At 45.0% G+C, this 59,260-nt stretch overlaps 4 protein-coding genes across 5 annotated transcripts; 2 read left to right on the top strand and 2 right to left on the bottom strand.

Moving 5' to 3' along the window:
• The first annotated feature begins 3,989 nt into the window (after nucleotides 1–3,989).
• On the top strand, nucleotides 3,990–19,081 carry mkrn1 (makorin, ring finger protein, 1). 2 transcript variants are annotated; one of them, XM_080022812.1, is made up of 8 exons: nucleotides 3,990–4,065; nucleotides 5,292–5,423; nucleotides 13,890–14,104; nucleotides 15,022–15,245; nucleotides 15,796–16,010; nucleotides 16,300–16,410; nucleotides 16,986–17,133; nucleotides 18,715–19,081. In XM_080022812.1, the coding sequence occupies exons 1-8, from the start codon at nucleotides 3,995–3,997 to the stop codon at nucleotides 18,925–18,927; spliced, it is 1,329 nt and encodes a 442-aa protein (XP_079878938.1). In that variant the 5' UTR covers nucleotides 3,990–3,994; the 3' UTR covers nucleotides 18,928–19,081. The 2 variants fall into 2 exon arrangements, with proteins under 2 accessions (XP_079878938.1, XP_079878939.1); XM_080022813.1 differs by lacking the exon at nucleotides 5,292–5,423 and having other exon boundaries at nucleotides 3,993–4,065.
• Nucleotides 19,082–21,355: 2,274 nt separating this feature from the next.
• Nucleotides 21,356–22,339, top strand: tmem121b (transmembrane protein 121B; the record flags this gene model as incomplete). The annotated part of the gene is made up of 1 exon (XM_080022742.1): nucleotides 21,356–22,339. The coding sequence occupies one exon, from the start codon at nucleotides 21,356–21,358 to the stop codon at nucleotides 22,337–22,339; it is 984 nt and encodes a 327-aa protein (XP_079878868.1).
• A 1,995-nt stretch (nucleotides 22,340–24,334) lies between these two features.
• il17ra1a (interleukin 17 receptor A1a) lies at nucleotides 24,335–34,013 on the bottom strand. Its single transcript, XM_080022669.1, has 11 exons — nucleotides 33,848–34,013; nucleotides 32,997–33,021; nucleotides 32,730–32,876; nucleotides 28,221–28,342; nucleotides 28,011–28,134; nucleotides 27,833–27,880; nucleotides 27,592–27,746; nucleotides 26,755–26,829; nucleotides 26,503–26,581; nucleotides 26,290–26,412; nucleotides 24,335–26,106 (listed from the first exon to the last, which is right to left on the bottom strand). Exons 1-11 carry the CDS (start codon nucleotides 33,941–33,943, stop codon nucleotides 24,683–24,685), a joined length of 2,418 nt encoding a protein of 805 aa, XP_079878795.1. The 5' UTR covers nucleotides 33,944–34,013; the 3' UTR covers nucleotides 24,335–24,682.
• Nucleotides 34,014–47,141: 13,128 nt separating this feature from the next.
• Nucleotides 47,142–51,633, bottom strand: rergla (RERG/RAS-like a). The gene is made up of 5 exons (XM_080022521.1): nucleotides 51,556–51,633; nucleotides 51,413–51,469; nucleotides 50,704–50,777; nucleotides 49,129–49,277; nucleotides 47,142–48,171 (listed from the first exon to the last, which is right to left on the bottom strand). Exons 1-5 carry the CDS (start codon nucleotides 51,605–51,607, stop codon nucleotides 47,886–47,888), a joined length of 618 nt encoding a protein of 205 aa, XP_079878647.1. The 5' UTR covers nucleotides 51,608–51,633; the 3' UTR covers nucleotides 47,142–47,885.
• Nucleotides 51,634–59,260: the final 7,627 nt, after the last annotated feature.

Raw genomic sequence — 59,260 nt, 5'->3', positions numbered from 1 at the left:
TTACCATTTTCCCATGAATTAGTTTAAAACCCCTTTTATATATAGTATATTGATAGTGGATATGGTGACATTGTTACCACTATATCATCATTTTATTTACTTGACTGGTTTACTTATTTCAGCCCAAATCCATTATTAGAAAAAACCTTGACTGGCATTACTTCCGGTCGCACTGTTGGAGCGGATCTGCTCGCGTGCGTTGGAAAATTTGAACGCATTCCAGAGCCTCGATCGGACCCGGAGATTCCGCACCGCCGCACGTCACAGGCTCTTTTCGCGTGCAGGATCCGACTCCCCATTGGAATGAATGGACTCCATGAGTGTGGACGAGATTAAACCGTTGCAGCTTCGAGCGGAATACCGGGACTTGTTGTGTAATCCACCCGGACGCCGTGATCCTATCGATCGCCACTTTTAAGTTCAACCCAGTTTAAAAGCATTGAAAAGGTGAAGTGTTTCAAGTTAGGATTTTCTTCGTTGCGTTAACCTTTCTTGAGTTTCTCAAGGATGGGCACTAAAAAAATGTTACTTTGCACCAACCTTTCAGTACTGTTGGCAAAGGGTTTAGCTGCTTTGAGGAATAGCGTAGTGGTTTTGTGGTTGTTTTGGATACGATTACAATCCCCTGTTTGCCCCGCTCCATGGAGACGTTTGATCAAAACTGCGATATGACGTGGGGGAATCAACAAAGCGTCCTAATCCCACCCCTGGAGAATTTCTAATCCCTTTGCAAAAGCTACTGTATTGTCATCTTGATGGCCACCGAGTATAGATCTTGATTATTGACCTCCATTTTCTGTTCACACAAATGACACCACTCCTCGGTCGGTACACGCCTGTGAGGCAGCAGCACTCAAGCAGATTAGCTGGCTATAATAAAAAAATAAAAGAAATGGAGGACAAAATAACTCCAATGTGCGATCTCATTCTTTTGAGGGCTGGCTTGCCCGATTTGGACACATATGGTCAAAAGACTGTATGTTGACTGAACGACGCCCACTGAATGAAAAACAATACAAAGGGCAAACACGGATGTGTTATTTCCATGGATACCAAATCCGGAACACAGGATGTCTGTCACACTAGCGCAGGGTGATGAAAGTATTAACAATGGTGCCAGGTAGTGTTTTGGTTATCACCCGCCAAAACATGGGGGAGAAAACACGCGGTCTTAAAAATTCAAACAGTCTCCATTGAAATGGTTGATCGTGGGGGAGGTGGGGAGGGGGGTGACGTAGTAGAAAGAACATCTGGCTAGGGCTCACTTTTTATGCTGCAGCGCTTCGCTTTGTGGAAGAGCGACTCAGCTCTTCAGTTCTCCTCTCAGATTCCATGTTTTTAAGTGTAAATATATTTTATTGCGTATCTGCATGTACGCGGAGAGAGGATACGGGACACCAGGGAGACAGGTCCAGTCGTCTCTTGTACCGTATCTAGAGTTCTGTTCTGACAAAGACAGCCGTTGACTGCACAATGGGACATCGGGGACATCAGGACGTGCCGTTGTCCGAAACTCGACCTTGGTTCACACTAAGCAGAACGAGTGAACATCTTCGGTGTCGGGGGGAGAGAACGGCGGCCGTCCTGGGTTGATTTGAATGCGACTATAATTGAGATGAAAGGCCAAGACAAAGTGAATCAAGGTGTTACCAACGTCTATGATCGACCAGGTTACAGATGCGACTCAAGTGATGCAAGGCAATAAACAGACAATGCGTGGGAAGAAATAGGCCGCGGTATCCAAAATACTTATATCTTTAGGTTCCTTTTTCTGGTTTATTGTTTATTGTTAAGTTCTTACGTTTAAGTACATGGAAAATGTATCCATTTTTAGTTTAGTGTTTCAGGTTATGCTCATTTCCAATTGCCACGTTTACTGTTTTTGTTACTTTTAGGATTATGTTGTTTATCACCAGCTGTCTTGTATATTCCATATTTTTCTCTTCTTTTACTTTACTGTATATTGGAAGGTTTATTGTACATTTTCACATTTTGTCCACCCTCCTGTTTACCTTGAGGTTTATTGTGTTGAGCTTTATTTATTTGGATAAAGTACCTATCTATCTATCTATCTATCTATCTATCTATCTATCTATCTGTCTGTCTGTCTGTCTGTCTGTCTGTCTGTCTGTCCGTCCGTCCGTCCGTCCGTCCGTCCGTCCGTCCGTCCGTCCGTCCGTCCGTCCGTCCGTCCGTCCGTCCGTCCGTCTGTCTATCTATCTATCTATCTATCTATCTATCTATCAAAGATAAGACAAGATAGTATTTTATTGACCCCTGTGGGGGAAATGCAGGCGTTGCAGCAGCTCAGTGGAGTACATTAAGTACAAAGCAGGAAAGAATACCAATACATACATACAATACATACAATAATACACATCCAAGTTCAAAAATATAAACATAGGAAGGAAAAACAATAAACGACTATAAAAGCGATAAACAGCTCAAGAATATACAGTGTAGTTATTTTCAATGATATGCAAAGTAGACTAGTATTTAAAAAAACAAGATGAGAAATGTGCAATGTAGGAAATGGAAATGTAAGATAGCAATGACAGCAGCATGTTTATTATGGGTCCCGCCCTGAAGAGGGCACGTGCAGATTTTACTGACGTCAGACTTTCATGGATGTCGTGGATCCGACGAACCCACAGACAATCTGAATAAGATGTGTGCAAGGAGAAGGAGAACACAGACCACGAAATAGCCTTGCAGTCTACCAGGCAGTTGTGAGTGAACACACATAAAACATACCAGAGGAGCGCGAGGACACCGGGCTCTCTACGGATTGTTGTCAGCTTCTGCAGGCGCTGTTATCGGCTCCAAACGGCCAGCTTGCCAATTGGCAATTGGCCCTGTTTTTTCATCTGAACCCAATGATCCATGTGTGGCAAAGTAAAAAATCGGTGCATCCGTGCACCAGTGCACACGTAGACACAGGCTCCGTGGCCACTGGACACACAGGGCTTTTGTTGTTTCGTTCAATTAGGAAAAAGTAAATCCATTTCAAATAATAAAAACACTGTTTTTATTGTTTCATTTGGAGAAACTGAAACGAGCACGAGCAGCAGAGCGAAAATGTGTATTGGAGTGTCCAATGAAGCGTTTACGCCACTGCTCTACACTTGCCTGTTTTATGATTTATTAGTCTTAAATAAATATAAAACTTAAAATAATTATAATTGTCACAGTAGTTATTTTGATTTAAAGTGTTGATTCTATTTAATTGAATTAGATGGGGGGGGGGGGGGGGGTCTGGTTTATTTCTTGCAAAAAACCTGCAGGTGTAATGTAACCGACCTTCTTGTGTGGATGAAATTTGTATATTGCTATAAGAAGACTGATTCATGTGAAGGAAGTCCTATTTTGATTCAAAGATTTCAGTTTATTTATTTATAGGTTCACAAAATACATTATTATTGTGAAGGCAATTTTATTTTGATTTACCAAGTGCCATAAAATAATTCTGTTCCCCAAAATTGATGAATAATCATGATCACAATATTCAGCAAAATAATCTTAATTAAAATTTCAGCCATAATTGTGCAGCCCTACTTCAGGATGATAACCGCCACCCAAATGAACCGGCACAAACGAACCTCCGCAATCACAAAACACACCGGAACAGAGAGCCAAGGCACACCCCTCCATTGAACTTTATCGGAGGTGGCGCCCGGTTGTACATTTGCAGGGGAGATGGGTTGGTTGGAAACAGGTCAATGCGGAGCAAAAGCATCCATTCATTCCGTGTCTACCTATCTCCGCATTCGCGGTCGCTTGCTCGCCGTATCCCCCGCACAGACGATCCCGCGCCGGACCCCCGCCGTGGCGCGGTGCCGCCGCGCGGTGGAGAGCGTCGGTAGGGCAGCGTGCGTTCGTGGGAAGGGGGCGGGGTCTGCCGTCTCGACGAGCTCGGCTTTCCGATAACGGCCGAGCCGAGGCGCCGCTTCCCGGGACATCCGGGTTCCGCCGCTGCCTTTCAACATAAACAGCAATGGCGGAGGCAGCAGCAGCGGCGGCAGCTCCAGCGGTAACGGGAGGCTGGACCAAACACGTAACCTGCAGGTGAGGCGACGCCGCACCGCACCGCACCGCACCGCACCGCACGACACAGCCGTCTCACAAAACGCCTCGCTGCTCGACGTCCGAGGCACAACACGGGGTTGCGTTTCGTTCGTCGTCGAGCGGGGGGGCTGACAGACAGCTGACCGCGTCGCGGAGCCCCAGCTGGGTTGTGTTGTTGTCGGCCGCCAGACGGACCGCGGCTCGGCCAGCGGGCCGGTAGGACCTCAGCAGCCTGGGGGACGAAACGATGTTTACCAAGCAACACAAAGGAAGGTGGGCTGGAGTACCCCTGGCTGCGGAGTAGTGATTTTGTTTGATATTATTTTGTTATAACATTTTTTTTTTTTTGGGTACACACAGTGTATGTACTTTTTGTTTGACATGTATGTATTTAAACTGTACAATTTCCTATTTTTGACAGTGTGGATTGTTCATACAGAGGTTCATTGTTTTGTTTTAACGTTTGGTTCTTGGCGAGTCACTCGGTTAAAAAAAAAAAAAAAAAACATTTATTCGAATTTTTTTTTTTCCGGGTATTCGTTCGTTTTTTTCAGTTGGTATAATGAGCGAGTGAGGGAGGACTTCGTGTCCCACATGAATTACACCAAATGCCTGTACCCCCCTCCCACACTCACAAAACCCACGAACGACCCTTTTGCCTGAGTAACTCCCTTATGGTTTCAAAGATGTTTTCGCTACGGACGAATCGTTCACAAGTCATACACTGACCTGTCCATCTTATATGGGGATATGGCTCCATCCCCTTTCGTTTAAAAACAAAACAAAAAAAAACAAAACCTGGCTGTGACTGCGATTTTATAGTTGTTTGATCCTACTGACAAAATATACATTGTAAGTCGCCTTTGACAAAGACATCTGCAAAACGATGTCATTAAAGTTCAAAGTCTGTCCCATCCACAGCAGCTTTTCTTCTCCAGCAGCGGTGGCTGACTTCGTCTTCACTTCAATTCTGCATTGTTCGCTGAACCGTTGGCTGTGAGCAGTGTTCATGTTCAGTGTTAGTTTAAATGAGCTTGAGACGGTACTGATGGCGTTTATGTTCATTCAAGTCAAAGGATTGGCTTATTCAATAGCTGACGTCATGTTCTACACCGCTTTGTAGCCATGTGAATATGAAATGGATATGCAAAATCTGATTATCATGTATCATTTGACATGTCATACAGGCTGATATAAATATTTACATATTCTTTTGGTATTCCCAGGTATTTCATGCATGGGCTCTGCAAAGAAGGAGAGAACTGTCGATATTCCCATGATCTTGCCAGCAGCAAACCCGCAGCAATGATTTGCAAGTTTTTTCAAAAGGGAAACTGCGTCTTCGGCGACCGTTGCAGGTAACTATCCAGCTGAAAGCCACACGTCTGAAGGTTATATTTCACATGGAATGCGTTGATGGGTGTCATTCGAATTGACCCAGCTTGTGCTTTAGTGTGCTGGTTTGCTTTCACTGCAATTGCGACGGATATTAAAAACAAATCTTTTTGTCTTGAAGTGTACCTGTATTAGAACACCTCCCTCCCCATGTCTTCCAAGAATTGTTGTGGCATCTTCTTCCCAGTGAAGTTGGCACACGAGAATGCCGCTTCCTCCCGTCAACATGTTTCTCACGTCTAGCCAGACAACCCCTCAGTATTGCCCCGCTGGGGTCACGGTGCTTAAGAACCTGTTCTGTTCGTAGATTAGATTAGCATTTGCTGTCTGCGTGTTATTGTGACTATTCCCACCACTGCTCTGTGTCACTTGATGGATTTTGGTGGGAACTTGGGAAGGAAGCCTTTGGTCCAACTGTCTGCTTGCTAAAGCTGAACAGTTATGGTACGATAGAATGGGAATTCAGTAATATCACGGAATCGACAAGGATACCATTATAATTCCGTTCCACGTTACGTGTGTTGACTGTCATGCATTCATTTTGTAGTGCCTGAAACTTGGGTGATCAGAGATGTTTGTGGCACCTTGATCGACCTCGTCTTGGTCTTTATCTGCATATCATCACATTGAAACGATTTGTCTTTGTTAGAACAGGACTCTTTAATGCAAGAGCATAAAGTATCTGTGTCTGCAGTCAGAAGGCAGAGATGGTACTAGAGACATGTTGGATGCTGTCTCTCTGATGTCTTGTGTCCTCTCTCCATGTACACGTCTCAATAAAATGTAATTCCACTGAAACACATCGAATCTGAGAGAAGAGCTGAGTTATTTTTCCACATGTATCATGGTTTCTGCCTCGAAGATAAGCTACAATGTTAGAGCGTACAGATGCTGTAAAGTTGTTTTGTATGGTGATATGACGATAGATTACTATTGAAAGACAACATTAATTGGCTATGGCTGATAGACTTTATATAAAACATAATGCTGCTTGGCCTCTTATAAACCATCAAACATTTCTGAAGACAACTGAGTGACTCCCCCCGAATCTGAGAAGAGAAATTCAAAATTCTGGCTATTGGATGGCAAAGGGCCGTTTCAGATGTTCAGTTGTTTTTCAGACAGCAGCCCGCCAGCGCAGACTTAGTCTGCGTTCTGCTGAATCCCCATAGTTACCACGGCAGCTTAGAGGAGGAGGAGGAGGTGGTGGTGGTGGTGGTGGTGGGGTGTGCTTTTGTTACCTCAATACTTAACCCATACAGAATGAGCTACTGAGGTCGGGCAGTTGGTCTGTAGGAAGACGCAGGCCTGTAGAATCCAGCGTCACTTAGCCCGTGCTCATGTTGTTATTGTCTTCGTTCTTTGGAGGAATGCAGTGTGATGGAGATGCAGGGAAGAGGGTGTCCTCATTATTTAAGTGACCCCCCCCCCACCACCAACACCTCCACACAGCCTTTAAAAGTCCCCAGAGGCAAGGGCCCCACGGCCTCGGGGGGGTGGGCTCGGTTATGGATGAATTCTGCTAGGGGCCACAGCTATTGTGATGGGCTCTTGTCTCGCTCTGTCTCAGTTTCTCTCTCCCGTCATGCCAGACGGAGTGCTCTGCAGTCTGCATGGCAATTGCATAACCCCCCGTGCATTTCCCTTCCTCCTAGTCCCTCCCCATCGCAGGGTTCACACGGTTCATTCTGCTGCAGCAGCAGTAGCTGTAGCCCCCTCTTTCGTTTATTAATGTGTACAACACTAACATATATGTTCTCATGTGTGTTGGTGTGTGGGTGTGTGTGTGGACTTGGCATTGTTTAAAAAAATGACAATGCCAGCACCCTTAAAGTGATACCAATAGAGTACTTTATTCGATACCTTTTTTTTTTTTTTTTTGACTATACCCATCATGTGAATGGAAGCATTCAGTTGGGTAAAATGCCACCACTCCTCCCCATCCAAATTATTTTTACACTAACACATTTTGAAAGTGTTGATTGAAACATTTATTAAATAACTGTACAGTTAAGTATTTGGACAGTGTAATTTTAAACAAATAGCCAGAACAGGAGGAATGTTTGCAGTGAGGAAAACCTATTTCACTGTTCATGTGAACACCTGACTTGTTTTAAGACTGACTTGAAAAAATGTGAATTGTACCTATCCTTTTAACTAGGCAATTAATAAAGAATGTCAAAGTAGTTGAGAAGGCAGGAGCAGCTTTTTTTTGGCAGGCTGATTAATGTTCACAACCTGTAACAACTTACCAGAGCTGCTGTTGTACTGCTGCTGCGACATTGAGCCAATCACACGTCGCATGAAATTGAAGAACGCTTGCGGTGGTTGGCTGCGAGCAAAACCATACAAATAATTTTTCTAGATCTGGGTACAAAAAGGATCGAATGCAGGTATTGTTTGACTGGAGATGTTTCGATACTGCTTGGTATTGGATTATTTTGGTCTCTAAAAGGGGTGGGTGGTGTGTGTGTGTGTGTGTGTGTGTGTGTGTGTGTGTGTGTGTGTGTGTGTGTGTGTGTGTGTGTGTGTGTGTGTGTGTGTGTGTGTGTGTGTGTGTGTGTGTGTGTGTGTGTGTGTGTGTGTGTGTGTTTGTGTCACAACAAACCACTGACGGGTGAAGTGAATAACATTGATCATCTGGTTCCAATGGCACCTGTCAAGGGGTGGGATATATTAGGCAGCAAGTGAATAGGTAGATCTTGAAGTTGATGAAAAATGGGCAAGTGTAAGGATCTGAGTGACTTTGAAAAGGGCCAAATTGTGATGGCTAGACGACTGCGTCAGAGCATCTCCAAAACGGCAGGTCTTGTGGCGTGTTCCTGGTATGCAGTGGTTAGTACCTACCAAAAGCGGTCCAAGGAAGAGAAACCGCTGAACCGGTGACAGGGTCATGGATGCGCATGGGCTCATTGATGCATGTGGGAAACGACGTATAACCCATAGGGTCCGATCCCACAGAAGAGCTACTGTAGCACAAATTGCTGAAAAAGTAAATGCTGCTATGATAGAAAGGTGTCAGAACACACAGTGAATCACAGCTTGTTGTGTAAGGGGCTGTGTAGCCGCAGACCGGTCAGAGTGCCCATGCTGACCCCTGTCCACCACCAAAAGCGTCTACAATGGGGACATGAGCGTCAGAAATGGACTGTGAAGCAATGGAAAAAGGTCTGATGAGTTACGTTTTATTTTACATAATGTGGCTGGCCGAGTACGTGTGTCATTAACCTGGGGAAGCGATGGCACTTTAGGAAGAAGGCAAGCCGGCACAGGCAGTGTGATGCTCTGGAAAATGTTCTATTGTAAAACCTTGGGTCCTGGCGATCATGTGGAAGTTACTTTGCCACGTATACCACCTACCTAAACATTGTTCGGCGGGACAGAGCTGTTTTGGGTGGGCGTGCGTGCGTTATTAACGGTTCTTATCAGGTCATTGAGGTGCCTGAATTTTTTTCCTCATAAGTGCTAAGTACTGGAATACCCTTAATTTAAAAAAAAATAATAATAATAATACACACACACACACACACACACACACACACACACACACACACACACACACACACACACACACACACACACACACACACACACACACACACACCGGCCACTTTATTAGGTACACCTTGCTAGTAATGGGTCCGACCCCCTTTTGCCTTCAGAACTGCCTTAATTCTTCGTGGCATAGATTCAATAAGGTGTTGGAAACATTCCTCAGAGATTTTGGTCCATATTGACATGGTAGCATCAAGCAGTTGCTGCAGATTTGTCGGCTGCACATCCATGATGCAATCTCCCGTTCCACCACATCCCAAAGGTGCTCTATTGGATTGAGATCTGGTGACTGCGGAGGTCATTGGAGTACAGTGAACTCATTGTCATGTTCAAGAAACCAGTTTGAGATGATTTGAGCTTTGTGACATGGTGCATTATCCTGCTGGAAGTAGCCATCAGAAGATGGGTACACTGTGGTCATAAAGGGACGGACATGGTCAGCAACAATACTCAGGTATGCTGTGGCGTTTAACCGATGCTCACTTGGTACTAAGGAGCCCAAAGTGTGCCAAGAAAATATACCCCACACCATTACACCACCACCACCACCACCAGCCTAAACCGTAGATACAAGGCAGAATGGATCCATGCTTTCATGTTGTTTACGCCAAATCCTGACCTTACCATCTGAATGTCGCAGCTGAAATCGAGACTCATCAGACCAGGCAACGTTTTTCCAATCTTCTATTTTCCATTTTTGGTGAGCCTGTGCGAATTTTAGCCTCAGTTTCCTGTTCTTAGCTGACAGGAGTGGCACCCGGTGTGGTCTTCTGCTGCTGTAGCCCATCTGCTTCAAGGTTCCACGTGTTGTACGTTGAGAGATGGTACTCTGCATACCTTGGTTGTCATGAGTGGTCGTCCACACAACTGTCGCTCATTGGATATTTTCTCCTTTTTGACCATTCTCTGTAAACCCTAGAGATGGTTGTGGTTGAAAATCCCAGTAAGTCAGCAGTTTCTGAAATACTCAGACCAGCCCGTCTGGCACCAACAACCATGCCACCTTCAAAGTCACTTAAATCCCCTTCCCCATTCTGATGCTCGTTTTGAACTTCAGCAAGTCATCCTCCCCATGTCTACATGCCGAATGCAATGAGGTGTGTGTGTGTGTGTGTGTGTGTGTGTGTGTGTGTGTGTGTGTGTGTGTGTGTGTGTGTGTGTGTGTGTGTGTGTGTGTGTGTGTGTGTGTGTGTGTGTGTGTGTGTGTGTGTGTGTGTGTGTGTGTGTGTGCGCGCGCGCACTGTCTTGTTTGTACAGGCGTGATGCACTATGAATTATTGCCTGCTATTTTTTCAGTGCTTTAATTATTGCATCTGAATGCAACTTATTTTTGGTGGACTGCTCAGACTAGGTTAGACTGATCACGGGTTCTCCAAGCCTTTGTTGATTCTGAAAACACTACTCGTCCTTTATCACTGTCATCTGTCATTGACGGGTTGGGGTTAAGATGCAAGATTATCTTTTTTAGATCCATATAAAAATGCATATAAAGGAGCTTCTGATATTAATATGATTTATATCCACACTATATGTCATAGTGAACAAAAGAAAATCACAACTGACCAGAACTAGACTTTGGAACTAGGGTTGGGAGGGTGTGCTTTTATTTGCGTGCTACGTCCACATACATCCTCTTTGTGCACGCAAGTGAATGAGCTGCATGCTCTGCTGCTCCGTCTACCTCTCTCTGGTGCGGGGGATGTGGATCGGGACCTCACCAGGTGACCACTGCTGGACTGTCTCTTGCCCCACCTATTCTGGCATTATCATGTCATGTGTGAAAAGGCGCAAGATGGAAATGTGGCTGCATATGTGAAGAGTGAAACTCTTTAGCGGTCCCGGAAAGGTTATCCCTGTAATTTACTGGGAACTACATGTGAAAAGGGTTTAGTAATGGCATAGCCATTCAGTCAGTCCTGGAAAAAAATACATGTTTAAATTGAAAATTGAATCAAATCGTGGCCTTCTAATTGAAACTGAAATTGAAATGTGGATTTTGAGATTCTTGACACCCTTAATTGTCATGGAAACACGCTTAGTGGCGTAATTCCCCTACATAGCCCCGCCCCTGTCCCTGTGATGTCACAGCTCTCCTTATAAAGCTGAGCGTTTGGAGACGCACACGCACAGACGGAGAGACGGAGGACAACACAGAGGAGTGGGACATTAGGTCGGTCGACGCAACCCCACCTCTGACTGACAAGGGTCAGTGACACATGCACACAGTGACACACATACACACACACACACACACAGTGACACACACACACACAGTGACACACACACCCGGGTTGTAGCTTTTAGTAAAAGAAGTAGGCGGTAATTCAACATCACGATTCGATGCAAGCTGCTAAAAGAAGGAACAAGAAGAAGAGGAATCCCATCAGTTTCCTAGTTTACTAGACTCCTTGATGCTAGTCTCCTACACTGTCGTCTAGCTCCTACACTGTCTCCTAGACTGTCTCCTTGCCTCTATACTGTTCTGCTCCTAGATGGTCCTCTACACTGTCTCCCAGGAAGTCATCTCACTTCTACACTGTCACCTAGACTATCATACACTGTGTCTCAGCTCCTAGTGTAGGAGCTTCTCAAGCAGTAGTGGAAGTCATCTATGGATACAGTGGACAACCTTCAGCAAGCAATCACAGTGTCCTAGCTCCTACACTATCCTAGACTATCTTACACTATGTCCTAGCTCCCAGACTGCCAGTCTCCTAGCACTTGCATAATCACACAGGAATGGCCACACATTGCCCGCACTTGTTTACAACTCTGAATGTAAGTTTTCTATGTTGGAATTTAATTTGAACAATGTCACATTGATGGGGATGGACCTACATAGCACTACAGTTTATTTTTTTGGTATTCAAAGCAACTGGCGCAACTGGCTTGACAAAAAATGTCAGATGGATATTTCATGGTCTAAATATTTCATTTCCGTATGAAGCTCATTCTCAACTGATGTATCAGTGCATGGAATGAGTCATGACTGTAATCACCCACGCTGAGAACAGTCAGGAGGAACACACACCCTACCAGCCTTGTTGTTATGCTACTCGCTGAAGGGAAGCTTCTTCATTACTCATTACATTTGGCCTTCAATGGTATTTTGTGAGTTAACTTTTTAAGGCAACTTGCAAGGGCCTTCAGCAGCCGAGCTTATCTTGAATACCTAGTCGTGTTTGTGGTTCAGCCGTTTGGGGTTCAGCAGCTGCTACAGAACAAACACAGTCGGAGGTCAACAGGAGACGGCTTTATCCTTAATCAGCAGGACATGAGATGTCATGACATGTCGGCACTCCTGCCAGACCCATGCGGGCAATGTGTTCAATTTGTCCATATCTGTTACGCTCAGAAAAGGTTGTGAGACCATGCGTGATTGTCATTTGTTTGTGGTTCCAATAGTCACAGCAGCTGCTCGAAGGGAAACGAGAGCAAGAAGCGAGACTGAAACAATAAGAAGGCCCTAAGAAGTCGAAGCAGCGGTTACCTTGAGCTCAGAAACATTGATAAAGTTGACACATCTGGGAAACGTGTCCAATGGGTGTCTGGCAGATCTTCTTGTTGAACTGTGAATATGAGCTGTTTGCTTTATCGCTGTGCTGTTTTAAAAGGAGATTAATTATGTGAGTTGAAAATGATGTCTTCCTGCGTTTCGGTCCAGATGGCTTAGTAAAATCTGTTTTGTTTTTTTTTTTGTTTTTTTTACTGACATATTTAGAATCTTCAAACACTGGATCCTATGTGGCATCTAACAGTTAAACCTACATTCATTTGGGATTTTTGTCGGCTCGGGATATCAGAGATTTTTGATGGAACCAACTGCTATGTGAAGGAAGTAGAAGACAATGTCTGCTCTCCTGAGAAAGGTAGCCCCTTACCTAACCTCCTCCCACTTGAGCTGGAAATAGGCCTCATTTTGAACCATAACATTACACAATATTACACAACACAGAATCACTGAATTGTCCTGGTTCAATCATTTATATTGTATTCAAGGTTGGGATGGCCCCCTCTTACAAATGGTTAACCTAAAGCCACATCAATTTAGGTGGATCTACCATTTACATTGAGAATGAGGTTCTCGACGAGTGACAATCTTGAGGTTATGGTTAGGCTTAGCGGTAGCACCGTTGCCTCCGTCTTCTACTACTACTACTTCCTACTCCACTGGGCATTTCTTTCTCGACTGCCCCCTGTCGTTCCGGTGAGTACTACTACTTCCTGGCTGGGTATCTTTTTTTTCTCCAAACACCCTGCGCCCCATCAAGACGCCGTTGATACAATAACAACAAGACTGCAGATTGTTCAGTTCTTATTGATAAGACCAAATCCTAATAGATTAAATACTTATTAGCAATTAATCGATAGTCTACTAATTGTTACCATCCTTAATTCTCATAGTTGAAGTGAGCATTCCTCTACTCTAGGGTTGAACCCAGTCATGATGTGTGATTTTGTCATCTAATTGACCAGTAACAGAATTATTTGCCTTGTGACTTGCTCTTACGGTTTATTGTACACAGCCCGGTTCTTTTGACCTTATTTCTATTAAGCCACGATACTCTATGCTAATTCTAGTTGTTTGTGCAGATGGAAAAGCCTGGAGAGTTTCACACCTCTCACAAGCTTGAAGGTCTGTCGTGAAACAATTAAAATGTGGAAGCAAATTAACCTCTTTGACACAACTCAGACCATCGGATATCACCATGCCCAACGTATCTCGACCCTGGAGGGCAAGTGATGGGAAGCCACTCCTTGGGAGGGTGACACCTTTAACCCTTTGCCGGTTGGCGGAGGAAGAATTGCATGAAATGCAGCTTTAAATGACAAATTAATCAGAAATGGGGGTGTGGGGGGCGGTCCCTCCACAGGTTCGAACACTCCAAGCCAGCCAAGCAGGACGATCTGCCTGGTCCCCTGCCGCTGCCGCTGCCCTCCGCCCCCCCCACAACGTCCAGCGTGGCGGACCCAGTGCCGGGCGGCTCGTGCAGCGCCTCGGAAAGCACGGAGAACCCCCGTGGCCACGGCGCGAGGGACTGGGTCAACGCCGCAGAGTTTGTCCCAGGGCAGCCCTACTGCGGACGGGGTAAGTGATGCACACGTCCGTGGAGGGCTTCTTCGATTGCGCTGATGGCGATGCTCAATCCTAAACACAAATCCTGAACGTATACCTATCTGATCTGTATTTCGCCCCAAGTTGCCTGGGCTCACTTGACTTTTTTGATGGGGCGAGCCATTGGAAAATCTGAAATGGAGGAAGCCGTGTCCAGCTGTGTACAATTCTGCACAGCTTGATAACCGTCTACGCCTACTTCACAACGGCAAAGGAATTTTGCATAACTCCATTGCATCTAACTGTTTTCTTGGTTTCGAAGAAGCAGACAAGGAAGTTGCTTTTTATTTCATGTCCATCAGGTTTCATAAAGTCTTGTTAAGACTTGTCATGACTTTTTTAATTTGGAATTTTCTCCATTTTAGCCTTAGTATGGATCAATATCCAATGCACATACTGCTTAAGCTCCTTAAATTGACAGTATAGTTTTGGAGAACCAAAAAAAAAAAGTGATTATCTCATCCTCTGATTTTTATTGGAAGCGCTGTGAGAATCTTTTTTTTTTTTTTTTTTTTTTTTTTTTTTTTTCCCCCCAGAGGGACTTGCTCTAATTACTTCAGGTAGTGGGTATTTTGCTGGCAGCAGCAGTCTTCCTTGGATGGCCATCGTGTGCTTGCGTTAATTAGGTCAGCTAATCAATCTAGTCCATCCAGATCATTGTGGCAGTCGTCTTCCCTTTGCAAGACTGGACTCAAATTGTAGGAAGTGAACCATTAGCTTCAAAGAAAAGTAACTGTCTCCTGAAATCACCAGTTATCATCCCCAAAACATTGCCAAGTTAACTTTATCGAGGTAAATCGACGAGATGCCAAGGACATTGTTCTCCCAATGGCTGACTGCGGTCTCTATGCCTCACCCGCCACGTGTCCCGCCCTTTGTGCGGCGTCTAGCCGAGCCCGGGAAGGTGGAGGGGCTGATCTCCGTCGCCAAGGAGTCGGAAGAGGACCCCATGGTGGACGACAAGGAGCTGAGGAAGCAGCTGTGTCCGTACGCCGCCGTGGGTGAGTGCCGCTACGGGCTGAACTGCGCGTATCTGCACGGCGATGTGTGCGACATGTGCGGCCTGCAGGTGCTCCACCCCACCGACAGTGGCCAGCGCTCGGAGCACACCAAGGTGAGTGCCCACCGCCCGGCGTGCGTGTGCATGTGCGTGTGCGTGTGTACACTTAGAATATATTAAGGGCTTGGTGCAATGGTATTACATAATGTGTTATTACAAGCAGAAAATGATTTACACTGAAATTAAAGTAGGAGCTGATTAATATTTTGGATGTAAAATAGAATGAAAATATACTGTAATGAATGTGGCTGTAAGATGGGTTCATATTCCCTTCCTTCAAATGATGGAGCAAAAGATTGATGTAGTAATGTAATGTAATGTAATGTAGTTAGATGAACCACCTCGCTCGGGGTTGCAACCAATTACATGGCTAATTATAATCCATAATAATGTGGCAGGATTCATTGTCCTTGGCAAAAGTTTCTTAACATCTTTGTGGGTGACAGTGGCCCAAATCCAGTTGCCTGGGGCAACTGGGCGACCGCTACTGCCAAGCCCTGGACAGTAGCTAATAGCCATAGCACAACCAGACAGTCGTTACATATTGGAGAGAACAATTTTGTACATTCAGCTATCCATTTGATGTATGCTGTCATATTTCCAGGCGTGCATTGAGGCCCACGAGAAGGACATGGAGATTTCCTTTGCGATCCAGCGCAGCAAGGACATGATGTGCGGCGTGTGCATGGAGGTGGTGTTTGAGAAGGCCAACCCCAGCGAGCGGCGCTTTGGCATCCTCTCCAACTGCAGCCACTGCTACTGCCTCAAGTGCATCCGCAAGTGGAGGAGTGCAAAGCAGTTCGAGAGCAAAATCATCAAGTTAGTCTGTCGCAGCGGGAGGAAGGCAGAAATAGGGAGGGGGGGGGGGGGGGGGGGGTAGGCTTGGTTTTGTTTAGTTTTTATTTCCTCCCCCTCCTGGGCTGTTTCTTTTCAAGTTGACAGTTTTAAGGCTCAAAGTACAGGGAAACCCATAGTTCCATGGTTGTGTTAATAAAAAAAAAAAGGGGGGATATAAATTTTATATATATATATATAATATTTTTTTTCTGAAGCATGATAAAATGGGTGAAGCCACAGTCGGGTCATTCGTCTTTGTTTTCTTCTGCAGGTCTTGCCCAGAGTGTCGGATCACGTCAAACTTTGTCATCCCTAGCGAGTACTGGGTAGAAGATAAAGATGACAAACAGAAGCTGATCCAGAAATACAAGGATGGCATGGGGTACAACAAAAAACAACTCTCAAATGGCAACAGAATAAAGGCCACCCCACCGTTCTTTGCCCTTTGGAGCCATTTAACCTTTATCCATGGCACCTAGTACATGGACTCCACTGTTGCCAGCATCCATTGGGGACAGATAACTGGTTTATGAACCAAAAGCTCAAGATTTCAAGCTATTTCCAAAATTGTATTTAGCTAAAAGTGACTTAACTTTCACCCTGCAGCTGAGGGTTTGTTGAAAATCTGCTTTGCTTATCACTGGTTGCCATGTTGCTAATATGAGGCGTTAAATGACCGACTACAGACCCCTGTTCTATATGCGGTGAAGCGGCACAGGAAATGAGCTTGAAGCGTCCCTTAATTCAAACAGATAGTTGGAGTTATTGTTAGCTGATGGTTTTTTTATTTATTTTTTTCATTTTTATTTTTACAGTTCTCCAAAGCTAGCTTGATGGGCTAGGGTTATGGATTTAACTCTGTTGCCATGCTAACTAGTGTATTGTGTTGGAAATTGGCATTTTAGCAGACTTGGGAAGCACCTCAGCGAGTTCCCCCGCTCTGTGTGTGTTCTGCAGAAGCAAACCGTGTCGATATTTTGACGAGGGTCGCGGAACCTGCCCATTCGGCTCCAACTGCTTCTACAAACACGCCTTTCCTGACGGCCGTCTGGAGGAGGTTCAGCCCCAGCGGAGGCAGACCAACGGATCCAACGGCAGGAACCGGGTAAGAGCCTGGGACAAGTCACCGAGGGGAGCAGTCTGGTAGAGGGGAGCAGTCACCTTGCGCTTTGCAGCTGCCTTTGTCAAGTAAATAACCAACGTAGCTCCCAAGAGAGACAAAAGAAACAACTTTTTGGCTATTGACACGTCTACTAACAGGACGTTTACCCATCCAACCAGTCATCAATGGACAGTAAACCTTATATTGGTCATCATCAATGGAGAATGAGGAAGTATGAGATCCAGTGGTGGCTGGTGATGATATTGAAGGGGAGGGCTGAATAAAAGTTAAAAAAAAAGAACGTATGTGCGTACCTGCGTACATACACTGGCAGCTGTTCGTAATTAATTACGTGACTGTACTTAAGTTTTGAACTTTGTTTATGTGTGCCAGCTGAAACGTTTTCATTATCACAGAAAATGACTAATGACACCAGGGGCAGAGCGTGTCTGCAACAAGTGGTACAGTCTTAGTCGAGCAGCCACTCAGAGTGGCTCACGTGCGTCACCAGAAAGTAAAGCCACCGCCTCCTCCATTGAGGATGGGCGCACTGCAAATGTGCCCAGGGCAGGAAACTAGGCTGGGAAACTAGGTTGTCCCAAAAATGGGACAAGAATGTTTTTGATTCAGACTGGCACGATTTACCAGACATAAAACAAAGTTAAGATATTAAACATATTTATTCTAATATTTATTTTACTCTGACAGATTAGGGGGCGGCGCCCTCACGCCCCCTATTGACCGGCAGCCACTGATGAGATAGATTACTACAACATCCCACACTGCAGCCACCTCAGTAGAATGTCCTAACAATCGATACAGTTGAATAAAGCCTCACTTGTCTCTGAAGAATGGAAATAAAATGATTATTTTATCATTTTTTTGATGTTTTATACATTTATTATTTTTTTAAAGTAGAATCTGTTAACACCACAGCTCTCGTGTGTGTGTGTGTGTGTGTGTGTGTGTGTGTGTGTGTGTGTGTGTGTGTGTGTGTGTGTGTGTGTGTGTGTGTGTGTGTGTGTGTGTGTGTGTGTGTGTGTGTGTGTGTGTGTGTCCTGAAACGAGTCACCTGGAAATTCTCAATGTGACGCGAGCTCTAGTGGCAGTACCACGCGTTGTATTTTATTTTTCATTTTAAAAATGCACTTCATCCATCTTAATATTCAAACAAATCTCTTCCGCTCATGATGGCAGTTTAATTCGACGAGTGGCGGAACATGTTTGTTTACACACTACTATCTTTGGAAACACCCTCTCTGTCCTCCGTGATTCAGTGTTTTTTTTTTTTTTTTGTTTGTTTGTTTTTTTCCCTCACATATTTCTCAACAGTTAACATGTTTGTTTTGTTGTGTTTTTTTTGTCTTTCTGATTGCGTCCTACGAACCAGATCTAGTATGTCCTCTACTGCCCCCTTGCGGCAGTCCTCGACAGGAACGTGGTGATGCACGATTAGTACATACAAGCGGGCCTTGCGCGTGCAGGCAGTAGGCTGGGCGCCTGCTGCTCGCGTAGGGTCCGTCCGTCCGTCGGTCCGCCTGCCGTTTGACCAAATGGATGTTGTCCACACTCCTCCCTCCCCAGAACCCGAGGCGCACGCCACTGTGGGACTTCCTGGACGAGCGGGAGAGCGGCGACTCGCTGGACAACGAGGACGACGACATGGTGACGTTCGAGCTGAGCGAAATGTTACTCATGCTGCTGGCCGCCGGCACTGACGATGAGGTGACGGACTCCGAGGACGAGTGGGACTTGTTTCACGAGGAGCTGGACGACATCTACGAGATTTACCTATAGCGTCCCACCCCCCCCCCACCCAAAAAAAAAAAATCCCCCCGTATCACCCCACCCCCTCTATACTCGACACTAGAATGGACTGTCTTGTGAGAGTGATGGACAGTAGTTCCTCCCCCTCTCCTCCCGCCCCTGTGTTGTGGCAGTGCCTTTAAGCGGGCCGTTAATAAATGAATTTAATAAAACGAATGAAATCGAAAAGGAAAAAAAAAATTTATATATATATATATATATATATATATATATATATATATATATATATATATATATATATATATATATATATATACTTAAAAAAAAAAAAAAATACAAAAAAAAAAAATCAACGGCAGTCTGCACTCGTGCTAAACATTTTCTAGAAACCTGTCCTTGTGAATATCCTCGTGCGGTTCATGTACAAGAAACAAAAATGAAATGGAAAAAATTGATATAACAACGAAGAGAAACAAGCAAATTGACAAGAAAAAAAACAAAAAAAAAAAACAACAGTTCCGAATTTCTTTTTCGAGTTTCGCTAATAAACGTGATCAAGTTTATTTTGTGGGTGCGGGTTCGGCCTGTTTAATCCTCGACCCAGCTGTTTGTACATAGGTGTTTCGGAAGACTCTGGAGGACATGTGAAAGCTATTGGTCGACACGAGTCCACTTGCTATACTGGTGATGGTGTTTCCTGAACTTTTCCTCTACTCATGCACTGAAACCGAACTGAACTGAACCCGGGCCGAAGGCAGCGAGTTGGGTTCACAAAATTCTCCTGCACAATTGCACTCTTATATCGCCCCCCCTTGTTCCTGTCTCTCTCTCTCTCTCTCTCTCTGTCTCCCTCTCTCCCCCATCTCATGTCTCCCTCCCTCCCCTCACCCCCAAAGGAATCAAGAAATGAAATGGACATTTTAATGTATTTAACCCTCCAGGAAACCCCGAACCCTGATTTTGGAGTTCTTTTGGACGTCGGCGGACTTAAAATACAGAAAATGAAGACACCCTTCATGAATTGTAGCTATTTCTATGAGCTTCAGTGATCAACCCATGCATATTAAGCCGTTCTGAGCGGCAACGCCCCATACCCACAAACTCGTCCTATAGCTGGTCACAATCTGTTGAAGTCCATTGGAATGCATATGTTTATACGGAAATGTGTTTTCTATGTCCCACGACCATCCATCTTAACTTGAAATTAAAGTTTATTATCAACTCTGTAATTTTGCAAAGTGAGGTTAATTTGTGTGTGTGTGTGTGTGTGTGTGTGTGTGTGTGTGTGTGTGTGTGTGTGTGTGTGTGTGTGTGTGTGTGTGTGTGTGTGTGTGTGTGTGTGTGTGTGTGTGTGTGTGTGTGTGTGTGTGTGTGTGTGTGTGAGACACGGTTCTTACCAGATCATTGTGGTGCCTGGATTTTCTCCTCAGAAGTGTAAGTACTGGAATACCTTTTGAAAATCGGCCCTTTTGTGCTGAAGTGCTTGAAATGTCCATGGATAACGCGGCATCATTGGAAAACCTGTGATATTGTGAGTTTTGTTATTCAATTCTTAACATAGTATCAGAGAGATACATTTATGCAATAGGTCGAAATAAGAACTTTTATTTCAAAATAACAACTGAAAAACTAGTCAACAAAAACAAATGTACAATTCCAGCATAGTTGGTAATAGACACTTAATAGTTGACAGTGAGGTCAATAATATATACTGATATAGATAAACAGACAATGATACTAACATTCTATTTTAATGAAGATCACACTGAAAATTGATTATAAGCTTCGAGTCATTGAATTTCATTTGCTAATGCCAGGGTGAATCCTGCTTTAATAAACACAAGCTTTTTATTTTGATTCGTTCATTTATTTCGGTAGGTGTATTAATTCACACGTATGTGTATGAATCTTTATGCAGATGGACTGATGCCCGGTGGGAGAGGGAGAGGGTTTCAATGGAGATCATGCATCTGAGTAACCGTTTTACCTTTCGGCGCGTTCTGTATTTCATTATTTCTCGGCTTCTCTCTCAGCTGCATCGCCCCCCCGCTCCGTTCCCAGATCACATCTACTCCATGCCTGGGTTTGGGCTCGCCTCGCCTCGCCTCGTTGCTCTCCCGCTTATAAGCGTCTATCTCGGGAGTGGAAACCGGGGCAGGAACGGGAGGCGAGCGTCCAAAATACAATGATCGCAGAAATCGGCGGCGGCAACCCAGAGGCCAGTCTCCCCCAGTCCGAAGAAGCAGCGACCACCATCTACCCGCACTCGCCCTCCTCCTCTTCTTCCCCCTCCTCCTCATCCTCCTCCTCCTCCTCCTCCTCTGCGGAGATCGGCCGGCCGCCCCGGAGGGACACCCAGACGTCCACCGCCCGAATCATCAACCCGGAGAAGAGCAGCGTCGGCCGGCTGGTCTCCTCATCCTCACCATCCTCATCATCCTCCGCCGCCGCCCGCATCATGACATCGGGGGAGTTCGTGCGGAGCGCCCCCATGTTCGCGCAGAGGTCCGGGAGGAGCGCGCTGTACAAGGCGCTGTGCTTCCTCCTCCTCATCCTCCAGGGGGGCGTGCTGGACTTCTACCTCATCGCCTTCACCGACCTGTACTGGTGCTCGTGGATCGCCACCGACCTGGTGGTGATCTCGGGCTGGGCCATCTTCTTCGTGAAGAACGCCCGCGGCAAGAGGGAGCGGGCCTGCGGCTTCCACCAGAAGAGCTCCGCGTTCGGCTGCGACCTGGGCGAGTTCACCTACGCTTACCTCGCGTGGCTGATCTACGTGATCGCCTGCACCCCCAAGGCGGTGCTCGTCCTGGAGACGTCCATCCTGGACCTGGTGGCGCTCAGGGTGCCGTGCGGGGTGACCGGCTTCAAGAGCGCCATGCTGCTCTCCGCGCCGCTCCTCTACTGCCTCGTCAACTCCGTGGTGGAGGACCCGAACGGCGCGACGCGGCACCGCTCCCACAGCTGCTTCGCGGCCACCTGCCTGGACCTGCTCGACAGCTTCACCCTGGTGGAGATGCTCCTGCGGGACGAGATCCCCACGCCCTACCTCAAGTACACCGTGGTGTCGGTGTACTTCGTGGCGCTCGGCGCGCCGGTGGTCTGGCTTTACGAGCTGACCGCGCTGGAGATGCGCTGCCGCTGGGCGTGGGCGCGGTTCCTCGGAGGCGCCGCGGTCAACGCGCCGCTGCTCGCCGTGCGCTGCGTCCAGGTGTACGTCCACAGGGCGCCCGTGTCGGTCTTCATGTTTAAGAACGCCTTCGTGCTGGCGTGCCGGTGTCTGGAACTCGTGGAGCAGTGCGTCGCGGTGAGCGGCGCCAGGCGCTTCGCAGGCGGCGGCGGCGGCGGCGGCGACGCGGCGCAGTTCTCCCACTGCGTCTCCGAGAACGACATGTGTCCGCACGGCTACGTCAACACCCTGGCGGTCACCACCCAGTCTTAGACTGCAAAGGACACTTAAATCGACCGCAAAATAATACTAATCTAGACTCCGCAGCAGTCACCTCAGAGGACAGGTCAGCAGGTGCACCGTGCACGGACAGTCTGCGGACAGCAGTGTGTTGGACATTGTGCAGTTTCTGTGTGTGTGTGGTTTTTTTTTTTTGACGTGCACTTGTACTGTGAGGCACTTTAGGAGTGAGGAGTGTTCGACGTTTGGTGTGCAATGTTGAATTTAAACCAATTTCAGACCTCCCAGTAATATCTAGGCGCTAAATATTGATGTATAATTGTATTTGTCGACTGCTCTGTGTTGACTTCTGTGGTAACACCCGCCCACCCCACAACAACAGCAGGCACCTATAACGTTTTATTATAGGCCTTGTGTATAAATACAAAACGGTGCAAAACATTTATTCCCCCATCAATTTGGGGTTATTACACTATAACCTTTTTATAGTCTATACCACAATAATATCATTACACATAATATATATTATGTGTAATAATATCTGTTACACACTAATTTGATCGAAATAGGGATGTCATCTGGTAGGCCCGAAATGTAAACAAAAAAAAAAAAAGAAAACCCCACCTTCAACAATTTCCTAGATTTGTCACATTCAATTGAATTACGGTCTTGTCAACATGATCAAACAAAATGGTTTTTGGGTTGGAAAGAACGAGGCACTTTGCACACGCAAGCGCTAAAACCCATGGTGGTTGGTACCAAATCAACACGACACAGGCCTCAGAGATCCACCACAATGCGATGTTCCCATGACAGTTAATTCCCCACATGCTTCAAATAATGTCTTGTATAGAGAGAGAAATTTAGATCTATATATCTATATCTATATCTATATATATATATATATATATATATATATATCCAGTGAGAAGCTGATTTGTGCCTTGCATGCAGTGTGCTGGCGGAAGATTGAATATTGACCGAGGGCGTGTGATGGTGAAGTCATTTGTGCGTTATTGCAATGATCCACAGCAAAGCCCAGTCAATATTTGGGATAATGAATAACCCCTCAGCAAAAATTAATACTCACGAGGCTGTGGAGATCCAGATTGCCCCATCACTCAAGAGGTAGGGGAAGGGCACGACTTATATTTATCTTTATCGCACATAACTTATGCAATATTTGGCCGGCTTTGGCTCAGATATGATCGACGTTGGCTTTTAAAGGGGTGAGGGCCGGTGTATCGGGTCAAAAGGACGGGGAAATTACGAATTAACCCCAACCTCTAAATACGGCCGTGAAATAAAATCGCCCCAAATAATGGTGGTCGGTGCTAGAGGTGGCAAATCCGGATTCAGAAAGTAAAAATTCCATTCCCGGGATGTGATGGAAGCTGTAGGGCTTCTCGACTGAGCAACAACCCAGAGGTTCAACTGCCGAATGAAATGGCTGGAGCAAAAACACAGGACTTTTACTTTCTGGACCTCGAATTGTCCATCTCTGGTTGGTGCTGAGAGTTGGGGGGGAGGGGGCAGGGACCCTAATGATGTGACCTCAGAGCATGGTGAGCTGACCTCTGACCTTCCGGCGGAGGCTCTCGGCGAAGCGTTGGTGAAAGGTCGTGGGGTTCAAACTACAGCTGCGACGTGAAGAGGTAGCTTGTTAATGTTCATGTTTGAAAAGGGATAAATGGTGCTGCTCCCCTGACCTACAAAGACCGATTGCACTGAGATAGTGCTTTTGCATATGTCTATTGCTTATCATATCATGCCAAAGTATTTGTAAACAAACAAAAAAAAATGGTTTTATACTTAATATTATGCCTTCATTCTAGTAGAAACAAGTGCTGGCAGCATGTAACTATGGCTTTCAATGGGATCCGTGACAGGTTTTTTTTTTTCTTTTTTAATTTAACATAACATTGACCGGACATGCCTATCATAAATAGGGTGATTGAGCGTGGCATTACAATAGGTGTGAGCATTACAGTACATTTTTGATCGAAATAATCAAGTTGCCGAGGAAAGTCATTTCTCCTCCAATAACACACAATGTCTTTTGAGGACATTCGACCTCACGAGGACTGAATGAGGCCACGCGGACTCACACAGAGTTGTTCTGCTGCCTCCCTGTTCGTTACAGGATGATCGCTCGCTCGCTCCTAAATCATTTTACAGGGTTAAGAAAGGGTTTTAAAAAAGGCTATTGTTTACAGAAAGCTAAATTCTACCTGTACAATATGTGTTGTATATCTATATTGATATAATCAAATTGATGTAATGTAGATTGTACAACAGAGTATTACGTGGTTAAAAACAAAAACAGGAATAAATTTGCGGAAAGCACTGGTAAAACGGCGTGGTGATCATTTTCTCCTATGATGCTTCATGCATCTCCATGGAGACCTGACTGGTCTGAAACAGCTCCTCCTGCAGCCTCGCCAGCGCCAGCAGGGGGTCCAACTGTGAACCCGGGGCCGGGCCCCTGCTTTCCGACGACACCTTGGAGATGTAGCCTTGGTCCGATCCGCTGCTGGGGGCCTTCCCGTTGGGGGTCAGGAGCTCCTCCTCGTCCATCTCGATGGGCTCACCCAGGGAATACCCGGGATCTGGAGGAGGGAGGTGGAGGTCAGAGCCGGCGCTCCTCCACGGGGCCACCAGTCTCTGAGGATCGGCCCCGATGGACGATGACGGGCTCTCCCTGTCCTCTGCGGGATGGTGATCTACCGCCTCTCCCAGAGGGCAGGGCCAGTTCTGCCACACCGGCATCAGAGAGGGTGACTCTCGGAGATCAGGCTCGGCCGCAAAGATGGGTTCGGCCCGGGGGGCGGTTTTGGAGACGGCCAGCGAGTTCAACCGGTAAAAACCCTGGAACGGAGCATTGACCCTGGGTTTGAGCTCCATCACGGAGGTCTCGCGGCATTGCGCGCTCAGTTCAGGGGTGACGACATAAACCGAGTCGTCATTCTGATGGATCTCCACCTCCTGAGCGCAGGCAGGAGGCCCTTGATTGATTAGAGGAATACACTCCAGGACCGAAGGGACATCCGGCTGCACGTTGAGCGCGTTGCATCTCTCCACCACCACCTCCTCGCTCTCCACGCACTCCGTCTCAAACCAAGCGGGATTCTCCAACTGGTAGGCCTTGAAGGTCTCGATGGCGTCTCTCAGGGCTTTGCCGGAGTCGCATTCGAAGTACTCCTCCCCGCCGATGCCCTTGATGTGGTTCACCCGCCCAGGTTCATACTTCTCCATCCTCAGGACGCGGAAGTACAGCTCCTCGAAATGCTTCATCAGCCGGTACTTGGCGGCGATGTTGAAGACGGAAGGCACGTCCCACTCGCCGCTTATGTCCTCGAAGTAGGCCACGATGTACCTGCTCAGGGGGGCGGGCTGGTGTATGTCGGACAGGAACAGGTTGAGGAAGGGGATCAGCATGTCATCGGTGGGGGAGAGCACGTCCTCCCGGAGCATCACGCTCCCTTGGCCGCACATGGCCCGCCACTTGGCCTGCACGCCACGGGAGCACAGCACCAGGATCTTGTCCCGAGGGTTCTTCAGCTGCCGCTTCTGCCATTCCAGCCAGCGCACGGGGCCCACGGTGCCCACCATGGTGTTGTCCAGCAGGTCCACCAGCACCTCCATGCCGCACTTTGACCGAAGGAAAGCGCAGAGCTTCAGAACCACATCCCTGTAAAGCCGATGGTCCTGGGAGTAGATGACCAGCAGCTTGGGAGGCTGCGCAGACGGATCCCACGGCAGTTTCTTCTCTACGTCCTGGACAGGGGCGACGGTTTGGCCTATCGTGCCGAAGTGCAAAGGAAAGTATTACAAGCGTACAAGCTATTTTGGAGTACAAGAGCAATTTATACCGTGTTTCACTGTATTGAAACCGGGTTAAAGGCATATTTAAAAAATATCAAAATTAGCGTCATAAAATCTGAATTTTAATAGGTTTAAAAAAAGCTTTCTATTCTACTCACCATTTTTAGGCTTACAATGGGCATATAAAATACATCCCATCACTGCACAGAGTAAGACCAGCCCGATGGAGGCAATTATTGCATGTAAGTTGGCAGGGCCACTCTCTGGGTGTATTGGAATCACTGTAAATCAGAGCAAAGGTTGATGAACAGTGGTATTGCTGGCAGTTTAAGCGTGTAAACGCAGGCCTGATAGGGTTTGATCATGGTTACCCATCACCGGAGTACACAGGTGTACGGTCTCCCGTCGCCGGGTGCAGTCGTTTTCACATTTTGGGAAGAACGGTTGGATCTGCGATGCAGCAAGGAAGGTGATTTTGACACTGTTTAGAAACTCAACGCGGAGAAGCCAGTGGGGTCACTTTACTTTCAGATTCGAAGACGGGCGTTAAATGTCTCGGCAAACCTCAACGCCAAGTGACACTTGAGTCATTCTGTCTTTACGTACAGTACATATATTTTTACCTCGACGTAAAAAGTGCAGCAGCTCTTTGGCCAATCTTCAAGGTCAAAGGTCACGTTCAGCGATGTCAGATTGTTCTAAAAGAAGAAAAAAAACCATCATTTTGTACTTAAAGGGCATCAAACAGGAGCACATAAAAGCAATTTCTTTATTACATTCACAACTTTGAAAGTAAAAATGTTGAAACCAAGCCTCGCGCTCGACTGGATTTAACGTTGTTACCGTTTCATTAACATGTCAAATATTAAGAAGTGCTGGACTATTGTTGTATTTAATCTAGGATTTAACTAAACCTTTCCCTTTCGAGGCAAATTTAGCCCAGATTAAGCCTAAAACCTGGCGACGTCTCTTCATTTAATAGAAGTTAGATTACTGGATTTGAGATTATTAAGGTTAGTCAAGAACTAATTCATCTCAACTTAAGCAACAGAAAGGCATTTTTCATCAACTGGACTCATTTAAGAATGACTATTTTAGCCCTGATTTAGATCACACCCTGTCTGCCAAACCGCCCCGTAGTGTTTTACAGGAATTGCCCTTGTTTAGAACTTTCGAAAAGAGAGAAGAGAATTCTAACTGCGCATTCAAATATAAAAAGGCGTTCCAAAAAGGGACCTTATGATGCGTCAGTTTCCCGCACAGTTTCCTGTGTGGTAAAATAAAACTGGGGCAAAACAACTGCAGTGCAGTTATAAAAAAAACTAAAAAAACATTTTTAGCAGCGTTGCTCCCGGAGGTTCCCCAGATTACGTTACAGGTCACGTTACACCTAGAGGATGTCATTTGTTTCCTGTGTGATTTCCAACATGGCGGACGTGGACCGCCCCCCTCCCCCTCACCTTGTAGACATTCTTATGCAGCTGGTTGTTGTGCAAACACTTAAGGAGAACTCTGTAGCGCTCTGCGAGTTGGTGGGTGCTGAAAATCAGACTCAGCCTGGAAGTGGAGCCGCCCGGCCGTTCCTCCAGGGTCACATTGGGATGCCAGAGACTTCCTGCACCCACGATAGAGGGCCACGTTATAACCCCGGCCCCTCCATGCAGAGCTGCCCACAATGCGTCGGCCTTGCCGATGACTCACCCCTCTCTGCGCAGAACTTGGTCGACTTTATTCCAGGATCTTCACAATCTGAGCGATAGAAATCACAAGGCCTTGCAGTGACACTTGACAAAAAAACAACAGCAGCTACAACAACATAAAAGTTCCCAAAGGGGCAGGTAATCAGGTAATCTTGTGTTTGATTTGGATTTTCTCATACCCGGAACGAGAATTTTTGTTACGACATCGTAGCTGGTGTGGTTCAGCTCCGGTTTCGGGAGGTTCAAGACGGAGACCAGGTACGTTTTGCCGGGCTCGACCACCTCGTCCACGAAGAAAGACCACTGAAAAAAAACAACAAAAAAAATCAACATTTCGGCAATAAGGGTAAACGGGCGAAGGAGACTTTTTCAAAAGGGTAACTTCGCACCTTTTCCCCTGATGGATTTTTCATGGGCAATTGGTTGAAGAAAGTATATCGAACGCAGAGATTCTCATTGGTGGACTGCACGTGGATGTGCATCTCGGTGGCTTTCAGGTGGCTGATGCTTCCTAAAGGGGAAAAATAAGGGAAGTTTAAGGGGAAGGATGAGAGAAGTTAAGGAAAAAACCTGCACTGTATTTAATTTGATTTTTATCAGTTTACTTTTTTGTATTCCCATCGATCGGTTTCCTAATAGTTGTGATATCATATTATGTTTTTGTTTGTGTGAAAATAAACTTGACTTGAAAAGACTCGGGAGTCGCGAGTCACTCCCACTAAAGTTGAGTTGTTCGTTCGCGACTCTGTAACTGATGGTGCGTTCAAGTGGTGTCGGAATTACGGTAAATGCCACATTCCAATCCGAAAGTTTGCACATGAACCGTGGACGACACACCAGCTGGGAATTACAACGGGGCCAACCTTGCCAACCTCTCAACTCAAACCGGGGAAAAGATGCCTTAAGACGGAGAAATGAAAACTGTCCTTAGACAGCAAGAAACTTTTCATTAAGTATCTATTTATCTATCTATAAGCCTCTACCTCATTTATATGATACATTTGTAGGTAAGAGGCTACCATGATATTATGCTTAACTCATATATATTAGGGGTGGGAATCACAGAGTAACTCACAATACTAGAATATCACGATACTTTGCCCATGGTAACAATGGTATCACGATACAGCGATTCTGCGATAGTGGATACATTGCAAGACAATTTATCTGCGATAGATCACGATATCCCTGTAACGAAGAAGTAAAAATACCCTAAAAAGGCAAAAAGTAGGAATTATGTATTTTTTCACTGCATTGTGGTGTGGTGAGATGAGACAACGTACAACAAAAAAGATTTCACAAGAGTTTCACAAAAAAAAAAAAAAAAAATCTTTTTTTTTTTTCCGATTGTTAAATTAAAGTGTAATATGAGGCACCCATGATACCTCCGTCCTTTAAACATGGTAGTGAATGAAAAAATATGATTAGATTCGCTGGAATTTGAATGAATTTAATTTTATTTCCAATACCAAAGCCAGGATCATGTTCAATTCCTCACGTCTATAACAAACCAAATTTCATGAAAATCGGTTCGGAATTAAGCGAGTTACAGTGGATTTGTAAAGAAGTCTGCATCCGCGCATCTGCTCTCAATACACTTGATAACATCTACAATTACTTTGCACCACCTTGCAGTATTTATTGTTACACCAATGTTGTTGTTACACTAATCTCTGTCGCAATGTAGCTGAATGTTATTCTCCCTTGTAAGTCGCTTTGGATAAAAGCGTCTGCCAAATGACTAAATGTAAATGTAAATGTTGATATTTGTTTACTAGCGGACTTTCATGATGTGTGACGTTAAGGCAACAGGTCTGTTGCCCTGTTCCGGAGCAGCTACCGGAACCACACAACTATTTTACTTTTCTTCCATAGGTTTTTAATTTATTTCTTATATAAATTCTGCTTTCATTTTTTTACTGTGATCAAGAATATAATAAAAACAATAATAATCCTGTCCTGCGCATGGTATCACATCATTTCCGGTGTCAATTCTAGCGTGGGTTTTCGTGACAAAGCGTCGTTTCCCCAACACGCTTGTCGGGGATTCATCCTCGTGAAAGATCTTGTAATGTGTGACCCCCTGTCATCTGACTGCAAGACTCCCAATCACAAGACAGAAAGTTGTGTAATGTGAACAGTACAGCAATCTGATGACTTGTCTTGTAGTGTTCCCATGGCATAAGTTGCGAGGTGGGTCCCCCATTGATCGGGGGCTTGTTCCAGCACATCCCACAGATGCTTGATCGGATCGGAACCTAACCCTGGCCATCGACATGGCCAGGGTTAGCAAACATGAATCATCAGACCAGGCCACTTTTTTTCCAATGCTCCATGATCCCGTTGTGACGCTCACATTGCCATTCTAGGCATTTTCAGCGGTGGACAGGGGTCAGCATGGGCACTCTGACCAGTCTGTGGCTCCGCAGCCCCATACGTAGCAAGCTGAGATTCACTGCGTGTTCTGACACCTTTCCATCATAGCCAACATAAACTATTTCAGCCATTTGTGCTACAGTAGCTCTTCTGTGGACCAGAGGGGCTAGACTTAGCTCCCCACACGCATCAATGAGCCCATGAGTGCACACGACCCTGTCGCTAGTCGCACTAGAGTGACGATATCAAGTGTGACATTTCGACCTTCCGAAAAGCATCTAAACATACCATGAGACTCAACTCGCGAACAAAGACACAAGAACGCCAAGTCACAAGCGACGCATGCACATCAGGCCCCTCTCCCCTCTTACCGCCTGGTAGAGATAGAGAGGGAGCTTGGTCCCTAAGTAGCTAACAGACATCGGAAGAACCCCATCTGCTACTACTAGAGCCCTTTCTCTTCATCCAGAGCCACTGGCTACACTTTTCAGCAGTTCGGAGACTGCTTGCTGGTGGGCCTTCCCTCGCACTCCCATCTCCTGGAGTACCCAGAGTACGTTGTTGCGCAGCGGCTGCCAACTCAGCTTACCTCAGCTTCATGCACTTGTAGGCCTCCACTGCATACTCCTAGAGCACTGTAAGCTCGATGATGTAATCGAGATGGAGTGAGGCCGACCATAGCACAAGGTCTGATCTGAGGTTGGTTGACGCAATCTCAGCTGGGAAGCAGAGCCTCTGGCCCAACTCTGCCACCATCTTCCAATCATGTGCCCTACCTAGCTGCCCGGTGTCTGGTCTTGATGTGGTGAGTCTGATTGACCCTCACTTACAAATGCTGTTGCCGGGGCATTGATGCCCATTCACCGACCTTGCATCTCTGCAAGACACCGTAACATCTGGTTGTGCCGCCAGGTGTATCGGCCTTGAGTGAGGCTCGTCTTGCAGTCCACCAGGATGTGTTTTAGTGTTGCTAGAGTCAGGCAGAAGGAGCATGTGGGATCTTCTCAGTACCACTGGCTGAGATTCTTGGAAGATGGCAAGACATCATAGGCAGCCTTGATGCTGAAGCTCGCTCTAAGTGTCTCAATTTCCAACAGGTCTTTCCAGGAGCTCTGGAAAGGCATTGGCGAGGTCCAGGAACAGCACGTGAAGGTGGTCCCTCCTTCTTGGTGACTTGGAACTGATGCGTGATGGTGGTAGCGTGTTGGTGACCACATATGAGATCCCTGCTTTCTGGATTGATGTGTCAATCACATTGTTTCTTTGCAGGTATTCCAACAGCCTGGGAGCCACCACGCTAAACAAGATTTGCCCTCAATATTTACTGTATGAGTCTGATCTGGTGGAATTTTGGGATCAGGATTCCTCCTAATCTCAGCCAGGATGTCGGTATCTCCTGCTTGCGCCAACCCATCTTCATGAGCCCTTTGACAGTGAGAGTGCTCAGGATGTCTGCGTACAACAGGTTTACGCCTTCCTTCTCCTCCTCTGTGTCCTTACTCCATTGTTTCTTCAGCTGCCTCTTCTCTCTGACTAGACAATTTATTTCCTTCTGCCTCCTGGACTTAGTGGGTATCGTCTGTGTAGTTTTCTTCCTCTCTACTGATCCAAACTGTTCCACCTCATAGCTGTAAATGAATTCCACCATTCTCTCCAACTCCTTCATGGTGGCGCCTCTGAGCGTCACCATGATGTTGCATATGTCAGCGTTGACCAATCCCATATTGCCTTTTCGCTAGACTTTGGCCACTTGATCAATGGCTTTGGCCCCCGGATCTTTTTTTCTACTGCTGCTCATGATGGGCTGGGTTCTGGTTGCTCTCCTGTGCCTGGCTCTTCCTCCGCTAGGACAGGGCTGTGGGTATCCTGCAGACTTAGATTTTTGTCCCGCTGCTGAACTTCAGTTGACTGACTTGACCTGCTTCTAAGGAAGTATTTGTCGATGCAAGATCCCTGCTGCTGCGTCTTCTTCCAGCAGCCTTTCCTGCCCTGATGTATTTTCAGGCCTATGGTGGAGATAACCTTTGCCCAGCTTCATATGCAACTCTGGAGCTTGTGTCCTGCTGCAGCTGTCCCAGCCTCATGTATGCTGATCATCTAACTCGTTGTTTGCTGCGTTCCTGTGTCAGTTGCCGGGTTGTCTGCCAGTGTAATCTTCCGTCCCCGCTCTCGCTTACTCAGGGGATATTTTCTTCTGAGAAGTTTTTATAGCCGAAGGTGGGTGGGATCTAAGCATCTTACATGCTGGATCCCGCTGTCAGATTAAATTTAGGTGGATAAAAAAGTGTGAAGACATTTGGAACAATTCATAGCGAAAGTGACTTTCGCATTCGACCTGAGTAAATTATTTTGAAAGAATAAAATGATTTTTGTGGATAGTTCCATTCATGACCAAGAGCCGAATCGACTCCTCTGACTTGTTATATCAACTGAATCAAACAGAATATTGAACTATCTTTTGTTTTCTTCTATTTTAGCAAGTCACTCATAAAGAGCTGAATCTCCAAAAAAGGAGCACCCACCTTCGTCTTTTAATTTCCACCTAACATGGATGACAGGAAATATGTCTCCCTGTCGATTGCGCCGCACATCCAAGCCCACTTCCAAATCCTCTGGGGCGCTCGGGGTGTAAACGTTGTTCTCTAACCACTTGCTGTCCATGCAGTTACCTAGGGGAAGGAATTGAAAACCGCTGCTTTCTCACTTAATGTATCAGATCAGATGCAGAAATCCAACAGGATTGCGAAATAATTCAGTTGAAACTTGTTTTATTTTTTTCATCCACTCACTTCTGCTGACGTTGCACCTCAAACCCTAGAGAGAGAGAGAAATGATTATTTGATCATTATCGTTGTTATTACTGTTGTGTATTGTTATTGTATATTTATTAGTACTGTTATTTTATTTCTTTCATCACTGTCTTGACCTCATTATGATGTGTAATATTACAACTGCTGAATACATTTCTTAAAAAAATATAACTGAATTAGAGGGAGAGAGACCATGTGTATATATTGTTTAACCATGAAGTTGACATATTTCTACTAGGTTGTCTGCATTTATCTGCATCCATAGTTTCACTGTATACATACAACCGCCAAAGTTAAAATCGTATTTTTAAGGTTACCCTCGCATATCCGTGTGTATATATACAGTATGTACAGAATATGTATACAGTATGTATATACACACAGTGTATATATACTTTATGTATATATCTATATATATATCTATATATATATACATATATATATATACACACACACACATACAGTATATATACACTGTGTGTATATATATATACACACATTCTGTATACATAGTGTATACACTTACAGTACATATATATACACATACAGTATATATATATATATATATATAGTAGCATTGTTTACACTTAATTTCTTCGTTTTTTTCTTCCATTTCTCTATTTTAATTTTACTTTTATTTTTATTTCCCCCATTTATTTCCACCTTTTGAACCAATTTGGGAGGGGGGCGGGGTGTGATCAACCAAAAAGCGAAAAGTCTGGTTTAAAATGAGTTTTATATATATATATATATATATATATATATATATATATATATATATATATATATACATATAGTGATATATTAGTATTTTTATTCGAGCTATTTACCTGCCGGGAGCAGCATAAAGGAGTCTCTGGCGAACTGGTCGACAGGTGGATAGACCCGAGCAGCAGCACCGCGCACGCACACGGGTTAAATGGCATCTTTCCTTCAGCTTTTCCCCCCAGTTTATATCTAATTCCGAGCGCGCTCCGGTCCAAACTAAGAGGGAAACAAAAGAGTAATGGTAGCCACTGAGAAACACCAAAGTTCCCCGAGCAACGAGTTCGAGGAACAGGTCGTTCCGTTTCTGAAAACACTTCCTGGTAGACGAATATGTAAATGTCTGCGTGTGTGTGTTTTTTCTTTTAATTTAGAATAAAACAGAGCGCAGATATATTCCTTTCGCGTCACAATAAACACAGCACGGCGACAACCGCAACATTACAACAGTGTTTGAATGAATCGTAAAATAAATAGCAACGTACAGAACAAACAAATAAGAACAGCAGGACGTCATTCCTCGGGGTTTTTTTTTAATGGAGAGAATGAAAACGTCAAATACAAAGGACAATAAATGAACACAAAAGAAAAGACATTAGAGGAGGTAGAATAGACTTTGTTTGTTTTTTTAAACAAATTAAATAACAATGAAAGCGAATGAATACAAATTAGATATATACATTGGAAAGCAAGACGACAGTGAATAAAAATGTAGAAATAAAAATAAAATAAAATGAATGAATAAAAAAATGACATAAATGCAGAGGCGGAAAGCAAGATTCTTCGGTTGTTGTTTTTTTTTCTAAATAAAAGAAAAAGAATACTGAAAGTAAATAAATAAAAATGAAAATAAATACATTGGCGGAGAGCAAGACGCCAACCTACATATATCGTTTTAAATAAAGTCAATAAAAACAAATATAAAAACAAAGAACGAAACGATGAAAGAAATGCATTAGAATGAGTATATCGTTTTTGAGAATCATATTCCTTTTCATATTATTTATTATTTATTATTTATTATTTATTAGATCGAGGAATTTGAGGAGGAAAATGTATTCGGACAAAACAAAAAATGGGAGGGGGAGGGGGGGGGTAATTTCGGAATTTCCGAAAAATAAAAATGTGTTTTATTTATTATTTATTTATCCATATTCATATCCATATCCATATTAATTTTCTTCTTCTTCTTCTTCTTCTTCTTCTTCTTCTTCTTCTTCTTCTTCTTATTATTATTATTATTATTATTGTTATTGTTATTATTATTATTATTATTATGATTATTATTATTATTATTATTATTATTATTATTATTATTATTGTTATTATTATTATTATGATTATTATTATTATTATTATTATTATTGTTATTATTATTATTATGATTATTATTATTATTATTATTATTGTTATTATTATTATTATTATTATGATTATGATTATTATTATTATTATTATTGTTATTATTATTATGATGATTATGATTATTATTATTATGATTATGATTATTATTATTCTTTTTGCTTTACTTTTGATTTTCGTCATGCTGCGTTCCGGAAAAGTCGGAACTCGGAAAACTCCCACCTCCCGCGTGGAAAAGCGCACAGGAACAGGCCGTTTGTGCCGGGATTCCAAGGCGCTGTCTCGGGTGAGTCGGACCGAGACAACAGCTCGAACGTGAGAGCGCTAATAAGGTCACCGCTCCCGAACAGAGGCAGGGGAGCCGCGCATGTAGCTGGGAAGTGGGAGCTACGGCGTCGGAACGACTGAGGTGTGAGTGTCAGGGCGACGCAGCGTTAGGACACCGTGGTGACAGGGGACTCTCATTTTGAGGTCAACGTGACGAGCGCGGACATTTGTTCTTTTCCTGGCTATTACTCAGTGCAAGACATTTATCAGAAGCCGGGTGTTGGAAAGAACTGAAAACAACTCGCATTACGTTTTAGGAAGCAGTTGTTTTCAGTTAGTTGGCGAGGTAGGAAGTAGGTTAGATATTAAGTTCGGTTTAGTTACTATCGTGCATAATCTCCGGGTGCGTTGCAAAGACATTACACTGCGTGTATGTATGAACGTATGTATATGTCTGTGGAATGGAGGATGAGTGACTGTTAATGTCGGTGGAGTTTTGTTCGTGTGTAGTTCTTCGCATGAACCTCGAGGTGGCAGGGGAGCGCCATCATTTCCATTCCGGGTGTGCGCGCGTGTTGCAGAGCGTTTCACAAAGACACGAACGTGGCGACTTTTCCCATTGACCGTCGAACTGGGGACCGAGGTATGGGCGCCGGGTTGTACCATGTAGCGGGGGGGGGGGGGGGGGGGGACACCCAGGGTCGGTACCGTCAGAGAGGTCGGTGATCAGGGGCCGATGCTCCGGACGCCCACCCCTAACGATGCCACTGTTGCCAACGCACCATTACCGCAATATCTCCCAAGTGGGGCGACAAGCCCCCTCCACCTTATTGCGGTGCCCCCTTATCGAGGGTCACCGGGACACATATCAAACGACATATCATATCTCCATCTATTTTCTTTACTTATTTTTGTTTTTAAAGGACAAGGCCTCGCACTCTCATCTCTTTTGCGAAGGTGGTGGGGGGGGATCTGAGTTTGGTGATCACAATCCAAACCAAAACTGAGCCACATTGAAAGTGGAGATGACGATAAGGTTGGTCAACCCATAAAGATAGTGTGTCCTAAGCTTCCTCCAAACAAGACGGGGGAGATTACCGTTTTTTCGCTTATTTGGTACAAGGTGAATCCATTTGATGTGTCCGGGGCCCTCCGAGCAAATGGCCGTTGTAAAGGGGGCCACAGTACCGGGAAAAACTGCAGTGATTCAACCATTTCATAATCGTTACCTCACCTTCCTCCTAAGTCGCTCAAATCCCACCCGTAACCAAACATTTTTCGACATCAAACCAAAGGCTCCATAAATCACCCCCGCCCTCCCACACTGTCTTCAACACCTGAATTAAAACACCCACAGGTTGTGCAGACAAGTGGAAAACGGCCGTGGATCACCCGTCCAGGTGGTCACCGTCTCCGTGAGTCCGTGTCATTTTCTTGAATGCCATGCGGAAAATTCAAATGTGGAAAAATGCTCCCACGCTGCCCTTCATGAGGGCTACCCTCAGTGGGGCCAGGTGTCCCACGAGGTTGGACCACGGATGGAGGTCAATGACGGTGGAGTTCAAAGGAAGACACATCAGATCTTTTGTGTGTGTGTGTGTGTGTGTGTGTGTGTGTGTAGGCGGGGAGGGGATTTTTTTTATTTTTATTTTTTTTTTTTGTGCCGCTATCCGATCGCCCAGTCAGATTAACCAACGTAAAGCGATCCGCACAACAGTGGCGCTCGGGGGGTTTCCCGAGAGAAAGCAGTTGTGCGGCTGAAGTTTTGAAACACCCCAGAACTGACTGCTGTAGAGAACAGCACCTGGAGAGAAAGTGTCTGAAGGGACACTATGGATTTTGAGATAACGGGATGACTGCACACTGCACTGTGAATGCAATTCTTAAAACCGAAGATGACAGGGGTGAAATAGCGCCAGCTGCAGTGCAATAACTGATCTTTATTTCAAAATTTGGGCCAGACGCTGCTTTCTCTCAGAAACCCCCCTCGCGCCATCTTTACTGTTGCGACCCGGCTAGCGGGGGCCGAGGGGAAGTGGAGCCGGTCACCCGCCCGACATCCGCCAACGTGTACTGTACGTGATTATACAGCACCAACGGTTCGCCTTCACGCTCAGCCTTGTTTCTCTGGACGCAATATATTGTTAATTATTCTCCATGGCACTTTCTGGGCTAAAAGTGTCTGGAACACAACAACCGCGACGGCTACGGACACGGTTGAGGTGTCATTAGAACCGGGACATCGCAGACATCTTGTGGTTTAAGTTTCATACATATCGATATACATACGGAGCAGGAATTGGTGAAAAACGGACTAAATTTGACCGGAAGTAGCAAGACGTTGGCGCATCACCAACACGCCAGCGTTCTAAAACTTCCGGTCGGGTGGTGAAGCGAGATGAGTTTGTCGAGTAAGACGCTTTGTGACATCATCATCCAATTCGCTATGAATGTGCAGGTCGAGGCTACGAACGTCTTTCACACCGCGTGAGGTGCGAGGTGCGTGGTGCGTGGTGCAGACTCCATCGATCCCTAGTGGTTACAAACTGCGCACATGTGTGTGTTTGTGTACCTGTGTGTTTCCCCTTAACTGCTTGACGTTGGCAGGGCCTTTCCTTTGACATTTCATTATTTTTTCCCTTTTTCTAAATATAAACTCATTCTGTTCTATCTAACCTGGTGCCATGTCCCTGATGTGGCATTCCAGCCAGTCCGAACACACAAACTGTCGGAGTCAAAAACAGTCGAAAACATATTCCGTGTTTGCGGCCTCACCCATGGAGTTCGCTTGCAGCTCCAGAGCAACAGGTCTGAGTCGTGTCTGTTTTATTTTAGTCCCCAAAGTTGAGAAAGTTGATGAAATGTCTCTGAGGGACACGCAGTGTTTCATCCGTTTGAATGGAACCGTGTTGTTGGGATCTTCTACACGGAGTGATTTCTTTCATCAGAGAGGTGAGGCAGGACTACAAGTAGTGGACAGCCACCCTCTCATTTTTAGGATAAAGTCATAACATGCAACAAGTTTGGCTCGTATTCGAAATGCTGCGTGTCAACAGGACTTGGGAAAACTCGAGTTACGACCCATTACGTGAACTGATGCTGCGTTCATGGGAAACTTGGAAAATGTAACTTGTTTTGGACATAATGCTGATCTAAAGAGTAGCGACAGCACAAACTAATGCTACGTTCCATGGGAACTTGGAAATTTGTAATTGGTGTTGATAATGGACCCCCATATATTGCTGCCTGCAGCAATATTTGTTATTATATTTACAATAACAAATATTGTTATTCAATATTATGATGAGCACCTTGTATCGATTACGCACATTTTGGTATTTTTTAGTATTTTCAGAGCTTATAGAGTTTATTGTGCGTAATCACCGAGTGTCATGACATTTCACTGCATATATGTATGACCGTATGTATATGTATGTGACAAATAATCTCTTGAACTTGAACTTGAACTTGATGATTATTAGGGGTCCAGTCCCTATTGATATTGTTCTGGGAAAATTCTCAGAATTTTTTAATCAAAAACAATTTAAAGCAAAACAACGGCAGAAGCTACTAACAGGGTACACGTCCTGTTTAAACCAGTATGTCACAAACACCTCTTGGTATACGTTTCATCCAAATGGATCCATATACGGAGCAGAAATTAGTGGAAAAGACAGGGACATGGTCCAATGCATTTAACGCCAAAATATGTCCAACCCAGCTTAAAGTATCGGGAACACAACAATGATATCAGTTTCATCTAAATCGATCCACATACAGAGCGGATATTAGTGAAAAACCGAACAACTTTGACCCCAAATATTCAGCTGGTACTGCTTGACTAACCACTATTTGTAAACAAAATAAACAAGATGAGATTTACAGTAAGACACTATGACGTCATCAAACTATTGACTATAGTGGTTCGAGATGACAAACTATAAGTTTACGTGTAGATTTATGTACTTTCATACCTGGTAGATGTCTGTAGATCTGTTCGGTTGATATTTTATTTCTTTGGTCCCCATTACTTTGACGAATTCATGAAAAACACGAAAAACAGTAGCCCCACAAATATTCGTGACTACGTTGAATCGAATCCACTCGAATGTGCGACTGAGTGATGCGTTCAAGATCCACCGAGACGTTAAAATAGAAGCCGTCCAATGATAATTGCTCACAGAAAAACCACATTTTGGTATTTTTGTGTTGGTTTTTCGTATTTCATCTAAATTCATGGACACAGGCCAATGCATTTCACGCCAAAATATGTCCAACCCGGCTAAGTCTATCTGGAAGACATACTTCACCAGAACCTACGAACAAGGTTGATGTGTCGTTTATACTGCTATGTCACAAGGATCTTGTGGTTTAAATTTCATCTAAATTCGATCACCTACGGAGAAGATATTAGTCAAAAACCGAACAACTTTGACCCCAAATTTTCAGCTGTACTGGTAAACCGATACGTCACTATTTATAAATAAGACGAGATGAGATTTACAGTTAGACACCTTATGACGTCATCATATTATTAACTATAAATGTACAGATTCGGATTGAGAATGTCCACTTTGACCGTGTCCATTGTGCGGTGTGGAGTTGTCCCTCTGTACTTGTTCGACGTTACCAAACTATCAATTTACCTGTTTATTTATATAGCTTTTTACCTGGTAGATGTCAGTAGATCTGTTCAATTGATATATTCATATCATATTCTTGATATAGTCCACAAAATTCGTGACCTAGTTCAGTTGAAAACCACTGAAATATGCGACTGAGTGATACGTTCAAGATCCAGAGTGCCGTCAGAAGCCGTGCAATGATAATTACTCACAGAAATACCACAACGTTTTCGTAGCTCAGTGAAACATTACTCACGGAAAATATAATTTAAGCAAAAATCTCAAAAAATAAATCATATAAATTAGACTGTTTTATGAACATTTAATTTAATTATGTAAATTTGTCAGGAAAAATAGAAGCCAAGCAAAGTAATTACAGAGTTTGTTTTTGTTATTTTTCCAGCTGCCGTAAAATAGCCAAAAGTCGGCGTCGGTGTTTTTGTGAATACATGACAAGTGGTATAAGGATGTAGAATTTAACAATGAATGGAATAATCCTCTTTCCAAAATTAAAGAAGATCCAAAAACCACAAACAACGATAATGAAGCCATGTGCATTGATAATATTGAAAATGCAGATTTAAGTTTAGAAGATGAAAATATTGATGAAACATTAACTGATAAACAGCAACATGGTATGTTTACAGATACATGTTTCCAACCAGTTGATATTGTACAGAAAGTATTAGAGCAGCACTGTGATGTTATCTTGTCTGTAGCACCAGCAGAAGGGAACAACCCTGTACCATTATTGGCGGATGAAACCAAGGAAGCAAGATGTTTCCCAGTTCTTTTCCCAAACAACAATCGGAATGTTTCATACGTGTTGCCATCCAAGTTTGAGTCGCACATTCTACACTTGTATCAGGAAATATTGAATACACTTTACCAACTCACCTAAAATTGAAGGACATTGGCGTTACATTGAGAACACAGTCACTTGGTGACATCATGAACCAATGCTATATAAATCCATGGTTTGTCTCAAAGTGGTTGTAAAAATCCAAAAAATATAACTTGTGTTACATGGCACATAATCCGGATTACTGCAGTACGTATCTAACACAACTAAACTGGACCCCGGGTATTGCTGCCTGCAGCTAGATTCATTATTATTATTATTAGTAGTAGTAGTAGTAGTAGTAGTCATAGTCTGCATTATCCTTGGATGAGATTTTTTTTCTACTATAGGCATAATGTTGATGTGATATGTTGAGAAATGAGGAAAAATAAGGCAGAGTTTGATTTTCCCTTCCTGCAATTACAGAGCAATTTGGAGCGTTTTCAGCTCAATACGGGCAGCAGCGATTTGACGTCCTCAACAGTGATTACTCTCTTTCTCTCTCTCTCTGCTGCCTTTCATCTCCCACGCTATGGGAGCCTTCAGGACCCGATAAAACAAAGTGAACGAGCACCTAATTGCCCTTGTGGAATTGATGGCGGGTGCGTTTACCGATTTACTTCAAAGGTTGGTCTTTGGAAAAAAAATGATTGAATTAAGCTGGCTGGCGTGTTTCGACTGCATGGAGGATGATTATTTATCACCCGGGTTCAGGAAAGAGGAAACACGCGATGTTCTCTGACGGCTGTAAACGGAAGCACCTGCAAACTCCATCCAGGCTGGAAACCACATTGCAATTATGTCAAATGTTTTATAGGTCTAATATAATCACACGGGCAATGTTAGACTTACTAAATTATCCAGTTTCAGCACAATTCAAGCCATGCTAATATAGGGTTATTTGCTGCTTAAATAAGCCGGACCATGAAGACATGTGTGGTGCAGTCAAGTTGTCTGACAGAACTAGCCCCGCAAGTTACGCATAATTTTTGAAAATGAACATGTTTCTTATTCATATTCATACATGAACTTGCATGTGAGGTTCAATTAATCACTTTTTTTAAGTACGATTTTTTGATAAGATTTACTCATGCCACATGTGTAATAATAATATAATGAGATTCATTTTCTGAATGATTGCTTGCATCTGACCGAAGGATCTACAATATAATACAATGCAATAGCACAATAGCATTAAGCACGGTATTGCTAACAAGGGAGCCAAAGGCCAGTTGATCGAAATTAGTTTAATGCGGAAAATTCAGGAAATATATAAATATGCAGATAATTATTTTTGTTTTTTCTTCATACAAACCTCTGGCAGGTTTCCAAACAGGAACCTCTGAATTGTGATGGGGGGAAACATGGATGGGGAGAGATATGTTCGGCTAAAGATATATTGTGGTAATTCAGAGTAGGTAAGCAATTCACTAAGTAATTCAGACAGCACAAAAATGTACTGGCAATCATTAGTTTCATGCATTTCATCTCTTCACTTTGAAACAGCATCTATAAACCTTTTGCCTTCAAGCTTCCCGTCGACTAACCTGCACTTCTATTACCAGACCCTGAGTGGATGGGATGTCTCACCGCATTTGTCGGCACAGCAACTGGAACACAACAATCCAAGCCCTTTAATTTCCATTTTTTCCCCCCTCTATTACATTAACGTCCAACGCATTCCTGGTACGCTTTCCTTTGCAAACCACGCCACCTCTGGCCGCTCCTTCGCTCATGCCCAACACCAACGGGACGTGGCCTGGAGGTGGCTGCGACTGGGTGAATGGTCTCTGGTCCAGATCATCGACCTGGTTTGTGTTTGAGCAGTTCCTCCTCGATGGGAGGGGGGTTGCCTACCAGCCGGGACCTGTGGCGCCGCGGGATACCTTCTCTCCTTCTCTCCTAGTGTCCTTTCTCTGTCCCCTGTTTACACCCAGGGCGGCGCTGCAGCAGGCCCACAGACAGCTGCTCAAACGCCTGGGCAGTGGTGCTGGTGCTGCGGGCAACCCAATCACATCCAGCGGGATTGTCCCCTGATGGAGGTCGGACAGGGGGTTCGGGTTGCTGGTCCGCCGGGACTGGTGAGGAAGGGACCTACAACGTACCGGTAAGATTACAAGGGGGTAGACATCGGGCTTTGCTGGACTCACTTTTGGCTGTTCCAGACGATGGTCCAGCAATGCCTGGTTCGACCCGGGCTTTGATGGAGGTGTCACAGTTGGAGATTGTGCATGGGGATATTCACACGTATCCGGTGGTACGGCTCGAAATTCGTTACCATGGGAAAAAGCATAAGGTGAAGGCTGCAGTTAGTTCCTCGCACTCCCTAATTTTGGGCACGGATTGGTCAGGTTTGCCGCTTTAATGAAGGACGCTGGGGGAGTGCACTTACGGTCTGTTGGGAATTGTGAGTGTTGCATGGCACACGGTGACTATGAGGTCGAGCGGTTAGACAGGGGTGGGGTGACTCAGATTTACCACATTAACCTCCTATAGGAGTGGAGGGAGAGGGTGTCCGTATCTCTGGCCACCACGGTGATCGGGGGGGAGGAGTTGGGGCCGGAGCTTGCTAAAACGACCTGTCCCACACAGGCCCTGTCAAGTAACCACTTCTCGGAGTGGGCTGGTGGCCGGATGGCTCCCCGGCCTAGGTCGGGCGGTGAGGGTATGTGGCAGATGAGGGGGCATGGTTAAGCCGGGGTCTGCAGGCTACAGCACAGGCTTCGTCCCATACCCCAGCAGTTCTGACTCGGCCGATCAGCCTGTTGCTGCTGATTGGTCGGAGTCAGTTGGGAGAGTTTTCTTATGTGTCATTTGTCTTGCAGTGTGGACACATGGTGCAGGAGACACTGCGGACCAGATCGCGACCCAAACAGACTCTGATTAATTATTGAATACGTTATGTTCACGTTTTGGCCAGCAAGCCTTTTTGTTTGAGGGTTCAATAATAAAGCTCCAGCCGTGTCGGCACCTCACTGCCCCTCAGTCTCTGTTTGCCTCCCTGAACACGTGTTCAGGGAGGCAGAGACAGAGAGGTAGGGAGACAGAGGAGGGGTGTTTTCCACTTTGACTTTGTCATTATCGCGGGCGGGCGAAACAGATCGAGTCCCCGTGGTGGATGCCAAGGAAGAATGCTGGCACTGCTTTGAATGGCCCAGGTTATTTCTGCCATTGGTAAAGCTCGCAGGGGGACTTGGTGGGGCTCCTACAGCCGTTTGAGTTGGTCCATCATGACCAAACACCTTCATAGTCTGCAAAGAATTGTCATCAATTTCCATTGCAATTTTTATCTGTCCATCCGAGGGGATGGTAGCTCAGGAGGTAGAGCTGGTAGTCTAGTAATCTAAAGGTTGCTGGTTCAATCCCAGGCTCCTCCTGCTAGCATGCTGTAGTGCCCTTCAGCAAGACACTTAGCTCCTGATGGCTGCGTCTGTCAGTGCTTGAACAATTGTAAGTTGGATAAAAGCGTCTATGAAATGTAATATCAAAGTCACATTTACTGTGGCTGTAAACCAATGGTCTATTTTTTTGTTCCTCAGTCTATTACTAAAGTTCAAGTTTAGCCTGCATTGATGCTGGGGCCAACATTTGACCCTCTGGCCGCCAATTGAATAGGCCTTGTAGGAACCTTTAAAAAACCCTTTGCTAGTGAACAGATAAAGGATTTGTGGACAACCATGTAGGTCTACTGTGGGTCAAAATTGCATTCAGATGAGGACCTTTAAGAGCAACGGGGCTTTGCTGTTAATATCACGAAAAAATTTGCCACCTGGCAAAAGAAAGCAAAATGTGTTGCTCATTTGTCATTGACATTCAAGAGTTCCTCATTTGAAAAATTTGTGGTTCATCCATATTTGTGGTGCACCTTTAGTAACCATTGCTTTGTTCCTCCAGTTTCACTTACAAGGAGTTTCCATACAAAGCCCTCCTCCGTCAGCCAGCGAACTGACAACTAATCAGCAAAACCGAAAAGCGTGTCTTCAAGGCGTCTCGAAAGCGTCAGATGAGAGGAATGTAAAACTGCTCAGATGACGTTCATTGGGCCCAGATTTGTTCAATCGAGAAAACCATTGAAATCCATCACCGCCATGCCTTGCAATGGAGGTTTTTGAAGGAGGTACTCTGTAGGGCAGCGACAACTAGCGCCCCATATCAAGTCACCCACTTCAAAACAGGTTTCACCACCCCCAGCCCACCCAACACATGTGTTAACGCATATGTTTGGATTTCAAAAGATAAGCTTTCTCACACAAATGACCACTCGAGTCACTTATGGCATTGTAAAAAATTAAGAATGTCACGATTTAGGTCAGTGGTCCTCGATCCAAAAGTGTGTCTAGTGGGTTCGTTCCTGGGTGGATATGTCCGCAACGTCAAAGATCTAGATAAATCTAATTTGAAGCGTCCCAAACTTCCAAAGCTGTGCTTTGTATACTGCTCTTTGTGAACTAGATTAGAATGGTCAAACGAGATGCAAAATTGGATTTGGGTCGTGACTTACTGACTAAGGACCGGGACCGGTTGAGACCCACCGATTCGGGTATTCAACTTGAGACCACAGACCTTACCCAGGAGACCGAAGGGGGAGATCTTTGGGGCTGATATAAAGATCTTTTCATTCACCTTTCAATTACGCTGATCCCTTTGAGCAACGTGAGTGAAATTTACAGGGGCTTAGCGGGGAATGGAATGGATTAGCCTGCCCCTATACCCCCGGAATGATGATAACGTCTACTGTCATAACACATTGAGGCTGTGTTTTGTGCACATTTTGCCGTCCCTACCTCCACCCTCACCGCCTCTACCCCGTTCCATCTTTACGAGGCATAACCATGGCCATATGTCGGCCATTCACACTGCTGGCTACATCCAACAGATCCCAGGTCTCTGTTCTGACCTTATCACAGATACAATGTCCCAAGGGTCGGCAGTATGTCAAATGTTTTCATATTTTGGACTGAGAACACATGAAGAAGGCCAAAGGGTCCCTGAATACTTGTTTGGTTCCATATAATTAGTTCCATTTATTCTCAGTTCTAGTTTGGCAAATAGTTTTTCAATTTCAATAATTCAACCTGATTAAATTAAGGTATATATTTACAACATGGAAGCGAGTTGACAAGGACTCATCCAAGATAAAACTCAACTTATTGACTTGCATGGACTTATCTCATGTCCACCTTTCCCCAGTGTCGTAACAACATTGTGATAGGCCCCATTGCAAATATTGTGAGCCTGAACTTCTACTCTATTCTATTTGAGGCTTGAACAAACTTTTAAATGAGGCCTTGTAGATCTAATGCGAGTGAGGATTCAGCAACTGGATTGCTTATTTCTCGCCTACAATTTGTTCAGAAACAGATTTTGGTGGACTGATAAGGTGAAATCAGTGAAAGTTTACAGACTCAATACAACGGAACACGGAGTAAAGCTCAAACCCCCATTTAGCTCACTGAACTAGGGGCCTCAGGAGGGTGGCACCACCCCACAGTAACGGTTCCTGGAACAGCATGGTTAAGAGGCATGTTAGAATGAGTATAATGCATAATCGGAGTCTTTTTTTCAGCAAAAAACTTGTTTTGGGGCCCTAACAGACCTATATTGACTTATTGAAAAGGAGCATAATATGTCCCCTTTAAGAAGTAGCATCTAACCTGAAAATATTATGACCAATATAGGTATAACTCGGGACCCAAAGAAAGGTCCAAAGTAGGTAAGAATTTGTCCAGGCCAGGTTACAGTATATTGCCTTTAGTGGTTTAAAATTGTATTATTGCCCATGAAGCACGGTGGTTGATGACCTCTACTCCAGTTCTTGCTACAGCTATTAAATAAAAATATTATAAAATAACCACTCTGCTTCTTCTGCATCCATGCCCTCTAAATTATGTTAAACACCCCCAGTAACATTAGTCCTTCCTGCTCAGACAGGGGGATAAACCGCAGGGACTCTAAGCACCGGCAGATCATTTCACTGTTATGTAAGTGGTGAGTTTTGCTTTCTTTGTTACCTTCGTCGGCAAAGAACCCGTTCGTAAAGCAAGCCGTGAGAACTGACGCCCTGTTGCGCTTTGTTTACTCAGGTGAGACGGAGCCTTTCCCCCGACCGAATAAAAGCATGACGCATAACAATGTTGAGAATTGAATTATTATTTTAATGAAGGATCTGTGGACACAAGGGCTACTGTATAATACCTTGTAACTTTGTATCGCCCTGAAATGCTAATCCACAGTTGGGACGGACATTCTTCAGTGCAACGATTTAATCAAACAACCCAGTTAGCGAAGTGCTGTTTTCCTCGTATTTCGTATTTGTATTTTTTGTATTCATCACATCACCGTGACCAATAGAAGCGAAATGTGAGCAGATAATTCCATTAACTATATTATAGAAGACATACATATTTAAGCATATTCACATTGGCTGGTCAATTCCAAACAGTTGCTCTCATATCTCACTCGGGCTTTCTGGCTGAGATTGAGTAAAAAATAAAAAATAAAGACTATGAGTAACATAAAAGTGTTGAGAAGGTCACACTCTGTAGCCCAAACTGTAACGTCCAACTACCGGCTTCAAAATAAAAACATTTCTTATATTCAGTCCTACCGTTCATTCTTAAAGTGGGACGGAGTGTCATGTTGTGACACCAGGAAGTACAGTGAAAAAACAACAAATAAAAATAAAACAAAAATCCCTCAACGGCTATATCTTCAAAAATAAGTAATACTTCGGTACATCATCTATGATCTAGAATTCAGCGCGACTTCAGCAAGGCACTGGCTCTGCCCTAAAACAGTATTTTGCTGTATCCTTATAATTAAGAATGGTGCAGAGATATGTTGAAAGGCGAATCATCGAGAAGTGTTCACGTCGCAGAAATAGCTAGGCCGGATAGTTAAATAAGTGCGACGGAGAAATACCTCACTGTTACGACAGCACGTTGTAGCGACGCTAATCAGTAGCAACAGCCGATGGGATAATAGGTCACACAGTCACAGTCACAGTCCTCACACTGACTTCCTCCTTTTGCCGAACACGTTGTTGATGAGCTTGGCCATGGACTTGGAGCCGCTGGGGCGGCGGCGGCGCTCCTTGACCTTGCCGCCCAGGCCCACGTTCTGAGCCATCTTGGAGAACATGAGTGCCACCTCCTGGTAGTGCTCTGCGGCCGACAGCTCGAAGAACTGGCAGCGGAAGTCGGCGGCGAGGCGCTGGCCCTCCTCGCGGCGGACATCGCGCACATGGCACAGGTCCTGCTTGTTGCCCACCAGGAAGACCTGCATCTCCGCCTCCCTGCGGGTCACACGGCGGGAAAAGCAACACACAACAAATCAGTGGGGTTTCTTCAATTCATTATATACATTATATGTATATGTATATCACACATTGCGCCATTTAGCAGAAGCTCTTGTTTTATACCACTGTACTGCACTAGACCAGGGAATCCCTATTGTTTTTAAGCAAGCGATCGGATCACAAAGCACATCAAGGAAGCATTGGGTGCGTTTACACCTGGCATTACAGCTGTCCACTGGTGGTCATCAACAAAGACGCATGTTAATGTCAGGTGTAAACGGCGTCTAAATCCAAAGCTTTGCCCCTCATGTTTAACATAAAGTGGAATATGTTGCACATGTTGCCTGACGAAAAAATAAACAATTGTCAATTCCTGATACTTTCTCATCCCTTAATTGTAATAATTAATATACAGTGTTGTTCAGAATAGTTAAATAAGTAAACAATGCTACACGATCCTATCAGCCGATACTGCTTCCAGCGATCGGTGATCGGCCCCGAAAACCCTAATCGAAGCACCCTTATTTTTAAGGCTTTCCCACTCTCTCAAATACAAGTGTACACACTTTATATATATATATATATATAGATGCCATGCAAGCACACTGTACACTATACCTCTACAACTTCAAGTTTCTATGTTAGTTTATTAAGCCATGAGACTTAGTGCTTTTGCATTATATGTATTTTAAAACATATAGTATTAGTGTATAAAAAAGCATGTAACACAACATATTGTATATCTACGTGGTACTACATAAGCACATACGACACGTATAGTAAACACTGTTCTATGTTCACATATGAATCATATTATAAAAATACAACAAACTATATGATTCCTATAGATTGTTTTCATACTCCCTAACACAAACACCCTCACACAAAGGTAACTGGTATTCTGGTTTTCGCATTATTTTTCGTATGCAACAGTAACGCCATGCGTGTCTGTACCTTTTGCCCGCCCCCACGCGCGTCTCTCTCATCAAGTGCAGTATGGTTTGAGCGGCGAGGAAAGAGGAGCGGTCGCTGATGTCGTAAACCACGACGAAGCCGTCGCCCCAGTGGATCTGGTCACTCAGCGTGGACTTCCCCTCACAGAGCTGACACCCAGAGGGAGAGGGTGCCCATTTAACACAAGTGCAAAGACATAGAACACACCACATACCAACATATCCATAAGCATAACTCCAGTCGAAACGCGGAACACGGCCGGCGAATTTCTGCGATTCAATAATGCGGCGGTGACATAAAGCACGGAAGGGTTTCGATTTTTGGAGTTCTGTTTCGGACCCGTACTCCAGCTTGTGTTCAGGTTTCAACCTGGGTGGCTCTGTTAAGTTTCATTCCCAGAAACAGGGTTACTTAACTCTACAGTGACTCTGACTAGTGACGCAAGTTCGCAACAAACAGATCTTTTAAATGACTCAGGAGTCGGGAGTCCCTCCAGCAAAATAATTTTTAGCCAATTGTCATGAAAATTGAAATTGACAATTGGTTTGGCTGGTTCGTTGGTCTAACCTCGGTGGACCAACTGGATGAAACGAATGAAGAGTCGGACCAAGTCTTCAAAAAAGAGTCAAACCTTGGTCACACATGTACACTCAAAACTCAACTCCCGGTGAGTTCATTCTAAAGAGCGGCATCGGCTGGAGAAAAAAAAACAGACTATACCTGTACAAATCATGAGAGCTCAATACAGATTAATGCCAGGTAAATGTACGTTGTGCCATTATCAGAAAAAGTGAAGATGCATTTATCGAGAATTACTGCGATTCCCCCTGCCTCTCGGCGACATCAATGTCAGACAGTTGTGATTAATGTGGAACTTCCCAGAAGAAACGCATTACCGAGCCCGGGGTACAGTTTGGCAGCTTTTCAGGAAGAAGCCGCTGACCTTGCGGCGTAACTGATGCTCCACTAAGCCGCCGGCTCCCCATGAGGTGGGGCTTTGTGGCCTAATTCAGACAAATGAGAGCGCGCCGCCGTGATTTATTGGCTGATCCCCGTCTCGGGCTGTGTTCAGTGGTTTGCCAGCTGTAAGTGAGATGAATGTTTCCAAGTGACAGTAATCATTAACTGTTTTCAGATTTTTTTTTTCCCCAGCTGGTGAGGCGAGAGTCGGCTACGATTTGTTCGTAGCGAACAAATATTGAAAATGAATGATCAGGGGTTGGGAGTCACTCTAGTACAAGGCTCTTCCCATAATCTGTTAAGTTCGTAACTCAGTAACCGTAGCCAGACACACAGGCATTAAGTGAGTCTCGACTCTTGATTCACAAATGGACAAACAAGTTCCTTGAGTTTCCATGGTCTCAAGTTCCTGGAGAGCGGCGAACTGACAATTACAGGACTAAATAAATGTGGAATGAATGACATTTTGAAAGAACTACTGTTGCGGTTGATAGTTCGCATTTCTCTGCCAAAATATTGTTCATCGTTCACCGGAAGCCAACCCCCGTGCAGGAAACCAACCCAATCGAATGAGCGAAGAGTCTGTTTCTTGCTTTTTTCTACCTCCAGACTTACCTGGGAGCAAGGGTCATAGAGCTCGAGGTTTAGCTGCCTCCCGTCGACGGTCAGATGTTTCCTGTAGATACACTCTATGGGAAAAGAGGAGGAGGGGAAGGACACTCGTGAACATGTTTAGAGAAAATAAGAAAAAACGCTGTGGGGAAAAAATTCCTTTCTGTTGTTCTGTTTTTATGAGCAAAGAGATAAGAAATAATACCTTTCTACTATTTTTGAAACCCCGGCTCAAAACATATGTTTATCATTGTCCTTCTGTCTGTTTTTATACATTTTCCCCTATGTTTGGAGTAACGGTCCTACCGAGCTTCCAGTCGGGTTTGACAATATACCAGAGTGTAGGCCTGTTTTAAATCGGGATTTTATTTTTGTCTTATGTCTTATTTATGTCTTTTAATCAGTTTGAACTTTTGGTTTATATTTTGTATTCTTCTTTGCGTTGTTATAACATATTTCCCGCCTCATGTGAAGTATTTCAAATTGCACTTGTGTATGAAATGTGCTGTACAAACAAACTTGCATTGCCTAATAATAATAATAATAATAATAATAATAATAATAATAATTATTACAATCAAAATAAATCCACTAGAGGATCCACACATTTAAACTCAATTCTTTTTTTGTGATTGAACGACAACTACTGACTTAAAACGAACAAAGTAGAGGTGCATTTGCCATTATAGATCAGATATGACGTCACGCCCACCTGACGACGACGCGTACTCTCCGATGAAGCGCTTGGTGAGAAACCTGACGACGAGAGCTGTAAACACACCGGAACGCGGCGATTAGCGAAGCACAACCGTCGCAGTTCTGCAATTATCGGGAATTGTAGGGGAGCCTCCGTACCGGACTTCCCCACGCCTTCGCCTCCCAGGACCGCGAGCTTGACGTCGTTCATGTCGGCGGCGCAGAGCGAGTGCTTGCTCCCCGCCACCACCCTCCCGACTCCCCGGGGTGCCGGGGAGGAGCCGGGGAGGAGCCGGGGAGGAGCCGGGGAGGAGCCGGGGAGGAGCCGGGGAGGAGCCGGGGAGGAGCCGGGGAGGAGCCGGGGAGGAGCCGGGGAGGAGCCGGGGAGGAGCCGGGGAGGAGCCGGGGAGGAGCCGGGGAGGAGCCGGGGAGGAGCCGGGGAGGAGCCGGGGAGGAGCCGGGGAGGAGCCGTGGCGTCCGGCGACCAAGTTGCGCTGGCGCCGGCGCTTCCTCGGCGGCGGAGCTCCGGCCCGGTGCTGTGAGCGCGGGGGTCGTGTGCGACGGAGGTTATAGCGGCGTGGGGCGGGGGGGGGGGGGGGGAGTTAGGGGTGACGTCACGGTGACGGGGCCAAATAATACTTTATTTCAAGTATTTATAAAGTCTGCCTCTGGCATCCGAAAAAAAAAAAAAAGCCTCCGGGGGCGATGGGATGATAGGATATGTTTATGTCGATTTAATGTGAAAGGAATATTCTGATTGTAAACAGAACCTGCCTCAACCTACCTAAGTATTTCAAAGTGACAGTGGCGAATAATGCATCCGTGCCAAGTTATCACTTCAAATGGAAGGGGTTTATTATGTATTATTCCTACAAATGCGAAAGGTTGTGAGGAGTCATAGTTTATGCAGTATAGTACATTTAAAATCACATGATACCATAATATATATTTGATTCCTAGTACTGCACAGACATGTACCATAACAGAAGTGGGTGAAGTGTGGAATGCAAATAAAAAAACCCATGAATGAACAAAAGCGATGCCTTAATTCTGAAGCACCGAAAATACGTAGGAACGTGAAAAAGGCGCTGCCCAAATAATGCAATCGTGATAAAATCTCGATCGAACTTGAAGCTGCATCGTATCACTTGGCCTATTTCCAAGTTATTGTTGTGTTGTAGCTGAAGCAGCACGATTACCAACGTTTGTTACCGTGCAGTAGTAACTCACCTCCTGATATTAGTAATTAGTAATATCAGCTTTGTCCGATGTACTATCCAGTACTGTCAATCCACAGTGTCTGTCTGTGTGATGGATTCTATGGGGCTTGGTCCAACGAGACCAGTTCCATCACAAATAGCAAATGAAAATCAATATTTCGCCACAAAAGGGTTATCATTTCTAATCTCAGGGTGAATAAATGAACAGCAGCACCTCGCAAAAGGAACAGAAAAAACACAACATCCATTTGAATACGTTGAATAGACAAACACGATTTTCACACCCTGCCACACGAGTGTGGCAGAGTTGTGAAGCGGCCACTGCTGCCGGCATGGCCGCCCGCAGAACAGGGGCCTGCTTCAGAAGGTGTGTGTTCACCCAGATGAACCCATTCTGACGGTGTTGAACAATGATCTCCTTTCTTCTTCCTCATCCGGGGAAGACCGACCAGCCACACGTAGACGTAGGTAAAGCAGTCAACCGCCTCAGTCGTTCAGAGCTGAAATGATGTGAATATGAACGCGTCACGTGAGGTTCCCGTGAGGTCAGTCTGAACATCAGGGGTCTTCAACCTTTTTCAGCCCAAGGACCCCAGGGTGGATCGAGAAACAGCAGGGACCCCCTCCAAGATATATATATTTTTTTAAATACAATTTTATGTTGCATTTTAAGCCTGGCCTACAATAACATATTTGTTATTTTATTTATTAGATATATATTTAACATGACTCATTTATTTATTTATATACCCAGTTACGATGCTTAGGGTTCCTGTCTGTTTTTATTTCACATATAGATTTATTTCCATTACTTTAGCTCCAATAGAACAACAGCTGGAGTGTGACGGTTCAGGCTTTTTAATATAATCTAGTCCAGGTTTGACTTCTATATGTACAGTTGGTTTTTTGTTTTTAATCCAGACCCTGGTCTTACATGGCCCGTATGTAGCAAAAACAGGGATCCACCGCTCCTCTTTTTTCACGACTAGAAGAACGTTTTCACACAGGCCACAGTCGCAAATCTGAAAGAGGGTTTTTAAAGGCTGTTTAGTACGAGCAAAAGTAACACCAACCGAAAATCACGTGTTTTAATTGACGTTCAGCCACGCGCAAGTTGTGTCTGTGACGTGGAATCAAAAATGGTCTGGCTTTTTTAAAAATCTCTAAATTGTCTTTTTTTTTTTTTTGACATTAAAAAAAAAAAAAAAAAAATTGGCGGACCCCCTGCAGGTCCTCAGCGAACACACAGCGCTCCCCCAAGACCAACCAAAGATAACGCATCCGCAAGTCAAAAGGACAAAGATGATCAGCCTTGATTGACGGGGATGTTGGACTCAATTATTTCGTTTATCTCCTTTCAACACACATGCTCCACTCAGGGCAGTTTAGGGCGGTGCTTTGAAACCTCGTCTGATTTGATTCAAACACCACCCTTCTCACCTTTGACCTCACGCCCCCAGATCAAACGAGGCAGCGCGATGTTAATCCGAGAGGTTGATCAAGAAGATCACAAGACAAAGAGCCGAAAACCCCATCACTGCTCGTCACTATACTTATTTTACTGTACTTTACTTAAAGGGGCAGCAGACAACTTTTGCGCCGCTGCCGCAAAGACAACCGCATTTGGCTTTAGGTTTCCTCAGAGCGCTCCGCGTAAATGACCGCCCCCACTTTGGAAATCAGAGAGAAGAAAGAAGCGTGTTCACTGAAGAGGTCAACTGAAACTGTCACAGGTTTAGTTTAATTGTATTTATTTTGGTCGGGCCTGTCAACAAATACAAGTATACAAGGGTGTGTTATCGACGTGGGGTAGATCGCTCCACTGTCATTTCATTCGATGGTTGACACATTTTTAGTATTTATAGAGCTTATTGTGCGTAATCACCGGGATTCATGACATTTCACTGCGTATATGTACGACCATATGTATGTGTATGTGACAAATAAACCTCTTGACCTTGAACTTCCGTCAATCCATCATTTCCCCGGGAGATGCTGCCCGGTGGCTGTCCCAACGCATCATGATATGGAGGCTTAAAGGGAACCAATCTAAACACCGATGGCGCCATTATTCTATAACCGTGAAAGTTGCACTCAACGTGAACATCATGAGGATAAGTAAAAGCAAAAAAAGTGTCCATTGCTCCTTTAAAGGAGAACTCCGCCATTTCTGAACCTAAGTCTTGTTTTTAGATCACTGGGAGTCGTGGGCGTCGTAATCCTCTAAAGTCGACCCGGTTGGGGCAATCGGGCGAAGGCGGCCGCGGTGGCCACGTTGCGTTTACGTATCGCAGCTTCCCGATACCGACTAATGAACAAAACCCGATGCCAGTCTTTATTTCTCATTCTTTCTTTCTCGGTTATTTGCGTTTACAACACGGTGGTGCGTTTTGGGTGGTGGCAGTCACCAATATACGACACCAATATATAAAATCCAATAGGGATGATGTCATGGCTTTAGAAAAGCCACAAACGTAGCCGCTTCCTAATCTTAAAATTATATATATTTTTTATTACCGAAGAAAGAATCTACGAAGACTCTTCCCTTACTCAATGACTTCAACTCGATGCCATTTGGTGCAGCAAGAGGGATATAAAGGATTTACAATTTCTGACTCCTGTTGGGGCGACTGGTCCACTAAAAACGTTAATATTCATTTGAATCAGTTTTAAGTCCCTTGAATTCCCTCAAAGTTTTCTAATCGCAACGGGAAACTTGCCTGATTCCAGCTCTTTCTTTGTCGTCCAGTCCATTTTGCTTCTCTCCCCTAGAGACACAGCCTTCACTTTCTGGAAGATACTTTGCAACAGAGGCGCCTAAGGCCAAAAGGTGTGTACCGTATGACATTCAAACGTTGGAGACACATCGTGATGAATATTCTATTATTCAATTGTTCCATCTTGACGTGGGGAAAAGCCCTGCGCACCGAGGGAGGAGGTTGAACGTTTTTCTGCCTTTTGAAGATTTAACATTCAGGAGGGGCGTGGTTTTCGGGGCGAGGGCGAACAATGCGTCGGTGAGGAGAGCGGAGCACAAAGGAGGCCCAGTGCGTTTTCCACACCTTCTGGACGGACGGAGATTCACATGTCGGCGTGCTGGCGGCCGCGGGCCAAGCGGAGGGACAACCAGCCTCCCTTCAAATGACACCTCATCCGCTCTCGGCCACTCAACAAGTATCCTCTCTGTTCTGAATGCTTAACACCTTCAGGGCGTGAAAGTTACGCCGTCTTCTGTTTATTTGTATTTTTCCGCCAAGAGCACGGTTTGCAGGTTTGTACACGGGCCAACGTAGCTGGAGGATCCCACTCTTGAACCCAACTATTCAATTTGCGGCAGCGTTTTTTTCCAACCGCTACGCCGACTAGGGCGTCGCGAGAGCTCGAGAAAAGTCACACCCCGAAAAAATTCAATAATGACGATTAGCTCATGGGTTGCAAGATCAAAATTGCGAGGCTGTACTGATTCATCAGTTCCAGCCAAAATAGCAGCTCCGTGCTCATCGGAACAAGCTCAAGTTTCCCCACTGAAAGTGACAGCTATTCGTCGCGATGAAAGGTTCTGGCTCTTTTTTTTTGTTGAGATTGGGTTTTTCCTCCGATTTTCCAGCTCTTTTTTCTCACTCTGGCTCATCTGACTGAGTCGGTTTAAAACTCGGTGAGCGAGGGAGGACTGTGTGAATAAGAACAAGAGATTATTGCCCACTGTTTTGACGAGTCATTTAAAAGAGTTGCTCGCTAAGAACAAATCATTTGCGATCTCGGTCTTGCATCTCTACCAGCAGACCATAATGATAGAAACGGTTAGACATGTTTCCGGCCCTTTAAGTGGCCTAAAGGATACTGTAGTCGCGTGCCGTGGGATTATTTCATTGTAAAACAAAGTGTCAGGCAGAAAAAAGGAAACGCTGGCTTTTACCGTTCGCTAGTGTGGGAGTAAATCTAGGTCTCTAAAAACTCCTACTTATCCTTACAAAGTTTATAAGGAGACAAGCATTGGGCACCAAGACAAACTGTGTCCTTAAACGCGTGCTGATAAGGCGACACACTTACCGCTTTTGAACGGAACCCCCGATTGCAAAAACGCCCGTCGAAAACCCTGACGGCAATTCTTTGCACCATACATGGTAGCGCAGGGTCTCGGGGAGGGGAGAAGAAAGCACCTATCTCTCACATTATCCCGTTCACATTATACAGAGGAGCGGGATAAGCCCGCAGAGTGCCTGTCATATTTGCCTTGGCCCAGTTTGAAGCTGGGTGTATTTATGTCAGTCTGGCAGCACTGCTTACAATTTACATTCTCTGACAGAGCGGATCGTAAACAGCGTACGCCAGAGTGTCAATTTAATCTTGGGCCTCTTGAGTCGACCACTCGTGGACCGAGCGGGGGGATTAATTTCAGAAGCAGAATTTCAATGTGGGACGAACGGTTGCAACCAGGAATACGACGTGAGCCTGCATGTTGAGTTGAGGGAGGACAGTTACATAACGCTACCGAGGTGCAGGGCACAACGGAGCTGCATCAAGTACCCCCTCACCAACTCACCCAGACATGACCAGGATGATGTTTGTTTTTTTTGGACAAATAAAGTAATTATGAATGGAAGCCTCATGACAATCGAACTGTCTTGACGTAAAATGTTAATCTTTCATTGAGTTCAGTAGTGTATATTTTTTATATCTCTTTCTTGACTGTGTTATCTTATTTCTCTTATCTCTCTAAAATAAAAATAAAAAAACGTCTGAGGACCTGAAAAGCATCCAATCTGATGGCAAAAACTTGAAAGATGCCTCCCAAGATCTGTTACTTCCACTGCTACGATAAAAAAAAAAAAATAATAATAATAATAAAAATTAAAAAAAAAGGTGCTGAAAGCCTAGAAGTCAAGTTAAAGTATTTGACAATTGCGCTGCGTTCAATACGCGGTATTTGACAGACTCAGAAGTCAGAGTCAATAGATTAGACTCAGATGAAGGTATAAACATCTTTAAGGCCGCCTGCATGCGGGAGAAGCTCAACTCCTGCTGGGTGGGTAAAATCAGTTCAATGTCCGGTCCAACTGATTCAGACATTTGCGTTCACACATACAGGTCCTCAGGGTAATGTCTGGATAATTTCAGGGTTGCAGTGCATGTGTGAAAGCGCCTTCACTTTACTTTCATCACCGATGCCATCACTCACTCTCTTACTCTCTTCTACCTCCCTCCCCGGCACACAGCAGCGCTCACTACACTATCTTCTTACTGGACGAACGGGGATGAAATTGGTACCGTCCTTCCCGTCTGAACCTGGGTAAGACAAACTCAAATTCCCAGAAAACTGGAGTAGGTATCCCTTTTATGGTTTGACTCGTGCCTCAACAACAGACTAATAAATGATAATTCGAAGTTTTCGTTTTGCAGAGACTCGACCATGCGTCGTATGCCTACTGTACAAGTCTTGGATGAGACATTCTTCAGAAAATCCAACTATGTATCTGGTCGTTGCATGGAGATTCCCACAGTTAAGCTGTGCGTGCGGGTTCAACCGGAGCCCTTAAGATCACTTTCAACTGGTCCAAAGAGGTCCCGTCTGACTGGACTGGAGACATGTCACAGAGTCCTTGGGTTAAGACGGCAACGAGGCACAGCGGATTGTTTTGTACTGGATCAGACGCGTCCCCATCCTGTCTGCGCAGTCAAGAGAAGGGAAAATGTGCCGCGCCGTTGGAAGCCGAATCAACCGGGATTTTTGAAGCGGCGTCACACTCAGGCCGGACACGGGTCTGATGAACTACAACAGCTGGCACAGATCCAACATTTCTTTTTGATCTGGCCCTGGCTTCCGGTCACGCTTGGCCCCACTCTAGTAATGCTACTTATTCATAGAGAAGGTTAAGCTGTGTCTGTTATACAGTTGGTTTGACTCCTACTGACAAATTAACTTATTGTAAGCTGCTTTTGGCAAAAGCGCGTGTGTGTAAATGTTTAATGCTTGATTGGACATGACTTTTGGGCATGCTCATAATCTGTACCGAACCTGATGAGGGTGAGGTACCACCGCGTTTGGTTGTATCCAAACATAAATCACACTTTGTAACGCTTCCTCACCTCACCATAAGTTGGCAGAGACGCGGTTTCACCCAGTGTAATTAGAGAAGGAGAAAGTTGCCGCTGCCGACCGCCTTTCTCGGACGGATGGACTAGTCATCGTCTTGGTTTAACTCCAGTCCCCCTGGAGGAACGATCGCTAGAGATGCTGCCGTGGATTTACAGTCGGGCTGTCCTGTACGACGTTTCCGTCGTTTGGAAAGACAGTTCAATCCCATCGCCCCCATTGCACAGCCACTGGAGGGGAGTGGCAAGTGCATAATGTACCCTGTAAGGGCGTGCAGGGCCGGTTTGTCGGGCGCAGCTCATTGTCGCCGTGCAAGTATTATTGCCTGTTGAAAGTGGAGTGCGGGCTCGCGGACACCCCCTACCTTGCTCCGTTGAGTGCCACTTGAAACCACAGGGATCCATTAAGGGAAAATGTCAGGCCGCTGTTTTCATCCGGACCCTCAAGAGCGCCGGCCCTTTCATCTCTGCCCACGTTCGCCCGTAGAAGGAAAAGGAGGGCTGTTATGTATGGAAAGCTATTACAGCCATTTCATCAAAGAAAGAGAGAG

This window comes from Zeus faber, assembly GCF_960531495.2.
Source record: "Zeus faber genome assembly, chromosome: 21".
Lineage (NCBI taxonomy): Eukaryota > Metazoa > Chordata > Actinopteri > Zeiformes > Zeidae > Zeus > Zeus faber.
Note: the sequence above shows the minus strand (reverse complement) of the source record. Positions and strands in the feature narration are given on the sequence as shown.

What these genes read in the sequence shown, in the direction of transcription:
- rergla (XM_080022521.1), bottom strand. Translation starts at nt 51,607, where the DNA reads ATGAACGACGTCAAGCTCGCGGTCCTGGGAGGCGAAGGCGTGGGGAAG. An exon ending in CGAAGGCGTGGGGAAGTCCG is followed by an intron (nt 51,470 to 51,555) that starts GTACGGAGGCTC and finishes GTGTGTTTACAG; the next exon opens with CTCTCGTCGTCAGGTTTCTC. An exon ending in CGCGTGGGGGCGGGCAAAAG is followed by an intron (nt 48,172 to 49,128) that starts GTACAGACACGC and finishes TGTGACCCGCAG; the next exon opens with GGAGGCGGAGATGCAGGTCT.
- mkrn1 (XM_080022812.1), top strand. Translation starts at nt 3,995, where the DNA reads ATGGCGGAGGCAGCAGCAGCGGCGGCAGCTCCAGCGGTAACGGGAGGC. An exon ending in GTCTTCGGCGACCGTTGCAG is followed by an intron (nt 5,424 to 13,889) that starts GTAACTATCCAG and finishes GTCCCTCCACAG; the next exon opens with GTTCGAACACTCCAAGCCAG. An exon ending in AAATACAAGGATGGCATGGG is followed by an intron (nt 16,411 to 16,985) that starts GTACAACAAAAA and finishes TGTGTTCTGCAG; the next exon opens with AAGCAAACCGTGTCGATATT.
- il17ra1a (XM_080022669.1), bottom strand. Translation starts at nt 33,943, where the DNA reads ATGCCATTTAACCCGTGTGCGTGCGCGGTGCTGCTGCTCGGGTCTATC. An exon ending in AACAAAAATTCTCGTTCCGG is followed by an intron (nt 27,881 to 28,010) that starts GTATGAGAAAAT and finishes TCTATCGCTCAG; the next exon opens with ATTGTGAAGATCCTGGAATA. An exon ending in GCTGCACTTTTTACGTCGAG is followed by an intron (nt 26,582 to 26,754) that starts GTAAAAATATAT and finishes GCTGCATCGCAG; the next exon opens with ATCCAACCGTTCTTCCCAAA.